Here is a 60,354-nt window from a genome sequence, read left to right on the forward strand (position 1 = left end):
GCTAGCAAGAAGATGGTGGCTGAGCTGGCAAGCGCGGATTGCAGTTAGGACGGTGGGTTGTGGACAGTGTGGCTCCAGCCGCCAGCGAGAATATAGTGATATGACTCCCCCATCCATGGCTCCGTGGGTGTTCCTTTTTGGCCTCACCGTGTCCTGCGTTCTTATGTGGGGAGCAGGACCAGAGACCCCGCAGGCCGCCCTGTATGACACCCAGTGTCCCCTCCAGGTCACCACAGAACATTTAGTCATCACGTCTCCTTTGCTTCCTCCGGTCTTTAGTTTCTCACACTTACTTTCGATAACCTTGACCGTTTTGGGAAGCACTGTCAGGAATTTTGTAGAATGTCCCTCAATTGAAGTTCAGATGATGTCTCATGGTTTAAATGGGGTTTTGAGTCTTTGGGATGCAGTGCCATTCTCATCTCGTCGTGCTCAGCGTGATGGGTCGACATGACTTATCACTGATGAGCTTATCCTTGATCACCTGGCTCAGGGAGAGTTCGCCAGGTTTCTCCACTGTCCAGTTTTTCTGTTTTTCCAAACTCCTTTCGCAGCGAGACCCACATTTAAGGCCGCCGCCACCACCTTCTTAAACAGCTATCGTGCTGTTATTTATATTGGTTTTTCTCGACTTGCCTTAAAGAGCATCTTGGAGATGTGTAATTAATTGTAAACACTTTCAAGGGCTGAGTCATAGAGCAGCAAGGGGTTGTGCCCTGCTGTTTAGGAAATCGATTTGGAATAGCCAGGGGGAGTTGACTCAGCACAGAAGGGTGAGTAGGCATTCCCAGCGGAGGGGCCAGTGTGGACACCGGCCCGCAGGAAGGAAAGTGGGTGCCTTTGTGAGAAACCTGTAATACAGACCTGGGTAGGTGACTATGTGCTGTGCCTGGCAGGAAGTGAGGCAGGAAGAGCTTAGACGCATACAATAGGGCACGTAAGATTACAAAAGAAACCACTTACAGTGAAGAATAACTGTCCAAATGTTGCAATCGTATGACGTGGTGAAATGTACTTCTTTATGAATAAGTTAAAAAGTAATGCGGAGGAGGCAATATAATTTCAAAGTAACGATGAGCATAATATCTTGGACAGATGCCACAACTATGCTATGAAAAACGCGATTTTATGACTGGTGAGATTAGGATTTGCTGCCTACATTTAGATAGAGGAAAATGCTAAATTGCAATTGGAAGTTAGTAAAAAACAAAGATGCGTTTTCTTCCCCCGTCCAAGTGTGTGGCGCCTGAATTCTATCCATGGATTCTTGGTCTGAGAACCCCAGGTTAAGAAATCGTGCTTTAGGTGCAGGAGAAGGAGCATGTAAGCTCCTACTTATTTAGCATTCTCAGTAAGTGCCTTTTCTGTGCAAGAGTCAGAATCAAGAAAGGCAGGCGATGGAAGAGCCAGCAAGTAATCAGCAGAGCCGGGGGTGCATACATCAGCTTTTGGGGGAGGGGTGGTACACAGACCCGCTGGACCTGTCACCATCAGCTCCCTGGAGCTCAGACTTCCACCAAGGGCATGAATTGTTAGAGGTGTTTGCAGGTGTGGGATGCTATTTAGAGATGGTATGTAGAGAGGCTGTTTGCCAGCTGGGGATCCATTTCTGTTCTACCTGCTTGTTTTGGTGTTGATGCCCTGACACGTGGGTCTCAGCTGGGAGACCAAGTATGCACTGAAATCCAGCACCTGCGGGATCCGTGGGGACAGCCGGGGCCTCCATCTGCCTGCCACCTTCCTTACCACCCCTGCTCAGAACAGCTTCACTGTTTCAGTCATTGGGTTGGTTCTTACATGCAGCCTAAATCCACTTACCGTGTTTCCCCGAAAATAAGACCTCGCTAGACCGTCAGCACTAATGCGTCTTTTGGAGCAAAAAAATAATATAAGACCTAGTCTTATATTAAAACAAGACCGGGTCTGTCAACTGGCAAAAAAATAACTCTCCAGATAAATCCACAAGAAAAATGGTTTATTTGGGGGAAAAAGAAAAAAGAAACAAAAACCACCACCGCAGTGCAGGAAATGCACACCTACATACAATCCAGGGCTCCAACCGGCTCCCACATGAAGAAGGAAAATAATGGCCGGGTTCCAAGATGGTTATTCATTCTATTAGCATCCCTCCCCCTGAAGGTACCACAAAGTTCAACAGGAAGTCAGGGCTACAGAGTCAACGGGGGGGGGGGGGGGGGGGGGGGGGGCGCTCCACCCACAGTCCTCCCAGCTCCAAGGTTAAGCATTCCAAGATGTCAGTTCACTTTTATCAGGTCTTATATTAACTTTTGCTCCAAAAGACACATTAGAGCTGATTGTCCAGCTAGGTCTTATTTTCGGGGAAACACGGTAGTCCATATTTGTCTTGGGCTTCCCAGGCTGCATGGAAACCTTTCAACTGTGTCCCACGTGGAACGAACACCAGGGCAGAAGATGAAGCCTGCTTTCATAGGGTTGGAGACGGGATTAGGGAGGAGTCCTTGTCAGCCGATCAACATAGTTCTAAGATCAGATTTCTCTGCATCTCCAAAACACAATGGTGGTCCTAACCCAAAGGCTACAGGACCTTCCGTTCTTGGACCTAGAACCAGTCAGGTCTTTGTGCTCCTTAAGGGGAAGAATCTCATTGGCTCAGATGGACTCAGGTGTCCACTCGCTGTCCAAGCAACTGTGACTGATTCACTCTACTCTCACCCCCTCTCCCACATACAGGCGGGAGTGGTTCCCAGTAATTGACGTAGTTGTGGCAGGTGAATTGCTATGTCCTTTGGAGAATTAAATCCATTGACAGTCAAACTCACTGTGGCAAGACCAGGCCCTTCCTCATCTCTACTCTGAGAAATGCTTTCTGAATGTCCCTCCCTCCCCAGGAAGCAGTGACCATGTGACAGCTGCAGTGATGGCCTCAGTAATATACGTAACATTTCTAAGGTGCACCACCTTACGTTTCCTTTTTCCCATCACTAGCATTTTTTTTTTTTGTATCTCCACTGCCTGCACAAGGGCCCAGCATATAATAAGAGGTTTTTGTTAAATACTTCCTCTAATAATAGTAACGTTTAGCACATGTTATAGTGTCCTTCCCCCTTTTCTCTTTATCTGTGTGACTGAGTTATCCTTGCTTTAGATAAGACATCCAAGGCTCAAGAGATTAAATGGCTTGTCCAGCCATTTCTAAAATGGATTACATCCCTCCTGCCTTTCAAACAGTTCACTGAGCACAGGACTAATGCAAGCACCTATTGATGTCTTGGGACTATAGACCATCAGTTAGTTCCCAGTTCTAACACTGCCGATGCCCTTAAGGCTTTTATTGCCTGAGGGATGTTTGTCCCTCCATTATATACTCCCACCCAGATGACTGTGATCGACCTGCTTTTATCATATTTTCTATCTGGTTCTCAATTCTTTTGTCTCCTCCTTTGCTGACAAGCTGACATTTTCTTACTTCTCTCAATAACCCTGCTTCTAGCAGCTTCCTCTCCGTTTTTATGGGATGGACTAAGAGAAACCCACTATGTTAGTACTGGGTGAAAGACAGGAGCAGTGAGGTTAGCATGCAGATCTGGAAATACTCTCCATGGAATATAATAGAGGAAACCGTACCTGGGCTTGGTACCAGCTGTTTCACCTCCTTGGAAGTCGTGTTTGCTCTCACCTGTATTTGAAAAGAACACAGGCTCGGCTAGGACTTGGACCTCTGAATATTTCCAATGCTTTTGCATTTTCATTTCTTCAGTGGGGGCGATGGAGAGCACAGGCATCTCTGCTATATGCGTTTTTACCTGCATAATAAAGTGCACTGGCCATTTCATTACGTTAAAGAATGAAATTCAGCCAAGTACATTTGAAGATCTAATTGTCTTTATTAAGTGATTCGTGAATCGGGCAGCACCCCATTTAGTAAGTACAAGGGGGCTCCAAGGAATGGTACAAAATGGAAGTTTTTATAGGCAGAACAAGGGTGGAACAAGAAAATTAAAAGAATAGATTATTTCAAGCAAGGTCACCTTCCCTTAGGGGGAGGCAGGGCGCCTTATCAGGCAGACTAACTCACTAGTGCTGACCAGGAAATTCCAGACTCAATGGTTTAAAATTCTACTCCTGAGAGAGGCTGCAACTACAATTAGCCAGGTATTAAATGTTGGTGGGGCTCCATTTTGGGTATGTTGTTTCTTTTTTAACATCCCCAATCTCATTTTGCCAAAACGTTAACTACCTGATATCATAAAAAATTTCCCCCAAGGTCTGCACATCCATTCCAAGACTCCACAATGTAACCTCCAGTTTGGGGGGGAGAAAAAAGAAAAGGTATGCTTCAGGATAGAGGTATTTTTGGAAAAAATTCATGTAGCAATTATGTTTTTTTCTGGAATCAAGTCGGCCTTGATTTTTATTACAATAGCATAATGTGTTTTGAGGAGTAGATGGTGGGGGTTTAGCTGGAAGGTATCAGATGTGTCATTCCGTTCCTTCATTCTAGCCAGCCGTCGGTACATCTGTTCATACAGCTGAGCATGTGGTACATATAGAGTACACTGATTTGGGAGACACAGTAAAATATCACACCCTTCTGGCCGTAAAGAAGCTGGGAGTTTAATCACACAACAGCATCAGATGAAAACCTAAAAATCAAAAAGATAAAGGATCAAGCAGCATACGATTAAAGTAAAACAAAAGCGTTCGACTGAGTATCGGCGACGTTTGCTTTGTAGTTACGATTTTGAAATAAGAACTAAATAAGTAAAATATGCAGACACACGCATTGACTCCAATTCTTCCTACAGCCTTGCTGATTACCCTGGTTTCATGAGGAAAACGGAGACTCAGCTAATATATAGTAGTGTTTGCGGAGTGCTCACCCCGTGCCATGCTCTAGTCTAAAACTTTGCATGCAACATGCATTTTCATCATTACAGCACCCCCACCACAAGCCACGCACTATCATTGTCTATATTTCACAGCTGAGGAAACTGCGGCTCACCTGAGTGAAGTGAGGGCTTCCAGTAAGGAATAAAATATGCAACGATCCACTTGACTCCCCCAAACAGAACTGTTTAGATTGTATCATGCAGCCTCCCTTACTCTTCTTTTTACTCCCCTTGGTTCTTAAGGCAGCCGGCAATAGCTCCTCCTCTAGCCATCCATCTCTCCACCCGTCCAACCCTCGCTTACCCAGTTCCCAACATGTACCAGGTGCTGCGCTCAGCTCCGGGGATGCAATCGTACTCCCGGACCTCAGGTCTCCAAGGCTAAGTGATGATATAGAAAGGCATTGCATAAATGAGGGAGTGAATGAATGAATGCATGTTAAAATCTCCATTTTATATTTATGTGAGATGTCTTCCGGCCAGGACACATTTGTAGCATTGTTTTTTTCTGAATGCCAGAATTGCTATTTCTAAGGGCATCTCCAAACTTTTAGCTATTTTTATGGCTGTAAATAAAATAGCTGGGACCTAATTTCCACCATCTGCATTTTAGTGCTCAGGGCTCCATCCATTGCCTCATAATAACTGAAGATACAAGAAAACTCATCAAATTCAGTCAGTCACTTTGCTGATGATTTATTGCTTTAAGGAGACAAGCTATAAACAGGGAACTTGAGCAATGCAAACCCTTCACATTGAACAAACATGTTCATACTACACAAATCATGAGAAAAATGAGGAATGTTGTAAAACATGACAGATTGCCCAAGGGCTATTTTCCCTCTGTTGGGAAATTCCAAGACATTTTTTTTTTGTATGTATTTTTCAGTCACTTACAAAAATGGCAGTAGGAACACTTAAATATTAAGTCACAGTTTGAAAATAGATATACATACATATATAAATATACACACACGTATATGTGCAGATACAGTTGACCATTCTGATGATTCATGAGTCCCAGCTGTGCAGGGTTGCTTATTATCGCCGTTACTGTGGATCAAGATAAGTCCTTTAAAAGCAATGACCTAATTCAATATAATAGTCACAGGCCACATTGCGTAGGTCCCCACAATCCCTATGTAGACATAATACAATGTTAATGAGATCACAGAGAGTCATATCACCTGAGTCGACTTCCTTTGATCACTCTTCAAATCACTTTCAAAGTTAGAACTGCAGCAAAGCTTCTCTTGTACCTTTGGATTTGGGGGACAGGCTAACTGGGCTTAGCATCAGGAGCGATGGCTCAGGTGTCAGACTAACCTTGGTTGGTGATGCTGGTCTACAGTTTACGAGCTGGTAAGATGTTGAGCAAATGAACCTTAGCTGTCTTATCTTTAAAATGGGGAAATAATAATAATGACTTAGATAAGCTATGGCAATAAAGCACTGAGCACAGGCCTGGCACACATTAAGTGTCCATAAAATGCTTCCGATAAGGCTTCGCAAGAAGGAGTGAATTGGCAGATTCGGATCTCCCAACCTCTCTCCCACACCAGAGAAATCCATTCTAGGCACTCACGTGACTTTCTTCACCAAAGGTTCACTGACCCTGAGTGTACCTTTCCCTCATCCCAGAACATGGAGTTACAAGGGACTAGGGAGGCAATCTATCTGACCAACTCGATGCCCCCCACCACTGTGACCCTCCAATGGGGGTCACTCACGCTTTGCCTGGAGGCCTCCCCAAGAGCAGGGCAGAGTGGAATACTCTGGGATTTGGGCTTTGGCTTTTTTTGGCTGATTTCTCAGCCTCTCGGAGTCTCAGATTTTCCATTTACAAAAGAGAGCTTTACTCAAAATCGCTATGATCATTAGTAAGATAATTTAAAATATAGCATAGTGGTTGGCCCCAAGTAACCACTCGATAATGGGACTTTTTTTTTCTTTTTTCTTTTCGTCATGATTGTTATTCTTATTGTTATTGGAGTGGGTCATCCCACTGCAGGGTAATTCTGACTGCTTCCTTACATTGGGCCCAAATTTTCGTCCTCATGAATTCAGCACATGGATCTGAGTCTTTCCCTCTGGGACCTGCATAGGACAGGTCCATTTCTAGAAACAAATACTAACTGGGACATTGTGGCCATCCCATCCCATCCATTCCCAGGACGGTCCCCAATTCCTCCAACTAGGATTCCTATGCTCTTAGAAGCTCTGTTCAGTTTCCCAAATCGGGATGTCGTTCAGTAGGAACCTGGCTCTTGGGTTTCCTCTGAATTTCAAGTGGGGCCAGTAATCATGTAGACCTCGTCATTTGTAGATGGCAAGTGATGTCACTCTAAGAAAATCCAACACGGTCCACACAGACTAATACAAGAGATTATTCATGGGGTAAATTCTCTTCACACAGAATTCTTGTTTTATTTTGTTTCCAATAAAAACATACATTTCTTGAAATAGTGTCTCTTCTCCTATGGCACTTACGGTAAGACTCAGCTGATAAAAATTAGATTCTTTGGAAGAAGAGAGCTTCTGAATAAAAGTAGGAGCACATACACACTTTCTTTTATTCCTCAGATCCGTATTGAGCAGCACCGTGTGCCTTGCACTGAGCCAGACATTCAGGAAGTCACAGAAAATGCAGGCGTGTGCCTGTCCTTTGTTTCCTGGTTAGGAATCCCTTCTGCACACCACACAGAATCCCTTAGGAATAACTGCCCATCATTCAGTATGCAGTGTTGGGTAAACAAAACTGTCTTTTAAATGCATGGTGAGCACTGCTTCTGCTTTGAAGGAGAGGGTGATCTACATGAGATTCATGGATTTTTGTCTACGCCATATTTTTTTGGATGCTGAGGCCACTAAATTATCTGGAAGTCTTGTAAAAGGAGCTAGAGAGACAGTTAAAAAAAGAGCAGAAAATGAGAGCAAAGGGTGCCTTATTCTGACATGTTTTCCTGCTCTGACATGTCTGGAAGCTTTAAAAGTAGGGGGGAAAATATCAAGTCAGTCAAACCTACATTTGAATCCTGACTCCTTCACTTACCAGCTGGGTGACTTTGGTCCAATTTTCTTACCGATCTGAGCTTCGATTTCACATTTGTAAGACAGAAATAATAATGGGCACTTCTCAACAAGATCGTGAAGTTTCCATGAGCTAGAGTGGGGGAAGCACTGAGAACATGGCACATAGAAGGTACTAAATAAAAGCATTACAACAGTACATTTATATTTTACTAATAAAATAAATACTAGCCTCATTTCCACGAATGACAACCTTGTCTTCCTTTTAGCATCACCCCCTTCGGCTTTTAATCCCTGTTAAATATATTTCCATTTCTAAACAACTAGTAAACCTCTGTCTTCACACCAAAACTGGGTTGTTTGGGTCAGCAGACCCGAAGTCTGTGACATGGGTCACTGAAGCGGAACAAGACCTCATATCCTGGGTCCAGTGACCCTTGCCACCCCAGGCAGATGCAGACGGACCCGCTTCTTGGTTTGACCCACACCCAGCCTGGACGTCTTGGTCATTTCAGGTGGGTCTGCTTGGGCTGCAGTCGGGGCCCCTTAAATGCAGAGCAATGTCCCAGAACACCACTCTCAGGAGTCAGACAGGCTCTCCCAGGGATTCTACCAACTCCCGTGAGCCCCTAAGCAGGGAGAGGATATCAATTTGAGGAAGAGCCTGGCCAATCCCTTGATATCTTGTCGGTCAGCAGCAGATTTGGAGCCATGGTCAGCTGCTCCTTCTGGAAATGGGCTGACCTTGCTCTGTCCCTGGGGTGTGGACTGGGGACTGTTTCATGAACAAGAATGAAATTTATCAAATTGCATTTCTGACTGGAATGAACCCAATGTGTATGTACTCTTCACAGTGCAGGGGTGGAGAGAAACTTAACTTCCACAACACCTGGATGAGTGGATACAATTTTCCACGAAAAATCAAAACCGAACAACCATTCACCTCCCTTGGCAAATGTTTGGTGACCTTGGGGTGCACACATCTTTGGAATCAGAGATACTTTGGTGTGCTGTGGTCAGAACTGTCTTCTGGAGCACCCAGCAGGACCCAAATAACAGAATGTTCCATTACCCTAAATCCCACCTCTCCTTTTCAATGGATCCAAAGAGCCTTGTGGTTCGGCATCTAAAGAGGGAAGTAGTGATACTGAGTGTCCAGTTGATTCTGTTCCTTGGGACTCGGGCAAGATCCAGCAGGCCTCCCAGTGGCTGGCATGGGCTGGGCGGCTTCGGGCTTGTCCGGAACAGCTGGAGACAGGCATTTGCGTTGGAGTACATGCAGAATCCCGTCTAGGATGGGACCCCTAGTCTGGGACTGAGAGGCACCAGAACGGATCATTTGGGTGGTTAGAGACAGGAAAGGGGACCAAGGGTAATTAGAAATGAGCAGGAAGTGCACAAAAGAAGGTTCGATGGTGGGCCTCAGAGGGTGGCTGCTTGGCAAGCATTGGAGCAGGCCTGAGGCTGCGTTCTGTGTCTGTTCTGTGCCTGCCTAATTGGCAGTTTCTGAGAAGTCAGGGTAGGATTCCAAGTCAGCAAAGATATCGTTGGGGTTCCGACAGCTCAGGCTGCAGAAGCAAGCGTTAATCCATAGGACCTGGCGGGAGAAGCCAGGCCCATCGGGACACTGGAAGGAGACATCGATGGTCTTGGATTTGTAGGGGATACAGCACCTGTTGTCCTTGCAGAGCCCACAGTACTTGGGCCGGTAGGAGCGTGTGCTGACACAGCTGGAGAGGGTAAAATTCACGGGTGCCTCTGGCTGGTACACGGCCAAGCACTTCTTCCCTTCCTGCAGGAAAGGAGCTTTCAGCGGGGACGCTCAAAGGACGAACAACCCCCTTCTTCCCTCTAAGGCCTTAATTGCTCCTTGGTCATTCACCCGATGGGAGCATTCCACCTTACTTTCAGATGTGCAGCACCTTTAAGCTAGGAAGGACCCTCCCCAATACACCGAGACCCAGCCATATTACACAGGTGTAAACTGAGGACCACAGATGGCGCGTGTCATGCTTAAGGGGAACCTCGCAACCTGCATTCCCTTTCCTTCCCGCATTTCTGCCTGGCCACTGCCCAGTCCTCGGTCACACTTTCACCAACACAGGATGCTTTGTAGCTCCTTCAGTCAATCAAGCACCCAGCTAGTTAGTGGAAGAGGCGTCATGGGACTCCATGACTGGGGACGCACTTTCCCCCATCGTCCTCTTCCTCGGTCTCCCACAGCCTCACACACGCCCTTATCATGCAACTTACTCAGCTGGGTTGGTATTATTTACAGGTAGCTGTCTTTCCATTGGGCTGTGGGCTCCCTAAGAGGGGCTCTTGCTGGGTCTCTACAGTCTGATTCAGCAGCTGAGTTATGCAGTATGCATACATAGCAGGCACTTACTAATCCCACTGGACGAGTGGTTCTTGGGGTCTACATGGTACCAGCACCATGTCAGAACTGGGGACAGCAGATCAGGCTCTGTGGGGCCTGAGGCTTATACGGTTGGAGGAGCCATCTTAGGCACATAATTATTGAAGTAAAATTGGGTGGTAATGGTAGGGATTGGGGATGACGAAGGGAGACTTGAATTAGTTTTGAGGTAAACCCATCTCTACCTCAAGGGCACCCTGCATTCACCAAGCTATTTTTCCTGCTGCTGGTAACTGTTCCATTCATGCTTTCATTAAGAGACGTTGCTGGGTACCTACGATCCACCAAGCATAAAGAACACAAAGACTAGTAAGGCAGGGGAGATAATCTGAGAGAAAGAGGAAGCGAGAAGGAGAAGGAGGTGGAAGGAAGGGGACAGGGACAGGGAGCAATGTGTGAATGTGGAAGAAGTGTAGGAAGCTGGGCTGGCTCGTCTACAGGAACCCGGTCTTCAGCACCCCCCAGAAACCATCAGGGCTGAGTTGTTGTTGTTTTAATTGTTTTAAGCGACGCTAGGCATATGGTCAGTCTGAAGGCATCAGCAAGGAGGCCTCACGTGAGGCACATCAAATCCACTTCTAACTCTGAGGAGCAGGGCTCAGTCCGCTGTACCCTCGAGGCTTTATTTTAATGATCTAAGTCAACTCCTCAGAGATGCGAGGAGACTGGCCACAGCCACGTGCAGTCAGCAGCTGACAGGCATTGGGCTCCGGCCATTCCCTGCCCCATTCAGTGCCCCCCTACCACCCAGCATGGCTGTCACGTGGTGCACACAGGTGTGGGCTGCCCCAGGAGCAGAGGGAGAGTGGCAGTCAGCGAGGGGCCCTCAGAATCATCCCAGGAGAGCACTTCTGAGAGTCCCCGGGTTCTCTCCAGAGGGACCTTGATTCCAATAATATGGTCATGACCATCAGTTCCATTGAGTGAGATTCACAACGCAACAAACCGGTGACACACATTATCCAAATAACTTAGGGGGTGGGCTTAATTATTCCCACCTTACCGATGGCCCCGCGAGGGAGTTCAGGAGCCAGGCTCCAAGCCAGGCTTAGCTGTGAAGTCTAAGACGCCTGCCCTGCCTGGGAGGTGGACCCACCTTGATGTGCAAACGGATGTCCACGTCACAGGGCCGGAGGGTGCAGAGGCGGCTCTCCTGCTCAGGCCAGCAGCGGGCGTTGCCATTGGAGATCCGTGTGGAGATTCCCAGGCCACAGCTGGTGGAACAGGGGCTCCACGGGCTCGTGTAGGATATGCAGTTCCCGTGCCAGGGTTCCACCTCGCCCATGGCCGCTGTGGATGGAGACCGGAGTCCCTGTGAGTCTGTAGCCACTGTCATCCCCAATCTCCACCATCACCACACAAGCACAAGGGTTGGGGGCCCTGAAACTCAGCAAAGAGAGAGATGGCAAGTTGGCTTCTAACCAGCGTGGGTCCCCAAGGAGAGAAGGACTTGTTCTGAGCTCCTTATTGGTCTTTGGAGGGAAGACCATCCCTACAGACAAGTGGACTTGAGTTCAAATTCTGCTCCACCACCGACAAGCTGTGTGACCCTAGACAACTCAGTCTCCTTGTTGGCACAATAGCATCTAGCTTGTGGGGCTGGTGTGACAATGAAAGGGTCTAGATAGTGATTAAGCATGTATCAGACATCTATCTGCTAGGTCACAAGACACTGTTCTTGCCGCTGCACAGAATAAGTTTCTCTGGGGGAAGGTCAAAGGGGAGCGTCTACTCCCTAGTACCCAGCATTTCATCTGGCTGATGCTGAGGGCATAGTGGTTAAGGGGACACACAGGCTTCAGAGTCACATAGTCTGGGTTCAACTCTGAGCATGGCCATCTGCAAGTGGGCCTTCCTCCCAGGGCTGTGGAGGGAAAAGATGGGTCACACATGTCTCAGCACTCGAGCTGTCCCTGGTCCCTAGTAAACTCTCAGTAAATGTGAGCTGGTGGGGTTCCTTGACTGTCGGCCAACCGATTCTCAGATGGTCCATTATATATATGTGGAGTGCTCAATGGCTTCCTGAGAAGTGGAAACTAGAACGAGCTAGAGATGGAGGCAGGTGAAAAGGCAGGAAGACAAAGGAAAGATCCCACAGGAAAATGGAACAAGATACATGAGAGACACTGGAAGAGCGAGCCAGTCCCACCCTGACACATGGGCACATAATGCAGTATGTGGGAGAGGAACAGAGGGGGAGAGGTGGGAAGACCCAGGAGAGAGCAAAGAAAGGGAGAGGGAGAAAAAAGGAAGGAAAGGGAGAGAGAGTGCAGGGGACTGAGAAAGGGAGAGAGAAGGAGAGAATGGGGACCGGAGAGAAAAGTGATTAAAATGGTCGGGGGGAGAAAAGAAAAAAATAGGAAAGAAATCTAATAGGATCAGGAGAAGAAAGAGAAAGGGGAAAGATCAGTTCTTGATACCCAGCCCTTCCAGGTTCATAGACGTACAGGGAACATTGATGAATGAAGGAGTGAGAGAAGGGGAGGTTTGAGAGACAGAAGAAAAAAAGGAGAGGCTGGGCCAGGCTGGGATGAGCTGAGCTTCAGTGTGGAGGGAGGGAGACTGTGGGGAGGGATTTGCCTAGGGGGATAAAAGGGCTTTGGTTTCTGGGTCACCTGCTAGGCAGGCAGGAGCTCTGCTTATGTTCAGTCAGAATGGGGTCACTGGGCCACACACAATAAGCAGACAGTCACTGCCACCCCTGCCCCCATGACCCTCTTGTGGGTCTGCCAAGGGGGTTGGTGGTGAGACTGCTGCTGTGTGCCTGCGAGGGGCAGAGCTTTCCGGGCCAAGCCCTGCATCCACAGGGACAGCTTCTTCAGGGGGCTGGCTCCGCCCTTGGGGGGCACCCAAGCCCCATCCAGAGAGGCTCTGCATCCCTGAGCCAGGAGGTGGGGGAAGATTGCGGAACCACTCTCCCTCCTGGGCCTATCAGAACAAGGCTGCACAGGAGGCAGGTCTCTGTCAGGGCTGCTCCTTTACAGCCTGTCCTCCCCTGCTTTCCGGTTTGTTCTTCTCGGAAGCACTTGCTTCACTTGGCTTCTGCAAAGTCTCTGGTCCTGTTTCTAGCCCACCTCTTGGATTTGCCTTTCTCTCCCTCACCTTAAATGGGGTTGCCTAGGCACCACACCAGTGGTTCTCCAGGGGGGATTGTGTCCTCCAGGGCACAATTAGCAATGTCTGGAGGTATGTTTGGTTTTTATGTACTACTTGTGGGGCAGGTGCTATTGGCATCTAGGGGATAAGGGTCAGGGACGCTGCTGCACATCCCACAATGCACAGGGCAGCCCCCATCACAAAGAATTCTCTAGTCAGAATGTTGTCAGTCCAAAGGCCAAGGATGCCTCCTCCATGCAGTCTTCCTGACTTATCTCATGCACTTAGCTTAAAAAAAAAAATGACCACACCCTCAGACACCCAGACTCTATTGCCATCTCTTCACTTCTTCATGTCCACTTGCCTGATAGACACTTTCCTTCTAGAAATATCCTTAGTGCTATCTTCTGTGTCATCAGAGGCTCCTGATTTTCCTCTTCTACCCCCCACTCTCCTTCTGTCGCCCCATCAGCCTCCTCTTCTTCTGTCCACCTCTCAAATGTCAGCCCCCCAGACCTCGGCCCCAGATGCCCTCTGTCTCCCTCTGTCCCTTCTTACACCATCCCACCAGCTCAGCAGCTCAGCTGGATTACTTCCAGACCTCTTCTGCCCCACCTCCCTCCTCCAAAGCTGCCCCTACTGGACGATCCTCTGGGCGATGGATCCCACAGGTGGGGTGCCCAGCCTCAGACTCCACCTGTTTCAAACAACGGAGAGCCCCTCCTCCCCAAACCCACTCCTGCTCTTGTACTCTATCCCAGGTAATGACGAGCAGAAGTCATCTGCCACACTCCATCTCCACATTAAATTGATGCCAAGACCTTTAGTTTTACTCATGCAATAAATGCCTCTTGTACCTGTCCCTTTCTTGCCACCTCTACTCCCACTGCCCTACTTCACATCCCCATTTGCCCACCCATCTATTCATCAATTTGCCCATCCATCCATCCATCCATCCATCCATCCATCCATCCATCCATCCATATGACAAACATTGATTGGTACCTGCTAAGTGTTTGCCATTGGCTAGGCTCCAGTAAACTGTGATGAAACTAGCAGGTCTGTCCCTGCCCTCCCTTGCCAGGGCTCTCTATGACCTGGTTTACCTGGCTGAAGCCTCACCTGTCCCCAATTCTCCACAGTGAAAGAAAGCCATCTCCTCTCTTGGGCCCTCACACCTGCCACTCCTGCCTCTCCTCCCCAGGTACCCACCTGTCCTCCACCTCTCCACCTAACCTCTTAAGTAGGATAATAATGAATCACCTCTGTCTGGCTTTGTTCTTTACAAAGCACTTTCACATTTTACACTCAGAGGATCCCAGAAGACAGGCGGGACAGAGGGTGTCACTTCCCTTCTAACCCTGGGGAAACGGTCTAGAGGGGATGTGACTTTCCCAGGGTCACACAGCTACGTTAGTGAGTGGTGGGCTGGGAGTGGGACTGGGCTTGTGTCAACCACAGGCGGGAGGTCAGAGCTCCTGGAGGGTCCACAACCCGCCCCCAGAGTCCCGCCCACCCCGCCCCTGGCACCCACCTAGGGCGCCCGTGTGGCGTGGCGCCGTCTTGCGCGGCCTCCTGGCATCGTCGTCGCACACCCACTGCTCACAGCAGCGGCCGGGCAGGCTCACCCGCCGCGGGTGTCGGCACCAGAGGCGCGGGGGGCGCACCCGGAGGCACAGCGGCGTGCAGCCCACCGCGCCATCCACGCACGTGCAGTTGTACTTGCAGTTAGGCTGGAAGGACTGGCCGTTGTTGTAGCGCACCCCGTCCAGGACGCAGCCCACGCCGACCATCTCTGCAAACACATGGCAGCTGGTCAGGCCGGGTGGGCCCCGGGACCCCTGCCAGCTCAGCGAGCAAACGCTGGGCAGCTCCTCCCACGGGGGAGGGGCACAGCAAGGGCGAAGGCAGGGCCCAGCCAGTGATGCGGGGTTTGGTGGCCTTGAGCAGAGGGAAGTTCCTTTCAGGGCTGCAGCTGTCACCCGGTACCACCCTCTGCCAAGGTGAGAGGACGTGTCGTGGCTGGGCCAGGAAACCAGGCAGCGAACTCCCTGTCCCATCCCCAGCACGTGGCACAAAGCCTGGTACTGACAAACATCTGCCAGTAGGGTCATGCTTCTGAGGGGGGGGATATGGGAAACCAATCAGAACACTTTGAAACAAGGATCCCATTCATTCCATGCCCATGTGTGGCATGTTCTAGGCGCTGGAGATTCAGTGGTGAAGAAAATAGACAAAGCTATGCCCTCGCAGAGCTTACACTGTAGTGGGAATGACAGAGGAAAGACAAATCACTCACCTGGAATGTTATGGGGACAAGTGTCAGGGAGGAAACTGAAGCAGGAGGGAGAGTTGGTGGGGGTTGGGGTGGGGGTGGGGCAGTTGCAGAGTAAATAAGGTGGGCAGGCAGGGCCTCACTGAGCCAAGATGCTTCAACAAAGTGGGTGGGACATGAGGAGGTGAGCCACCCAGGTGTTGGGGGCGGAGCTTTCCCGCCAGGGAGGGAACTGTATGTGGAAAGGCCTGAGGTGGGAGCAGACCTGGGATGTGGGAGGGGGCAGGGGATGAGGGGAAAGAGGGCTTCCTTGGAGGCTCAGAGGAAGGTGCAAAGCTGTTAGAGCCTAGAACTGTGCCTGACACACAGTAGGTGCTCAATAAGTGACTGCTGACTCAATGATATGAACACAGGAACACTCCCGGTGCTGAGCTGAGAACAGGCTGAAGGGAGGAAAGGCCATCTCAGAAATCCAGTTAGGAGGTAGTGGCGCTTGGACCAGGGTGGCACCCAGGACCATGAGGGGAAGGGCTCAACTTCTGGATGCTTTCGGAAGGAAGAGCTGCTGACCAATGGGAGGGGGGGATGAGAGGAGAAGGGTCAAGAATGACTACCAGTTCTGTGCCCTGAGCTCTAGAGAGAGAGACACTCTGTCCTTAGAGGGATGGGTTTGGGGGTTAGAGGACAGGAGATGCCTGTTGACATCCGAGTGGCCGTGTGGTATTGGTTACACAAGCCTGGAGTTCCAGGAGAGATCGGGGGACGCTGGGCCCAGCCAGCGGTCCCTCCTTTGATGGCATGTCCTGTCCTGAGGACAGTGTGTGGAAATGCAGGCAGAGAGCCCCAGGCAGTAAGGGTGCCCACCCAAGGAAGGCGTTTGGAATCCACAGTCTGCTCATAGGTGCAGCTGATTGCCAGAATTTGCCTGAGGTGGATGTTAATAATAATAAGCCCTGGGAGCTTTGGGCAGGGTGGGGGAACTGGGTGGTGATGCCCGTGACTCGCCCGCTCACCCAGGGCTAGAGGGCGGGCGGGATGGATGATGTGCCTGATGGCTGTGCACGGGCCTGTCAGCGGCCTCTAGTGCCCCCTCCTCATTCACTGTCCAACTAATAGAAGGACCAGCTCCTGGTGAAGCTGGCCGTTTCCTTCACCATCTCCTATCTAATTTCAGGTTTGCAAATCCAGGCCTGGCCCGGTGAGCTTACCTCTTATTAACGAACTTCTGGGAACTCTAGTCACCTTGCTTTGCCATCCAGGCCTTCATTCCCCTCACCCAAACCCCTCGTGGACTGTCAGCTGCATGGGAGCAGGGACAGGGGGTCATGTCTTATTGTAATCTTATTAGTGTATCATCACTGCGTTCACTGTGTGAATGCCTTAATTGATGGATGGATGGATGGATGGATGGATGGATGGATGGATGGGAGGTGGGGTGAGCCCTAATCTTTATTGGGCTTCTACCATGTATCAGATACTTAACATCCCAACCACTCAAAGAGGCAGGCATTCTTTATCGCATTGTCCTTGATGAGGAAAGTGGCACATAAAAGCTTAAGGAGCTGGCCTAACATCATCATACTAGTTAGTTATGGCCTTGGGATGAGAACTTCGTTTGTCTAGCTCCAAACACCACGTGTGAGTTTTCTACTCCCTCCCTCTTCCTCCTGGGGAGCCTGAGCCTGGAGCTCACTGGCCTCTCCTTTGAGGACTTCAACAAGAAAAGGTTAAAACAATGACCCAGAGCAGCCAATCACATCTGAGGCTTTAATGTGTTCCTTTGCCATTCTCAGCAGCCACAGGAGGTTGGTTTGATCAAACTCCTTAAGTGATGTGCCCAGCGTCACGTAGCCGGAAAGGGGCAGAGCCAGGATTCAAAACCCAAGTCTGTCCGCCTGTAAATTTCTCCATCCTTCCAGCAAACCACACTGACCTCAGGCCCGACCCAGCTGCGTTAAATGCAGAGTAGTGTTTGTACAACCAAAATAGCCAAAGAGTATAATTCAGAGGTCACTCTCTGCCCACAGAAGTATTTAGCTTGGCGCACAGAATATTTAAAAAAATCTTTTTTTTTTTTAACGTGTTGCCAACATTTACAAATCATACCCAAATCTGGATTTCTGGATTTTCTTGAAAACTGAGCAGAATGGACACGACCAAGCTCCCTTTTTGGCCTGACAAGGACGGCTGGTACGCAGGACCTCTGACAGCCAAAGCTTGCATTTACCAGTTTGCTCTACTTCCCATCATTCTCCCTTTGGGTTTTATGTACCCGTGCTGTCATTGATCATTTTTATTACCTGCCTTGCCCCGGCCTGCTTACAGGCTCATCTCCAAGGACAGAGAGCCTGCCTTGGGGACTGGTTGGGATGACCATTTGATGAATTTGTCTATTTAGTTCTTTCTCTTTCCCCTCTGGTCCCGAGGCACCTTCCTCTCAATAATTGTCAAATCCTGGCCTTTCTTCTTTTCTGCACGAGGGTCCCATGAACTCAGACTCTATGGCAGCATTTTTGGAAAGATGTTCAGTAGAACGCTAATGAGGGGTGTGTGTGTGTGTGTGTGTGTGTGTTGGGGTGGGTGAGTAAAAATCTACTGGGACAAAAAGAGTCCACTGTGCAAATAAGTTTGAAAAGAAAAAAGCTTCTTATGACAGCTCCCTTTTTGGAATTTGACAATGGAAACAAACATTTAAAACCTCTGAGAAGTTCTCTAACACTTGCTTAATTTTGTTGCAATGTCTGCAAACCTAGACGACCAGGGAACCCGTGGCACCGTACACCTATTAAAATCTCCTGCAGACCACAGTTTTCTTTCCAAATGAAAAGACTGAATACACAGAGGCCTCGTGGTGAAGGGGAGCTAAGAGGCTGTAGAGAGTGAAGCAGGAACTGAGACACACAGTGATAGGGGGAGAGGGTGATTGGGAAGGTGGCTTTCCAGGCCTCTGGTGGGGAATAGCGGGCAGGAGAAGTCGCTCTGGGGCCTGCCCTGTCTCTGGGTCCGTGAGAGAACGGCATTAGTGCCTGGCACCTGGTAAGATGTCAATATATCATAGCTTTAAAAGTTAGGATAATCACAGTGAACGGAATTACCTTTTTAATGACCTTGAAGTCGGCTGTAAAAGGGGAAAGAAACAATGTGACAGTGTCATATAACGAGAGGGAATTCTAGTGCAGGAAGTCTCAGCCAAGTTTCCTTACCTGGGGTACGGGGAGAGAGTACATGACTGACTGTAAGCAGTACCCCTCCCCCATCACCGCGGTTTCATTTTCCACGGTTTCAGTTACCTGTGGTCCATTGCGGTCTGAACATAGTAAATGGAATATTCCAGAAATAAACAATTCAATGAACAATTCATATGTTTTAAATTGAAGGCTGTTCTGAGTAGCGTGATCCTGCTCCTGGGAGGTGAATCATCTTTTTGGCCAGTGTCCCCACACTGTATATGCTCCCTGCATGTTAGTCACTTAGTAGCTGTCTCAGTGACCAGGTGGACGCTCCTGGCATTGCAGTACTTGTATGCAAATCACCCTTATTTTACTTAATAATGCCACATTCACATAACTTTTATTACAGTATATTGTTGCAATTGTTTTATTATTAGTTATTAATCTCTTACTACGTCTAATTTACAAATTACACTTTATCTTAGGTATGTATAGGAAACAACAGTGTATATAGGATTTGGTACTATCTGTGGTTTCAGGCATCCACCAGGGGTCTTGGAAAGGATACCCCATGGATGAGGGGGGCTACTGTATGTTAGCAGTCAGTCTCAAGCTTGAGCATGCCTGAGAATCACCTGTGAAGCTTGGTAAAGTCGTAGATGCCATTCCCAGTTCCAGGGAATTGATTCATAAGTCTGGGTGGGGCTCAGGAATGACATTCGCCATCAACAACTCAGATGAGTCTGTCTGTTTGAACACACTGTTTTTTTTGGGGGGGTGCTAATAATGCATATGAATAAAAGAAAGCAAAGTGGAAGGATGGGAGAATCAAGGGTCGTTACTTGTAAAGCTAAAGACAGATGACTTGGTATGAAAGTTGAAGCATGAATCACTGACAAAAGAGCAGAAGAAGCTCATAAATTAACTAAGAGGCTCAGATAGGACTGTCTGACTTGGAATTATGTGTAGGTCCCTCATCAACCACCCACCCCGGAAGACACAGTGGGTTAGCCGAGATTAGAGGCTACGTTGTGTGCAAACATGTAATGGGGCAGATATGGAATCCTATTATGGGGGAGTCTCGATTCAGCACTAATGGAAGCAAGAGGTTCTTGGGTTTATGAGGCTTTGTGTAACTTTTCTGAAGTTAGCTGCGGTGTCATGATGCATAATTGCCTCTCTTCATCATGCTGAGTCGTGTATCCTGGATAAACGCTTAGAGGATTCAAGCTAAATGAGTACCAGTCCAGATCAAAGCAGGAGTTCAGAAAGTCCCAGAAAGGAGGTCTTCGGGAACCAAAAGGGATGTGATGGGGCACTCGCAGAGCAAACAGACTGCAAAGAGCAACAGCCTGCCACCCCCCAACATGAGGATATTATAAAGACCAAGAGTCAAAAAAGCAAAGGCAAATAGACACTCCAGGAAAAACAAAAGGCTTCATAAGAAAGGAAATTCAAACAAGTACACTAGCCAGGCTGCTGCAAACAATATTTACATACTTATAATGATGTAAATAAGGATTGTTGTATAAACGAAAATGTGACAGTGACATTGGAAGACGGGAGAGGTGTCCAGTGGCACTGATGAGCTAAGTCGTTAGGTCATCAGCTATCACATAAGATCATTAATAGAACATCCAAAATTGATATTTTAAGGCGATCAAGATACAACAGTAGATATGTATGATGTAGTCGTAAGTACAAGGAGAAAGAGCTTCAGTTTTAAACTGAAAACTGACTCTAGGAACTTAAGGCATGCAGGTAGGTAGTAGGAAGAGAGGGTTGCAGGCTGCTGGCTTTTATTCTTTCAAGACTACTGAATTTAAAACATATGTATTATTCTAATTTACAATATTACTAACATATCTGGCGCTCTGCAGGGTCTTGGTGCCCCTCGGAGGCCATGGGCATCCAGCACGGGGCCCGACCACTAAGAGAATGAAACCAGGCTGAGGTCCTGCCTGGTGGCTTCCTTTTCCTCGAAGGCAGCCATGGACGTGCGCCTAGGACTGAGAAGAGAGCAGGGAGCCAGGTGCTGAAGGCAGGAGGAATGTAGGCACCCACTGTCAGGAAGGACCCCACCCCTGGCCTCTAAGCATGGACTGGGATGTGGGGGGTACCTCCCACAGAACAGCAGCCTGGCCAGGGGAAGGCTTTGCATGAGGGGTCCTGGGCCAGAGCTGGGGACGCTGGGGACTGGCCAGAGGGGAGGGAAGGTCTCACTTACGTGCACACACTCCTATTGCGTACCTCGGGCGGTCCCCACTGTAATCGCAGTACAGGCCCCGGTGGGGGTCACAGATGGCGGCCTCCGTGCAGTGGTCCCCAAGCTGCTGTGCACACACCTTACAGCATTCACAGCCATCTGTGATGAGGCTGACCCCCAGCGGGCAGCGGGCTGGGGACGGCGGACACTCACATGGCCACTTGCAGAATTGGGGGCGTGAGGATGTGTCCTCCGCTGGCGCCGGGGTGAAAGCCATGGCCGTGGGGGCTGGAGAGAGGGCCTGCGGGGGAACGGCAGTGATAAAGGGGGGCTGCCAGGCAGGGCTTTCAAAGCCAAAGGGCAATCACCTTCCCATCTTCGTGCTGTTCAAAGCTTTCCATTCAATTCTACCCTGCTTTTGACAGCCAGACATCTCCTTTCTCCCCAATAAAACAAGAGTTCAGAGAAGTTAAGCCAACTGCCAAATGGCCCTGCTGGTGGGCGGTGGGACCCCGGGTTCCATCAGAACTCTGGCCTTGCTGAGTCGCCTGAGTGTGTTTCCTATCCTACCACATCCCACAGCCTGGGAGGTTGGCGAGTTGGCCCGAGCTGGGGCTTTCAGAGAAGGAAATGCCTTCCGATGAGTCATTTTGTAAATGGTGGGCCAAGTCCCATTGCTCTTTTCTCTGTGTCCTAAAGACCCACCTGTTTTACTCCACTAAGGATCTTTAACAGCTACAGAGCCAGCTGACTCATATTTAAAACTGGGTTTCAGCGAGTCGACCTATCCTTATTATTATATATTTATTGTCATCATCATCATCATTATTATTTTCCCTCTTAGCACCAGGAAAGGGCTGTAGTGGGTGGCAGCAGGAGCACGACCCATCGCCCCTGCGCTGGCTCTCCCTGCCTCTGTGGAAAGGGAGTTATGCTAGCACAAGCCCTTGTAGAGAGGAGGCTTTGTATTTTGTACTAAAGGGCGATGGTTCCTTGCTCCACTCCTCCCGCCTGCACCCCTCTCCATAGCCCCATTCCCATCCCCCAGCTACGAGGTTCATTGTCACATGACAAAGGGCCAGCTGGGAAGGGGAAATCAGGCCCAAAGAACCATCCTGTGGGCAGGTAGGACAGGAGGCAGCTCTGGGGGTCTGCGAGTACAGGGGCTTCCGGCTGTCTGTATCTCTGGGGTCCAGTCACCGTCCTGCTCACCCTGGCTGCCTCCAGGAATCACCATCCCAGCCCCTCCATCTTTACACCTGAGAAAACGCAGGCCCAGAAGGAGAATGGCCTGAGCACAGAGAATGTGGGCTGCTGCCAGCTTCCAGCCTTCCCGGCCGGTGCAGTCCCTGCTGGGCTTCTAGAACCACGTGCCTCCGAAGTTCTGAGGTGAGCAGAGGTGGGGACCCAGGCCACCACCCCGCCATTCCAGAGGAGCCCTGCCCTATGGAATTTATAGATCTCCATTTCATTCTTAGAACAACAGGTGCTGAGCTGTTCAGAGAGATTCTCCCACCTTTGCCTGAGGAGGAAACTGAGATCCAAAGAGACAGAGCGATGGGTCCAGGACGACACGGTCCATGTCTGGGCCGAGACACAAATGACTCAACTCTCATTCCTACCCGCTCTGCCTCCTCTGGGCTCTTTCAGGCACTCAGCAAACGTTTGCTGAGCCAGTTCACAGTCTCTCTTCAGTTTTAGGGATTTGAAAAGGAATTCAAAAATGTCCTGTGCTTGTGGGACCCACAGATTGTGGGGAGACAGACATGAGAGGTGGTTTATTAAAAGATGAGGCTGTGTGCAGAGTGCTGGGCTTCCCAGGGGAGCCCCCAGAGCACGCTGAGCCCCAGAGCAGGGGTCTCTGTGGGGGGGAGTAAGGTCCACCCTTGTACGCGTGGCTGCCAGGACCAGAGGCCAGGGGAGATGGCCCAGGTGGAGAGGCTGGATTTGCTGGACTCATGTTCCTAGGATTGGCACACCATACGTGCAGTAAATGATTCAACAAGTAAAGGGCCCTTGAAAGTCAAAAAGGCAAACCTCGATTTGAGATTTTTGTCACCTCTAGGCTTGGTTTTAGGCAGGTTTGCTGATGGGGACAAATTGCTCTGGGGGTCTGACAGTGCTGGTCCATGTTCACTGGGGAGGCAGGTATTTGCCTCCCTTGTTTGGTTTTCCTCAAAACCACAACATGACACAACAAAACCCCAAACCTCCACATCATTGAAACCAACCAAACTCACACAAGCACACCCCTCCTCCCGACACTGCGGAGAGAACGTTTTCCCTGTCAGTCTGTGACAGTGGAAAGCTAAGCGTAGGGGCACCCATGGACCGTCTCTGACCAGTCCCAGAGCCCAGACCCTCAGAACATACCCCTGGCAGAAGAAGGAGAAAGAGGAAAACAAAAAAACAACAAAACCCTCTCCTCCAGGAAGCCTCTCCCAGGCCGTTGGAGGTGCCGCCTCCCGCAGTCGAGGAAGTCTAACAGAATCTCTGGCCCCCACCCAAGAAGAGAACCTGAGACCCGAGACAATCAGAAGTGGGCTCTCTCCGGGTAGCCGTGGACAAGCTTCCTAACCATTCTGCGCCTTCGCACCCGTGTCTGTGCTATGGCCACAGGGATGCCCCCTCCGGGAGATGGGAGGGTAAGGGCACTATGTGTGCAGAAGCAGCAGTGCAACGCCTGGCACATGGCGGACGCTCCAAAGCATGACCTCCCCCTTGTGCTTCTTTGCTTGTGCATGCCCCTGGCTCCACAGTGCCCAGCACAGGACTTCAGGGTCTGCACACTTTGAGCCGAGCTGGATGGGCTGTAACTTGGTGGGCACCCCTCTCCCCATGGTCACTGTCCATCCTGCTGTCTCCATACCAAGTTAAAAATTTCCAGAAGGAAGCTGCAGAGAAGGCCCCGTGGACTGGGGGAAGTGGTCATATGTCCCTGGCGCTGCGGAGAGCTGGACTCTGGGTCGGCTGAGCCAGGCCCTTGCTGTTGGTGCCATCTCGTGGTAAGAAACCTTCCAGCCCTCAGCTGCACACTCCTGCATGATTTCACACACACTCACACATTCTCTCTTACACACACACACACACACACGCACGCACACACATGCAACATCAGCCACCTCAAATATCCAGGATGGCATGGCATGTCCCCTTCCCTTTGCCTTGGTATATGGACCATCGTCATAAAGATATGTACTCTCCTTTTCATCCTAAAAGGAATAGAAGTGTCTTGGCCATGGAACAGAGATTAGAGGCCCCCAGGCCTTCTGTTTGTCTCTTCCCCTGCGACATTAACCAAATCCCAAAGCCCCAGCTCTCTCGCCCTTCCTGCACCTGGAGACCAGCCACCAGCACAATGCAGGGTCCGTCCTCATTTTGGGTGGCGGGGGGCACAGGCTGACCTTGAATGTGTGATCTGGGGCCATTTGGGGAGCGTGACCCTGGTCACGTCAGAACCCCACGCCTGGCCTGAGGGAGTGCCTAGAGCTGCAGCTCTGCAGGTCACCCCGCAATGTCACCCTGGTCTCTTTTGACCTGGTTAGGTTGCTCGAGGGTCTCCTGTGCCCCAACCTGCAGTGCCTGCGCAGAATGACAGAGCCATGGAGCTCAGGTCCCTCAGCCACATCCTTATCCCCAGTGGACGACACCCATGAGGTTACGGGTCAACAGAAAGCACAAAGGTTAACAAGGTAGACGGTGACATAGGGAGAGTTGGAGGCAGCTCTGTGCAGCCAGAGGCGATAGATGAGGCGGCCAGTGCATCTACCTGGAGACTTTTTCTAGGATCTCCCAAATGGCACTTCTCTCCTGGGCCTCTTCCTGGGAGGCCTAGATGCTTGGCTGGGCCCTTGGGACCCCCTGAGGCTCTTCCCAGGCACCTGCTTTCTTTGGGGATTGGAGCTTCTCCCTGCTTTCCCAGCCACAGGCAGGAGCAGCCCGCAAGTCGTAAGCCCTTCCCCACACAGCCCTGAATGTTGTCCTTTTATTCACCATGAGCAGACCGAGCTGTGTGGCTGTGCCCATTCCACAGATGGAGAAACTGACGTTGGCAAACTCAGTGCCACAGGGGGTCTGCATCTTGTTTTTCTAATAGCAGAAGTTAAGAGGGAAATCAGGTGGATGGGAAGAATCAATCACGAAGCAAGGAGAATACTATCTAGGAAAGGACAGAGAAAGTGAAGAACGGCCTTGGGCACTTCCAAATCGCAGTTGGTCGTATAGAAGTCTCTTTTACAACCTGCTTCTGCAATCGGACTCCTGCAGGTGGTACCATGTTCATTGGAAAGACAGGAAGGCGGAGGTAACCCCAAGATGCTTCCCTGGGCGGGGTGCCCGGTGCTCCCTCAGTCACAGCCTGTCCCTCAGCCCTGAACACAGCAGTCTCCCCTACCCATCCTGCCCTCTCGCCTCAGCGCCCCTAACAACCCAGCTCTCAGCTCAAACAGAACCGCTTCTCTGGTGGTTCCCAAATGACACTGTGTGTTAGAAGCGCCTGGAATCTTTAACTAACCCTGATGCCTAGCCACCGTCCCCAGATGGCCTGACTTGTGTGGTGTGTGTAGCAGCCCAACACTGAGATGTTTTCAGGGGGTTCGGAGTACAACAAAGGCTGGGAACCACCAGCAAAAACCCATGGACCTTAAGACAGACTCCTGGACCCAACTTTGACTATTCTGTTTCTGTACTTCCAGGTGGGGCCCAAATCTGTATTGTGGCCTGGACCTCTGGTGATGGTTGGGGGATAAGAACCACCACGTGAGCGCTGGGCAGGGGAAGGGAAGGTGTGGGACTCTAGGCCATCTTCCCTTTCCAACATTGGCTTCTGTACACTGGCATTTACATGTGTTACCCACAGTTCATGCAGACTGCAGGACACTCACCGTTCTGTGACTTCGTGTGACACACTGCTCCGTAAGCAGGCCTTGTGCCATTAATTGAACATGAGGTACTTTGCCCTTGAGGTTTTGTTAAAATGACTGGAAAATGGAAAAATGAAAAAAGGAGGCACTCCCCATGATATAACCCCTCAGTGTCACCTATCGTCTGAATGATGGTGTTCCTTGCAAATTCCTATGTGGAAATCCTAACCTGTAAAGGTGACAGTGTTAGGAGGTGGGGCCTTTGGGAGGTGATGAGGTCATGAGGGTGGAGCCCTCGTAAATGGGATGAGTGCCCTTATAAAAGGGACCCCACAGAGCTCCCTCACTGCTTTCCCCGTGTGAGGACACAGAGAAGGTTGGTCAGATATGAACCAAAACGAAGACTCTCACCAGAACAGGATGACATCTTAACCTTGGACTTCCAGCCCCCAGAACTGGGGGAATACATTTCTGTTGTTTATCAGCCCCCCAGTCTGCAGGATTTCGTAATAGCAGGCTGAAGAGACTGAGACTATGGCAGACATCTAACCCCCTGGGCAAGGTGGATTAAAAGTAATAAATTGCTCCCCTTAATGGTAGTTATTGGATCAACCTAATCAGATTAAAATTGGGAAGGAAAAATATTAAATCCCCTGTAGGAAGTGCTGAACATGTATTTTTAGGTGATGTTTAAAGGTGACCAGGAACTACCGATTTTATGGTGTTTTTCAGCTCTCTGAAAACGGGCCTGGGAACATGGAAGTCGATAATTCCTTTTACATCAGTTTACACAAACACATATCTGTGGGCAATGGGAGCAGGAGGTGGGAGGCTACGGTGGGTGGAACAGCCAGGGGACCTGATGTGTCCTGTTTGCTGAGGGAGATGGACCCTCCCTCTTCTGAGAGTGTGTGTGGCTCAGCAGTGAATGGGGCTTTGGGATGAGGAAGAAAGGGCATGGTACCTGCAGTGAGGGGAACCTGTTTCCCAATCACCCTGCCTCTCTCAGCTCTGTGACCCAGGCCTGCGCTCACTGTGAGCTCCTATTTCCTCCTTTGTAGAACAGTGATGATGACAGCATCTCTAGCAGCCCTCACGAGCAGCCACTAGTATTATGCCCATTTCACAGATGTGGAAACTGAGGTTAAAGGTCTTAAGTAACCTGCTCAAGGTTTCACAGCTGGAAAACGGTCTATAACCCCAGAGTATCCCTCCAGAGCCCTTACTTGTAATCACCACGCTGTATACTCCCACATTCATTCACATTCATATTCATTCATTCATTCATTCATTCATTCCTCCATCTGCCCACACACACCTTCCCTAAGCATCTCCTGTGCAGCTGGTGCTCAGATGAACAAGACATGGTCCTTACCCAAAGGGAGTCACAGTACAGAGACACACAAAAGGTAACACAGGGTGGTAAGGACTCTAGTGGAGTTGAGCCCAAGTTGCCAAGGGCACCCAGAAAAGGAGATGGGAACCCTTCAGGAATGAGTTGCCCTTTTCTGCCCCTTTGGTTATCCAGCACTGAGCCTGGCAATCCTGGGCAAGTGTTCAGGGAATGGTAGGGATGGATGGTCCAGAGCTTGGCTTGTGGGAGTTAGGGAGGCTGCACTCCGACTCTCCACAAGGGGGCAGGGTTGAGACAGAAATGGCCCCGGCAGGGCCCAGCTGGGCCTGGGGGCTTTAGGGAAGGGCTGCCTGGTCTGGAAACAGTTTCGGGAGAAGCCCCCGGCCTGAGCCCAGGGCGTGGATGGGGCCCATCTGCCCTCCCCGTGGCTTTGTTACCACATTTCTGGTGTAGCTGACCGGGCATCCATGCCGTGAGTGGGTAAACAGCTGTTTCCTGAGCACTTTCCAGGAGTGAACCCCTAGGGATCTGTGCCCAGGGCCCCCGTGGCTGCCTTCAGGTGGGGTCACTGTCCTGGAAAGCTCTTAGCTCCACCCCCCTGAAGTCACCTGGCCTGAGTGTTTGGAGGACTGGGTGCTGTCCGGAGCTTTCCATTGCTGGCTGGGATGGATCTTCAGGGAATTAAAAGTGCCTGCAGTTGACTCAGTGTTTTGGCCAGACTGCATGTCATGGGTCGTGGAAGATTCTTTTAGATTTTCTGCTAATTGGTTTATAAACACGCAGTCTTGTAAGCTTCTGGGAAGGGACACCAACTTTATATGGAGAGAGTAGAAGGGCAGGGAGCCAGGCTTCTTTTCAAATAATGAGCCCTCGTGCTCATTCATTGGGTTCATTCATTCATTCATTCGTTCATTCGCTCATTCATCAAACATATACAAAGACTCTACTAAGCTCTAATTACAAAGCCTCAGGGAACGTCCAGCCTTCTAAGGAGACAGAAGAATAAAAAGGCGACCGCAGCCCGTGGACCACATCTAGCCCACCGCATTTTTTTTTAAGGGCAAGGGATGGATTTCACACTTTTAGAGGGTGGTAGAAAAATAATAGTAATAATAAAAAACACAAAACAAAGAAGAATATTCCACAGAGACCTTATAGCCCACAAAGCTTAAAATATTTACCATCTGATCTGTGATCAGGAAGGTTTGCTAACCTCTGTTGGAGAGCGATAGTAAGAATTAATAAGTATTAATAAGAATTACAGCTAACCTTTGCAGAATGCATGTCAAATGGCAGACATTTCTATCAGCGCTTTATACATAAGCAAATTTAAAACCTGTTCATTCTTTGTTCGAGACATGTTCAAATTGTCACAAAAGTTGGGAGAATAATAAAACCAGGAATGACCATCAGCACTTTGCTGATCTTGCTTAATCCATTGCCCCCACCTACATGCATACTTTTTCATTCCTGAGTATTTCTAAGCCAATCCCTGACATCATGTGCTTTTTCCTGAAATTCTTCAGAGTGCCCTCTAAAGTCTGAGAGAATCAAAAGCAAACAAACTGACTTAGCCCCCACACAATTATCACACCAATAAAAGTAGTCATACTTTTGTAATTTTCTCTAGTTATCACCTGGTCCATATTCAAATTTCACCGACTGTCTCAAATATTTTTTTTGAATCAAATGGTTTCTTTGAATCAAGGTCTACACATTGCTTTGCCTTTCCTGCCTCTTTGATTAGTTTACATTCTCAATAAGTCACCATCTCCCCCAACGTACAGATGAGTCACCTGAGCCACAGAGAGGTCAAATAATTTGCCCACGGCCACTAGGAAATGGCAGAGTTGAGATTTGAATTGAGTGTCAGTCTTTTAAGGCGTCGCACCCAAAGGTCACACTGTGGTTGCCTCAGCAGAGCCTAGGTGAGGTCTATGACAGCAAGGTGAGAAGGGAAGGGTTTGGCGGCATAAGAACATGGAGGGCTTCCTGGAGGAGGGGGCATTTGTGCTGCATCTTAAAAGTGGAGTGAGAATTGACCAGAAGGGCCAAGAGAGCGAGAGCGGCCAAACTGAGGAACAGCATGAGCAAGGGTGTCCAGCTAGCAGCAATGTGGCATGGCAAGGAATGAACATGGTCAATGTTTCTGGGGCTTAGGGTTCAAAGACATGGAGAAAGCAGGTAGAGGCTATGGCCAGAGGCCATGCCAGGGACGCGTGCCTCCGCCCCAGGGAAAATAGGGGTCTTTCCTGAGTCAGCCAATCCCTTGTGCCAGCCTCTGATCAAAACAACCCTGTGAGGTTAGCATTGATGGTCTCAGTTTGGCAGATAAGGAAACTGAGGCCCGTAGAGGTTCAGAGATACCGTAAGACAATGAGACACTCAGCTCTTCTGACTCTGGGTCCCATGCTCCACGAGTGACCTCTAAGGGACACTGCTCTTGCCCAATTTCCAGTTCATTCAATGAACCAAAGGAACCGAGAGCTTTCCATGCCCCAGGCCTGAGTGTGAGGGTGGCCATGGGCTGATCAGAGAGGCCCCAGGCCTGGGGCAACAGTCAATACAGACAAAGGTGAAAGAAATTGCCATCCATTGAGCTCAGGCCTGCTCCAGGTACAAGAGAGGAGTGAGCAGCTGCCTGACAGGGCAGATGGAGCCTCTTCCAGCAGCAACACCTGTCCCTGGAGGTAAGAAGCCCTGGGCTCTAGCCCCCACGCTGAGGCTTGGGGCTTGGAGGAGCCACTTGTCCCCTGCCAGGGCTGGTTGGGGTGAAACGATCCCACTGGTGCCTTCCAGCTCAGACCGCCAGCTCCCTGAACTGGGCCTCACAGAAGACCCCTGGTCCCCCCATGGCCGGAGCCTCGCCATCCCTCATCTGCCTCACTGGACTGGGTCCTGACTCAGGCAGGATGCGGAACCGGGGGACAAAATATGGGCGAGGGGCTGGCATACAGGATACCCCTGGAGTGAGTCACACCAGCTCTGCATGGCAAACTTGCTGAGTTTTTTGAAGCTGGGGTGGCATGGGGAACAGTAACACCCTGTGCCTCAGTTTCCTCTTCTGTAAAGTGAGGATGATAAAAGTTCCTGCCATACAGAGCTGTCTTGTGAGACTGAAGGAGATGTATGTGTTCCTGGCACACAGTGAGGGCCCAAGAGGAGCTGACATTTTTGATCGTTTAAAAGCGGAGGTTTCCCTGTTTATCAGGTTGTGGCTACATGGAGTACAGGGCCAGAGAGCGGCTAAGGAGGCAGACTGGTGTGTGTGTGTGTGTGTGCGCGCGCGCGTGTGTATTTGTGTGTGGGGGGTGTGGAGGGACAGATTTAAATCCGAAGGGCAGTGGCTGGAAGGACCGACGGCTGCAGCCCACATTCCGTGCAGCACCCACCCCCAGGAACTCTCACAAGGGCCTTGACCTTGTACCTCCTCATCCCAAATCACCTTGACATTCGTTCCTCTCTCATTTGTGCCTCCGCCAAGCTCCTTCTCACAAGCACTCAGCACCTAACTTTGCTCCATCGTCACAGGGCTCTCGCTGTGAGATGGGCTTTTAAGCCCATATTAGAGTTAGGGAGTGTTGGAGCTGGCTCTTGGGCCCAGGCTGTGTGCTACCCCTTCCCTTTGCCACCCCACCATCCTGCCTGGGGCATGGGCAGAGTGGGTTTCTCGTCCCCATTTTCAGATGAAGAAATCACGGCTCAGAGATGAAGTCAGAGCCCGGACTAGAACTGGGTCTTGTCTCCTTGTTGTGTGCTCAGGAACGAAGCCCAGACGCTGTTGTTTGCTGCTAAGTCTGCTTAGTAACGGGCTCCAGGGCGGCTTGTCTTCCCTGCTCCCCACTCCCCAGCATGAAACCTCCACTTCAGAAGGGTCAGTGGTCGCGCCCTCCCTCCCCCTCTCCCTCCCACATACATCCTACCCGGCACACAGGCCCACACCTGTTGGGTTCTCATTTTGTTTGTTAATTCATTGACTCAGCCCACAAGTATGCACTGGGACCCTATAATGTACACCCACAGTGACAGCCAGACTGAGTAGGGAACGCGGCAGGTACAGGAGGGAGGAAGCATCAGCAAGGATGGGGGCGCTGCACGCGCCGAGGCCTGGGCTTTGTCCTTGCAGGAGGAAGGCGTGAGGAAGGGCAGCTCAGACACGGGGCAAGGCCAGCAGAGAGCTCAGCTGAGAGACGTATCCCCTTCCACCTGGGCGAGAACAAGTACCCATGAGAGCCCACGTGGGATGCTGGCTGCTCGACGTGGGGACGGCCCAAGGAAGCTGCCTGCAGGGGGAGCAGTTACGATGATAATCAATTTCATGAACAGAGAAGGGGCGAAAGGCGTTTCAGGCAGAAGGAACAGCGTGGGCACTTGAGTGTCTGGGAGAGAGCAGCCCTTAAAGTAGGAAAGGAGAACAGGCGTAGCCCGAAAAAATGGAGCTGAAAAACAGGCTTGAGCCAGACTCCCAGGAGGAAAGCAATGCTCACGGAGGGCCCACCTGCTCCGGGCTCTGTGCCCACCTTACTCATTCTTTGGCATGTCTACATTCAGAGGCAGATGCCCCCATTTCACAGATGAGGAAACTGAGGCTCGGAAAGGTTAAGTAACCTGCTCAAGAAGATCCCCTTCCTAAATTCCAACTCCATGGTTTAGTCCTGATCATTCTGATTGCACAGTTGATTCATCCTCTTTCCTCCAAGCTCGGTGTATGGAGCTGGCCTCCTGGCCAGAGGAAGCCCTGGAGTCGCAGGATGGGGTCAAGGGGGTCACAGCTTGGGATCAGCTGAAGGTCAGAAGCAGGGGCTGGAGGCCCCGGGTGGGGCGATAAGGGTGGATAACGGCCCCAGGTTTCTCATGGGAGCAGATGGAGGCATTATTCACTGAGATGGGGAGGCATGCAGGACTAAAGCCTTTCAATGGTACCTGTTTCTACAAAGGTGCTTCCTGAACTTGCAAGACCTCAAGGATCACCTGCGGTGGGAGGTGTTAAAATTCTGGAGTCCTGGATCCCTGCCCAGCCTGACTCAGGAGCCTGGGGGAACCTGGCATTGGACTTTGCAGCCCCACCCAAGGATCCTAAGGACCACTGAGCTGTGAGACTCCTTGAGTTTGAGCTGGTGGTGTGTTTTGCAGACTTCTGAGCCCAGGGGTTCACTCTCAGGGTTGAAAGAGGAGACGTGGGCCAACAGGAGAACACTTTTGGACACCTTAAAGGCAGGAAGCATGTCTAGAGGGACATCTCAGAGCACCGGACAACCCTTTTGGTCAGCAACACTCTTTTTAGAGGGGCAGTAGCATGAGTTCCCCTACAAGAATTCTGTCACATAAGCCCCGCTGCTGGTGACATCAGGGGCCCACCCAGTGAATGAGTGGGTGGACCCCAGGTGGCTCCAGCTGGACATAAACTTAGAGGTTAAGTCCAACCTCCTTGTTTTCAAGATTAGAAAGTGAGCACTGAGAGGGCAAGTGGCTTGCGTAAAGTCACAGCAACGAGCAATTTCCCCTGGTCTTCTCGCTATCCAGGCAAGTCTACTGTTCTGCCCAAAGGCAGGCATGTGAGTCCCTGCTCGCTCAGAAATTCCTCTACCCTTAGACACCCCTTCCTCCTTCCCCCACGGGCAGGATCCTAGCACGTGTCCCTTTCCTCCACTCCCAGACTCAGTGAAGGAGAGAGGCGGGGTGGACCCCTCCCTTACCGTCCTTTGGTCCTGGGCTTTCATTTTCTCTCACTGCCCCCTCCAAGGCTACCCCTACCAAAGCCCGTCAGATCCATAGTCTCCCCAAGCCTGGACTTGCCTACAGATGGGGGGCCTTGGGGTGGGCGGGCACAGACTTCATCACATCCCCTGGAATGTCCATTATTCATGTTTTGAGAGGCCTAGTTCCTTCTCTTCTAATTCTTTATCTCCCTTCCCCCTCCACCTCCTCCTGTCATGGGAAAGAAAGGAGGAGGAGGAGAAGTGCCAGATTAACATAAGTCAAAACAGGAGGAGAGACTAGAGTCCATCTAATTCAATGGCTTTTAAAGTCAAGTGTGTGTAAGAATCTTTAAGAAACCACTTAATGTGCAGGTGTCTTGGGGGTCTCCCCAGGAATTCAGGCTCAGGGTCTCAGAACTGGTATTTTTTTCTCACAGCCCTCTGAGCTTTCCTCTCTGATTTCTCAACACATTTCTCTCTGCTAGTATAAAAATCTGTCTCTAATACATGGGCCATCCTCGATGGTAAGGACAGAGCCAACCGTTTATCACGGCATCTCCTGAAGTAGGAAGGGACTGGGCACGTAGCAGGGCTGTTAACGTCCGTGGAACAAATAAGTGGATGGGCTACGAAATCCATGGTCAGCGTCAAGGGACCCTGACCCAGGGTTGTTAGACACAAGTCTCACCTACACGAATCATCATCTCCACCACCATCATCCCCACCATCATCAGTATTTCTTTCTCCTACACAAAATCCAGGATGTGGAAACCTTAACTCTTCAGAAGACACCCCCAGTACTGAGCCCAGCGTAGCCTGCCAACTAGTCTGCCCCTCCTCCTAGCCACCTGGTACTGAGCCTGGTATAAACCCCTGCTTGCTGGGACCTGGCACTTGTCTCCTGCCAGTGCTTCCACTCAGGCTGCGAATGCCCCTCTCCTGTTATTGGGACAATGGGAGTCATTTCCCGTATCCCCTCAGGTGTGCAGGGGCTTCGTATGCCTTGTCTCCATTTTATTATTTAACCGCCCCAACAATCTCAAGAAGTATTAGTATGATGCCTTTTATAGAGGAAGACAATGGCTCAGAAAGTGTGCACAGATGGTACGTGGAGGAGCTGGGATCAGAACTCTCAATGGTTTTCCCTCCCCGCCTACTGTATAATCCCTCTGTGGACACTTGTGTCTTTCCAGATCAGTACTGTCTAGCAAAACATAATGTCAGCCCTACGTGGAGTTTTACATTTTCTAGTAGCCTCACTGAAACGTCATAAGAAACAGATGAATTTTGTTTTAATAACATATTTTGTTTAACCCAATATGAAAAATACGATCATTTCAATACGGAGCCAATGGACAAATTATAATGAGAATTTTACATTCTGGTAGTCACACTAAGTCTTAGACGTCCGGTGTGTATTTAAGGCTGTCAGCTCTCCTGCCACTGGCCACACGCATGCCAGATCCTCAGCCCCCAGGATCAGGTGGTGAGTGGCTCCTGATTGGACAGTGCTGGTCTACACTACAGTGACACTGCCTGCCTCGTCGGCATGTGGTTTTCCAGTGAGTTGATATCTGCCGAGTGCTCAGGACAGAGCACTCAGGCACAGCAACCGCTTGGCCCACGATTGCCTTCGTCGGCACCCACATTCCTGGGGTACGGGAGCTCCTCGCATTCTCTGAATGAACACTGTGCCCAGACCCCGGTCCTAGACATTCTCAGTATTACATGGTTCTTTTTTTTTTTTTTTTTTTTTTTTTTTATTACATGGTTCTATCGAGATCCTTCCTTCTTTGCTTGCTTGCTTGCTTTGCTCCCTGGGCTGTGGTTGGCATCCTGCCCGACCCCACCCTGCACCACACGGAACCCACAGTGTGTGTAGCAACCCCTCCCTGCTGCCCAGAGACACGGTGGAGGTTCCTGGGAGGAATTCCAGGGTTCCTGTTTGTACAAAGCGAAAGCCAAAGCAGCCTCCTGGCATTTGGCTGCTTTGCTGGTGAGGCAGGCAGGGGTGGGAGGTGGAGGGGGTGACAGGCAAGAGCCTTTTCTGAAACCTGGGGGAGGGGTCTTCCCTCCATCCTGCTGATAAGGCCAAAGTCAGGGTCCGATCTCTCAAGGAACACTGCGCCCGTGCCCTTTCCAGAGGGTGAGCCCAGCCAAGGGCCATGCCAGGTGGAACGTGCCTGCCCGTGCCAGGCTGTCACCAGCACCCCACACAAGTGGCGGGCTGAGGGGCCTGCGCTGGGAGCTGTTGAGGGTGGGGCGTGGGTGGGGTTAGAAATGCTCACTCATCCCAACTATGGACAGGAGGTGTAAGGAAGGTGTGTCGTTGGTGTTCTCACTCTTTTACAAGAGGGATCTGCCTTTTAAAAGGGTCCATACTATTAATATTTTATAGGTGGTCCTAGGAGCGGAGAACAAGTTTGCATGCCACACCCAGCACACGTATCCTCACGCACTCACACGCACCATGGGGATTTCTACGCTCAGAGCAGCCACGAGACACGCATGCCCTGTATATGTGCACACCTGTTCACACCCACATACATTTATATGGAAGAAGAGATATGGGTCTCCTCTGTAGGCAGACGACCACAGGCCTGATGTTCACCCAGGAATTTGTTAGCCAGCATTTGTCCACCCAACCCCACGCTTCCGACAGGCTTTTCTCAAGAAGTCCTAAGTTTACTCCCCAGCAGCAGGAAGCTTGGGGCGGGGAGGGGCGGAGAGAGGGCTGAGGTTGTTGGCCCCACTAACAAGCTAAGACAGTGACATCCAGTTAAGGGACTTGCTAAATGGTTAAGGGACACAGCCAGTGGCAGAGCCTGCACCCAACCTGTCTCTCCTGCATGGCATTTCCCTGTCGCCTCTTATTCTGACATGTGGGTGGCTGTCGCAGGCCTCACTTGCCGGTAAGCTCTAGGGACAGGGACCATGTGCTTCACATCTGTGCATGAGTATGTAGACCAAGGAGGAGCAGGCTGCATTGCTAAGAGTTGGATCTAGGTTCAGATGTCGGCACCACTGAAAACTAGCTGTGTGACCTTGGGCAGATTACTTAACCTCTCTGAGCTTCAAGTTTCACATCTACAAAGGAGCATATTGACATCTGCTTAATGTATTGCTATGAGAATTTTAGGAGCTGCTTAATGATTGTCTGCTGGATGAACTGAGGAACGTCTTACGTATAGACGTAAACAGGAGTTGGCAGGAGCTCAATCAATGCAGCCCCTTTTTAACGCCTGGTGGATACTGAATACTTGTAGCAGGAAGAACAGAACAAAGCGATGGAAAAACAAGTCATATGTGCAGTGCACCTTTATCGTCTATTACGGTCCCGAATACACTTGGCTCAGTTTCTGAGCTCAGTACCCTCTCTCGCTCCTTGATTTATCTCTTCCTCCTTCGATTACAGAAACTTTAGATAACATCTTACTATCCGATAGGGCAAGTCCTCCCTCGTAACCCCACTTCCTCAAAGCTTTCTTGGCAATTCTCACAAACTTTTTCTTCCATATGAATATCTAGAATCTTTTTTTCCATGAAAGTTCCCCTGGGATCCTGAATAGACTTGCATTCCCTTTATTTGTTAGTTTGGGGAGGATTGCCACGCCTGGAATCTGGCTATAAAGCAGAATGCTGCTTGTCATTTGTCTCACAGCCCTCCCGGGGGGCAGTAAGGATGTCACAGAGCTCCAGTACTATACTGTGTGTGTGTGTGTGTGTGTGTGTGTGTGTGTGTGTGTGTGTAGCTTCTGAATTGGGGAACAAGTGGGGGCTGGTTCTCAGAGAAGGTCCCCAGGCAGGGGCTGCACAGAGAGGAGGTACCTTCATCCTGCTGTCCGGGACCGTCTGGACTCTTGGCTCCTGCACTGCGTGTCCCCTGGGCTGAGTCCACAGCCCTGTACCCCGCTCTTTCCCAGTACTGGCAGCTCTGTGGGGGTACCTTGGACCCACCTGCAGACTTCTCTCTGCCTCCTTCTTACTCAGACCTCGCTACCCCACGGCCCTCACCTCTTCTCCATCCACTCCCTGTTCTCCCAGCCACAACAGCGCTGAAATCAGCGCTGAGTTGTTCCAGTCTGTACTAGGAAGTGCTCAGTTCTCCCCACACTTGGAAAGCTCGGGAAGAAAGAGTGGGATTTGGCAAGAAAAGATCTAAGTTGGAGCCCTAGCCATTGATTAATTATGAGACCCTCGGCAAGTCTCTTACTTGCTCTGTTTCTATCTCTTTCGTTGGTAAAGTGGAGTTAATACCCTTTTTTGTAGGACAGGCAGGTACCATACAAGGTACGGAGAGTTTAACAATGAATCAGACAACTACTCTCCCTGCCTCATCATGCACTCTACGGCAACTGGGGGAAGACCCATCGCCCAGCTCTTACGAGGCACCTGGCCTAGTCAGCTGCACGCTCTCAGCCTCAGATCAGGTGAATCAGAACTGGTGCTTTGAACCCATGGGGAAGCCACTTGCTTACCGAGACTCAGTTTCCTCATCCATGAATGGGGCACATGGTTCCCAGAGGAATCTGTCAGTGTAAGTGGGTAAGAAACCCCTCTTGCCTCCTCCCTCTGCTTCTTGGCTTTCCGACTGGCAGCAGGCCCTGGCCCGGACTGTTGAATTCAGTAGCTCTTCCCAGCGGCCCCCTACTGCCCGCCCCGTGCCTGCCTCCACGCCCAGCTCCGGTGGGCTGGCTCTGTGTTGCCACGTATCTTGCTCCCCTGGCCTCTTGGAGGTACAGACCTTCTTCCCTTCCCCTCAGTATGACCTGAGATGGAGGTGGGAGACAGAGAACCCTCAGGGCTTCCCTGAAACAGCGGGCTTCCTCCACAGGACCCTAATACGCACACTCCATAAACTGTAGAGGGCTGTGCAAGCCCAAGGTGGCAGCACTGGGGGTCAGAAATCATCCCAAGCACTATTTTTACTCGAGAGAGGCACTTTTGTTGAAAGCTGGCATTTTCCTTTCCAACTTTTCTTGGCGTTTTCCATCTCCTCTTCCTGTAGTGTTGCCAACACTTAGAGACTCAGTTTTCAAACTCAATGACTCTAGAAGTCTTTTAACAACTTCCTCACCTTATCCTGCTCAGAGAGGGTGAGTGACTAGCCCAAGGTCACACAGCCAGTCTTGGCAAAGCGGGGTCTGACTCCAGGCCCCCAGTGCCACCCTCCTTTCTGCTGTGTTTCAGGTGGGAAAGGAGGCACGGGAGGACCCGTTTGTGTTTCTTCACTTGTTGCCCCTGCCCCCTCGCCCTGCCTGAATCTGCTGATCCCATGCAGCCCTACCCTTCACCCTCGGCTTCACCCTTGCACCCTTGCCCTGTCCCCCACCTTTCCAGCCCCTCTCATCCTGCCCATCATGCAGCAGAACCAGGGGGAGAAGGAAGCTGGGCCCCTTTCCGAGCCCCTCCAGGCAGGACTCACCGTGGCCAGGGCACTGCCCGCGGCTGCTGCTGTCACTGCTGCCAGCACCCAGGGCAGGAACCACCTCATGCCTGGAAGTCAGTGGCAAAGACATCGACCGAGCTGCCCAGAGGACCCACTACCTCTCGGGGGAGCTGGGCTGAGACTGGCCCAGCCCATCAGGAGCACCAGATACTCCTCGTCCCACAGCCCTTGGGGGGTTTTATTAAAGCAAGATCTGACGTCAGGGATAAGGACAAACCCTGCATTTTCCTCTGAAAAAAAACTTTTCCTGCCTCTCTCTTTTTTTCTTTCTTCCCTCTGTCCCCACCTCCAGCCCAGGCTTGGCCGCCTCCCGGGCTCTGACAGTCTTAAAGGGAAAGTTACAGGGCTATGATTTCACACCAGGGCGGCAAATTCTCACAGCAGGAGCGGGGTCATCCTGCAGGGCTGTTTCACAAAGGTGGAGAGCAGGAATTTCTGGGAGGGTGCTGGGTGGAGGGGGAGATACAGTTACGGTGGTGGGCGGGTGGGGGGCTTTGAAGGTGCTCCCAGTGGGGAAAAGAAACTCCCTCCCGTTTCTTCAGGCTGCTCCCACTTCTGGTTTACATTTGTCATCTTTCACTCCTCTACCCCTGGCTGCAAGCAAAGGGGGATGGCTTTTCCTGCACTGATCTAGAAATCATAGGAATTCACAAATGAACTCAGCGCTGGGCTCAGCTTCACACCATCATCTCCTCTACACATGGATGCCTCGCTTACCAGTTTGCGGGATTGCCTTTCCCTGCTTCTCAGTCAGGGCCTGTGTAGCTGGAGGTGTCTCCCCATATCTGGGCCCGCGTTATCCCTGGGGTGTGGTGGTCTTCACAGGTGTAGCCTGGACACTTGCCTCACAGGTGAGGGGTCTCCCCTGGGTCCTGCTCTCCCTCATCCAGCCCCCTCATCCCCACGTGGACTTCAGTGACAGCCTCCTGAGTGACGCCCCATCCTGGCCTCCTGCCTCCCACTGTCCACGCTTCTCAGAGCCACCAGAGCGAGCCCTGGAAAATTGAACTGAGTTCATGGCACGCTCCTGAGGCCAGCCTCCCAAAGCCTGCCCACCACTGTGTGGAATCCCCAGCCCTGGCGCGGCCTCCCAGGCCAGCTGCCTCCCTGGACACTTCTCTTTCCATCCTTCCTCTCAGCCACTACTCTCGGCCATGATAGCCCCCTTGCTGCTCCTCTCACACCCCAGCACGTTTCATCTCTGAGCCTTGGTGCTTCTCTGCATTGGGGTTTCCTTCCACATGTCTTCAGGCCAAACGGTGCCCCTCGAAGTTCCTCGAAGAACGTGGGACCCAGGGTATGTCTTCAGAGAGAACAAGGGGGTAGATGAAGGGTGGAGGCTGAGCTCTGTCCCTGAGAGGCTAGTTGACAGTAGCAGGGTCCCAGTGGGGGTGGGGGTGACAGCCTGCAGTTTCCCAGGTGCCAGGCCAGGGGCATCGCACAGCATTACTCATTTCCATTGGCAACGGTAACTTATGTCTACCTGGGCTGCAGAGGGTTCATGACTCACTGTCGAGGCCTCACAGGGCCCCCTCGGAACTTGGCATTTACTTTCTCCCTCCCGCTTAGCCCTACTTCCCACTCCTCTCCCCCACGGTCCCCCGCCCCGCAAGGATCTGCAACCCTGACCTTGTATGATTGATGTCTATGTAACCTTGGGACCATTGGCTGAGGGAGAAAGCAAGGGAGTAAATGAAAGATGCAGTTGTGATTGTTAATTTAGTAATCCTGAGTAAGTGCTCGATAAAACCCCTCGTCTGTGATGACTATTCTTACTTGACCTCTGCCCTTGGGGGCACCTCAAGGGCAGGGTCTGGACTGGGTCACTTCTGTGTCCTGCATCCCGACTTGACCCACAGTAGGCACTTACAGTGTGGGTGACAAAGGACAGGAGAGCCTGCAGTGGGGGCACTGTTTGGGCTGGGGCCTCATTCTTCCGGGAGGCCAGAGGCCGTGCCTCCCACCTCCATCTCTCCCACCCCCCCCCCCCATCCCTTTTCCAGCTGTTTGTATGTCCGCCTCAGCCTGAGCAAAGCTTCCAGGCGCTTTCTCTAACGGACCTCCCAGAGCAGCTATAAATGAATTCCAAAGGGGGCCTGGTGGAGGGGGTTTAAGAAAGGAGGCCAGGCGAGAACGTTCCCATGCCAAACAGTAAGGCCCCTCAACCAGAGCCAGATGCGCAGAAGATTCCAGAGGCTTTCAAGACCAGGCGCCCGGAAGCCTCAGATCCACTCACAGCCTATCTGTTTGTCATTTGTTTGTCTCAGGAAGACGCATGGGCCCACACAGCACAAGCAGTGTGATGCCAGTTCCTGGGGCTTCGCAGAGGCACACACACTGCTGTCCAGGCATAGAGTTCATTCCTGCAGAACGACCCTGGCTGCTTCGAAAGGCAGAGGAGGGTGGGGGTGGGTGTACTCAGGCCTTTGCCTCCTTGCCAGGCTGGCTCAGCGGCCCAGGTGGAGCTCTGCTTCTCTTCCTGGGGCCCAAGGAAATATGGAGGAACCATTGAGGGGTGACCCTGGGTTCCATGTCTGCCTAGGGGCAAAGGGGTCAAGGTAACCGCCCCTCATGCCCCAGCCCAGACAGCGAGGTGTGCTCTGGGAGACGGGGCAGCTCCTGGCCAGCTCCCCTGCTTGTTACTCTGTTTTGAGTCACAGCTGATTTGGTCAGGAGCACCCCTGTAGCGCCAGCCCTGGGTGCAGGTGGGGATCCATAGGGCTCCCCACTTCTCACTCAGGAAGGTGGAGGAGAACAGCAAGGGCTTTGGGGTCAGGCTGGCTTGCATTAAGCCTTCACTTTGTTATATACCAGCTAGGAGAGCTTGGAAAAGCTACCTCACCTCTCTGAGCCTCGGTTTTCCTATCTATAAAATGGGGGTAATGATAATATTTACCTCCTAGGGTTGTGATGGAGACTAAATGAGCACTTAGACTATGATAGATGCCGAATAAATGGTTGTTATTAATACTCTTCTTTGCTCATCATCACAGAGATGCCTCCTGTGTCCCCCACCCGGGTCACCTTGATCCCAACCCTCGCTCTCTCTCCGAGTCTCCTCTCCCAGCACGGTTGTGGGTTGGGTGTCTCCAGTTCTCCATTCCTGCCTCCTCCAGTAAAACCCACATCCTCTCAGTCCTGAGGGTGTTTCTATTGGCCTCTTTGATGAAACACACTGGGCAGATGAGGAAAGAGAAATGGAAACATGGGAGGCAGGCAGCAGTGCCTCTGGTCTGACTCACTGCCCAGCGCTCCTGGCAGCTGGTGGGGCTTCTCTCCTAAGGGGAGGTGGGTTCAGCTCACCAAAGACCCCTTGAACGCGAATGTCAGTGCTTCCTGAGCTCTTCCACACAGAGACCCCCCTTTCCATCCCGGGTCTCTGGGGGCGCTTGACTCCAAGCATCTGAGGCGTCTCTGGGTTTTAAAACCTGGGGACTGGTCCTGCCGGCCCCACGGACGATCCGTCAGACATCCAGATGGTTATGCTCATTCTTCTCTTAAAAACTACTTATTAAAGTATCACTTACAGGAAAACCCACACCTCTCAAGTGTACAGCCTGGTACATTTTACGTGTGAGTTCTGAGTACACCCGGGACCATTACGACTCTGTCTGCGTGGATCCCCTCTGAGCTCCACGTAATGGGAGCTCCAGTTCATGCTCTTTTGCATCTGGATTTTTTGGCGCCACATTGTGTCAGCGAGACTCAGCCCTGCGGTTATTGCCACTGTTTGGGTTTGCAGGGCTGTGGCCGTCCCACCTCATTCCTGCTGTCTCGATCCGGAAGGTGGGGAGCTGGGGACCTAGCCCTTTTGTCTGCTATGGGAGACCCAGCTGGGACGCTGCCTGTGTGTCCAGCTTTCACTCCTGTCTCCCCGGACCTGGGCTCCAGCCACTGGCTTCCCGGCTGCATGTGAGGCCACGGCCATGGGTGGAAACAGGGACGCTCTCCTCCGGCCACACCATGCCCTGCTTATCTCTATGCCCCCTGGGAGCGGACCCTGTGCCTCGCGTGCAGTAGTCACTCAGTAGATGTTAGTTATAAAAATAAAGCTCCCTTACCTTCTTGTAAAAAGACAATGCTACCTACCTCGTGGGATTCTTATGTTAAATCAAAAAAGTGTGTGCCTCGCTGCCTCACTTCCACCTGGAAGTTGGTCACACGGCTCCTTCTGTATACTGGCTGCTCGCCCAATCCCTCCCCATTATTTTAAGACTTTATAATTTTTGAAGCACAATTTCAAATATAATTGAGGTTTGAAATATAATTGAGAGGAATGTGCGCAGATTTCCTGTATACCCTCCGCCCCACACATGCACCTTCAGTATCTTCATTCATCAGAACCAAACATTTGAAGAGTTTGAAGAGAACCATACATTTGTTACCAAGGACGAAACTACATTACGTACCGGTGGTGACCCGAAGCGCAGAGTGACGTCCACTCCAGACAGTGTTGTCCATTCTGTGGGTTTGGACAAATGTGTAATGACATGTATCTGCCATCATGGTATCATACAGAGGAATTGCACTGCCCCGAAAGCCCTCTGTACCCCATCTCTTCATCCCTCCCTCGCCTCCCTTCCCTGGCAACTATTATGGATATTTTTACTGTCTCCGTAGTTCTGCCTTCTCCTAGTTGAAATCACATAGTGCATAGCATTTTCAGATTGGCTTCTTTGACTTAGTCATATGCCTTTAAGGTTCCTCCATGCTTTTCAGGTCTTGAGGGCTCATTTCTTTTCAGTGCTGAATAATATTTCATTGTCTGGATGGACCCCAGTTTATTTATCCTACGAGGGACATCTTGGTAGCTTCCAAGGTTTTGGCAATCATGAGTACAGCTGCTATAGACATCTGTGTGCGGGTGTTTGTGTGGACAAAAGTTGTCAACTCCTTTGGGTGAATACCAAGGGGCGTGATTGCTAGATAGTACGCAAGAGTATAGTTAATTTTGTAAGAAGCCATCAAACCATCTTCCACAGTGGCTGCACCACTTCGCATCCCCACCAGCAATGAACGCAAGCTCCCGTCTCTCCGTGTCCTCGCCAGCATTTGGGGTTATCAGTGTTCCGGATTTGGGCCATTCTAATCGGCGGGTAGTGGTACCTCACTGTCATTTTAATTCTTCCCCATGCTTTAAGTCCTTACCTCAGAGGCACTCGCTGAGGCAGGTGCTGACATCCTCCCCACTTTACACAGGTGGAGACTTGGCTGAGGTAAGTTCTGACGGGAGGGTCGGGGCTGGGGTTTGGACCTCAGAAGGCAGGTGCCCTTGCTCAGGGGGATGCCTCTTTGATCCGGGGCACTCAGCTCCAGGGCTCACAGGTGTTCAGAGAAGGAGTGTGGCCTGACGTCCTGGGCTTGTTTGGTGGGAGAGCGGGGGCGTGGAGACTGTGCCGGGTTTCAGTTGGCAGCGGGCTGGAGGGACGCGGAGTTCTAGGCTGAGAAGCAGCGAGCAGCCCTGTGTGGAAAGGGTCATTGGGTAATGCTGGTCCTTGACACCGAGGCTTTCCAAAGCACCCATGCGTGGGAACAACGTCAGAGAAGGAGGTTCTAAGCCGGCCTGTGCCAGGAGACACCCCAGTGTCTGAGCCACAGCGGGGGAGCCAGCCGGGGGCAAGGTGAGGCCAGAGACAGGACCCCCTGTCATCATTCTGGAGCTCACAGCGGGCGGCTGACCAGCTCTCACGCAGCCTGGTGGTGTTGACTAGGCATTCTCCAAAGTCATTGTGCATGAGCTTCACCTGGAAGATTTTAAGACGTACAGATTCCCAGGACGGTGGCCCAGAGGGTCCGAGTCAGTGTGTTTGGGAAGGGCTGCAGAATTGCTTTTACACAAACACCTCCTGGTGAGTCTGAGGCAGGCTTCCTTGGAGGTGGCTTTGAGAAATGGGGTCGAAGAAACAAGCGTGTGCTATGGATGCAGGTGGGTCTGCATGTGCTCGCAGCGCCTGCTGGTTCATCTCCGAGGAGCTGTTTACAGGCGCTGAGCCTTGATTTCTCATCGTCAAATGGGTTTATGTCCCCCTGGGGGTGCAATGAAGCGACTGGGTTAGTTTTCCAGCGTTGCTTTAAACTGGGTGGCTTAAGACAACAGAAGTCTGTTCTCTTGTCGTCCTGGAGGTCAGAAATCAGAAATCAAGGTGTTGGCTGGGCCGTACTTTCCTCCAGGACTGAGGGGAAGGATCCTTCGGGCCTCTTTTAGCCGCTGGTGGCCCCAGGTGTCCTGTGGCTCACGCTGCAGCACTCCAGCCTCTGCTTGCCTTCACCGGGCCTCTTCTCTCCATGCGTCTGTCCCCCGGCTGTCTCTTATATAAGGACACTTGTCATTGAATTTACAGACCACCCAGATAATCCAGGATGATCTCATCTCAAGATTTACTAACTTAATTGCACCTGTACAGACCCTTTTCCAGAATAATGTCACATTCACAGGTTTCAGAGATTAGGATGTGGACATATCTTTTTTGCCAGCCACCATTCAGCCCCTATAGTAACATATCTGAAAACTCTGAGTGCGGTACCTGAGGTCTAACAGGGCTCAAATACGCATGACGCTCCTCCTCCATCTTTTCTGACTTCTCTTTTGGTAAATCCTGTCATCTCCACCTTAAAATCAATGGAAACCTGACCACTTCTTATCCCCTCCACCGCCGACACACAGGTCCTGTGAGCTGGACTCACCAGGGACAGTGTCAGCCCTGGGAGGGTGGCTGTCCTGGGAAGAGCTGCTGGCTACTCGGATGGCTGCGTTGCCAGCTGAGGCTGGGTGCCTAACTGCAGGGCAGCGGCTATACCTCACCGGACACAGGGGTGGAGCCTGGCTGGCCCTCAGGGGAACTGGGGCTTCAAGAATCAGTCCAATGGCCCAGCACCTCCTGAGGGTTTGGGGCAGGTCAGCACCCCATGTGGGGCCCCATTCCCCACCCATGGGATGAAGAGGAGGCCTCCTCATTGCAGCTGTGAGGACTTGTGGTTCTATATTCGAGTGACTTATCTCTACGTGTGGGCAGCCCTGGTCCAGAGGAAAGAGCAATTATCAAGGACTCTGGGAGAAAGTGGGGTTTTCTAGACGTGAGGGACCAATTTCCTTAACCTTGTACCCAATACCCTCCCTGACGACCTCCCAGCCTCGTCTCCCCACTACACACACCTCCCTTGTCATTGCTCAGGCGGGCTGGGCCACCTGGCAGTCCCCACAGGGCCAGGCTGCACCCTAAGCCCCCACAGAGCCCTCAGATGGTTCTTGGCTACAAACTCTTACTCATCCTTCAAGGCTCTGCTCAGCGTTTATGTCCCAGCAAACTTTGGTACCACACACGACTCAATGAGGGAAGAGCCGCCATACGTATTATGGGATGTGGATGCCATTTATGGCAGGTGGGAATTTGTTTAACAGAATTTTCTCTGTATGGGAATCTCGGGCATTAGTGCTTACACAAAAGAATGTTGATTTAGGGGGAAGGAGTGTGTCGGGGGGGGCTCAATAACAGTCCCTAATCAGTCCACCAGGTTTGGATTTTGACCCTGCTGTCCCCACATCCACCTGGTCTCTGGCAGAGTGGCAGAACCACTCTGGGACTCGATTGCCCCCAACGAACTCCCATCTGATGGGGATATGTCCCACTGTCAGCACCAGCCCTCAGGGGACATCACGTCACAGGCTTCCAAGGCTGCTCCAGCTCCCTCACCACGTCTTCCCTCAAGGCTTGGGGAAGGGAGTGTCCTCTGGACTCTCCTTGGGGTATAACTCGGGGGGCTGGTGCAGCCATCATATCTCCCCAAGTCCATTTGGAACATCAAGGAGGTGTTGTCATTTCTACTTCCTTCCATATCGGCCACCTTTGGGTCCAGGTTTTAGTAAATGTACCCCAGAAAACCCCTAAAACACACAACAAAACAACCCACAACAAAAAAAACGCTGAGAAACACTCTCAACTGCTTGAGCTGACACTGAGTCAGAATCTCTAGTGAGGGAGCTCACGCCAATAAATAAGGCCTGACCCAATACCACATTCCTTTCAGTCTGACCCAACATCCTTATGAATCGGTTAAGCACATGCGACCCAAGTGCCTGTTGATATAAATTAGCAAAACTCTGCAGGTGATGGATCACATTTGGCCACAAATCCGGAAGCCATGAGCGGTGGCGGAGGTGGACCGTGGGAGAACTGGCCGCCCCTCTGTGCAGCTACCAGCGACATTTCTTGATAGGTTCTATAGACACGGGAGGGTTTTTTTCTCAGACGGAGAGGGAGGGTTGTTTCAATTTGCAATGGAGGCATATAGACTTAGGGTGGTCAAATTCATTGGATTACACCCATATGTCCCCACCTCCATGTTGAGGGTCCCATTCTCCCAATTCCTCCTTTCTTGCAAGACTGTGAATGCAATTTGCATTATGATTCAGCCACCCCAGGATTTGGTGTTGGGCTTGGCTTTCAGAAATTTCTGCTCTGAGGCTACAGAAGATAAGGATTTCTTTCAGGACCACACAGGGAGCGCATACTTACACACACACACACACACACACACACACACACACACACACACACACACGTCTCCTACTGATCCAGGTGCTTGTTCTAGGAAGAAAAAACATTCTAGACACATGACATTCTGCTACATTTCGGGTTCTCCCACCGGATGGGGACCGTGGGTGTCTGCCCTAGGTGGTCTTGCCTGTCAACTGTTGGATGCCCAGGCCTGGTCCTCATTGCCTTCTTAGAGCCACATCCAGCCACTCCCCCTGCTTCCTGGAGATGACCACTAAAGACGAAGGGCCCCGCTCAGAGCACTCTGGCACTGATTAATAAAATAAATAAAACTAGCATACGGCCTCTGGCCCAGCACCCCCACTCCTGTGTATACGGCCCTGAGACATTTCCCCAAGGAACATCGAGAGATACCTGGGAAGGTATTCATCCCGGCTTCCCTTGTAGTGACCAGGAACCGGCAGCCTCGTGGAATGGGAAAGGAATGTGTGGGCGGTGCATATGTGGAGTCCCGTGGGGCAAGAGGCATCACGCAGATGATCACAGAGCAGCAGGAAGAGAACCTACAACCCAGCGTTCAGGGAAAGACAGAAAATGGGAGCGAGGCCTCCGGCCAGCACCACTGATGTGAATTAGTCAGAAGCACAGGGCCACGTTCCCCTTTTCCCAAATATATGCCTATGTACACATTCAAGGACACACTCTAGAGGGCAACGGGTGGGACTGGGGAGGAGCGGGAACAAAACGAACTGAGAGAGGAGATTTGAAAGCATTCATGATAGACGGTTAGGCTGGAAAACAGTTTCCCTCATGTTTCTGCACCCCAGCAATGACACAAATTTAAGAGACATTGGAAAAAGGAGGAGGAAGAGGAGTAGGAGGAAAAAGAGAAGGAGAAGAGAAAGAAGAGGAAGAAGGACGTGTGTGGGGGGGAGAGTGTGGGAAGAGCAGGGGGGGAGAGGAAGGAAAGACATATTTGCACAAACAGCTGTGCAGAACTGTTCATAGAAGCTTTAGCTCCAATAGCCCCGAACTGGAAACAACTGAAACACCCTTCTATGGCCACACATTCCAACCAGCTGTGGAACAGCCACACTCTGCAGCACTATCGAGCAGTAAAAAAGGACAAATTAGAAACTGGTCACCATCTACGGCGGGGTGATTTCAGAGAATGAGAGAGTCGCCTGGCGGGTGCTGGAGGAGCGGGGGCCTGAAGATCTGACGCATTGCCAGTTCTGAACTGGGGCTCCTTCTACCCCGAATCTGTGTGTGTACAGAGAGTAGGAAAGCCCTCAAATAGGCCTGCTTAGGTGGGCTTGCAGCAAGTTGCCTGATGACTCAGCACTCGGTTTCCCTTCCTGTGAAATGGGGACGCAGTGTGTACTTCCCGCATAGGTGGGCAGCCGCCATGTAGCACCAAGCCTGTGCACTCTCCCCAGTGCTGCCCTGGGCCTGGAGCAGAGTTAGGGTGCCTTCCCTTTGGGTCTAGGGCCTGGGGTGTTGGCTCCTGCTGCACACTCAGACTGACCTCGCTGTGAGTCCGTGGGCTGGTCCTTCCCGTCTCTGGGCCTGTTTCCTGTTCTGTAAAATGAGGGGCTGGAAACGTCCGCCTCTGACTGCCCCTGACTTGCCTGGCGAATCTCAGCTCCTTCCTCAGGCTGAGGGCAATCAGGGACAGTCCCTTTGCCCGGCTGCCAGCAGCCCCTGGCAGGGATGGCACTGATCCATTTACCTTGAAGACTCCAGGGGCATCTTGGGCTCTGTGTGGGCAGCCTGGCCAGGGGGTCTCCTGATCACCATCGTCCCTGGCCTGATGCCTTCCCTCGGGCACAATGCTGCCTGTCTTCTCTCTTCGAGATCTGGGTTAGATAAAGTGTCTGCTTTCTTCTTTTCCCTTATTTTCTAGGAGTTTCAGCAAATTCTGCCCCAAAGAAAGCTGCCAGATCAGTGGGAACCTGGTATTTTTCAACAAACTGAGCTCAATGTGATTGTCCACAGGAAAAAGAGCCCAGATTGGTTCCCAAAACAACTCACCCCAATGTACACATGGCAGATGCAGTAGGTTCCTGGGGTGCAGAGAGCACTGGGGCTCAGAGCTGGGCACTCTGGGCCTAGAGAGAGAAGACTGGGGTGTGAAATCAAACTTAGATGTTCACCTGCTGTACCTTAGAAAAATGAGAATTACTAATCATAGGCCAGAAAGAGCTTTCGTGAGCGTTGGAATAGAAGAGTCAGAAAGAGCCTGGCCAAACGTCTGGCACAGGGAGAGATGCTGGCTGTTTTAATACCAATTTATGTGTACGTCTGTGCACATATACAGAGGGTGCCAAAAACATGCATACACATTTTGAGAAAGGAACAAAGTATTAAAATTTTAATGCTCAATATTTAGTGATAACAAAAGATGAATACAAGTCCCATTTGACTTCTGCAATGACAAGAGGTGCTCAAAGTGGTTCCCATCAGCGTCCAGACACGTCTGCTTATGGTGAACTACTGCTTGAGCAACGTTGACCAAAGTGTCCACTTTTATGTGTTTCTTGGCATCCCTGGTATATATTTTTTTCTAGTATTTTTGGTATGTATATAAATAACGTTTGATATATATATATATATATATATATATGTATATATATATATATCAAATTATATATATATTTGATATATATATTTGATATATATATTTGATATATGTATAACACTTGAAGCAGTCCTGTGGGACGTGGGTGCTCCAGCCCAACTGTCCCAACTGATGCCGTGTGGCTCAGAGATGAACTGCCTAGCTGTATCTTTCCTGTGTTCCTAATCCATAAAATTGTGAGCAAAATACAATGGTTGTTTTAAGACAACCATTCGGGGTCATTTTTTTTTTTTTTATACAAAGATAGGTAACTGAAATGCCTCCTCTACGAAGCTTCTTGGATTTTCCAAGTCTCAGACTTCTGTTCCACCATAGATAGTCACCTCCAGCTATCAGCTCCTCCTGCTACTTCTGCATTTTTGTTTTCTAGTCTGCAGCTTCTCCTGGGATGGTCTCAAAGTCAGAACTCGGCCCTTTTCTTCATGGACACATGCTGCACACACACAAATACACATACACAGGGCCTCTGAATGGAATAAAATTTACCATAAATCTTGAAGGACGGGGAAGGAATTTATCCCAGTAATGCACACAACTGCACATGCAACAGAATTATGCTCATCTCTCATCTTACTGGGTCACCAACCTCTCTGCCATGTGGCCTGGCTACTCTCTTTTCTCCTCTCCCCTCCACCCTGAATCCATCTTTATTTCGAACACTTCTTGATTCTTTGTCTCTTATTCATTTATGCCCTTAAGATTCCAGTATCAACTCAAGCTGCTGATCAAAGTCACTCCCTAAACAAACATCTGTGTGAAAATGAAGACCTCCTGAGACAGACTTCCTGGATGACCATTATTGAAAACGGCCCAATCCCAGCCCCCCATGCCTTTGACCTATCTTTATTGTATTCAAAGCATAGATCCCTACCTAATACTGTACACATTTTACATGTTTATTATTGCTTCTCTCCTCGTACGAATGTAAACTTGAGGAGGAGAGAACTTAGTTATCTTTACTCTTAAATCCACAAAGTCCAAGAAAGTGTAGACACATCGCAAATGACTATTTTTGCAAATATGAATAAACATATGAATTGAAGGGACCCTGGTGCCAACTACGAGTACCTTTCAAACAATGTATTCTGTGACATCATTAATGATCTGGAGTCTAATTATTGTTAGAAATTGGGGTGTCCACAGACTGGGCCCAAAAGAATAATCAGAATCGACAAGATCAGAACTCAAGTGAGGGACAGGGCAGCCATGGCACCCCTCCCCCACCACAGCCCAATTCCACGAGATTCTCTTTTCTCCTCCTCTCTTGCTGTCTTCCTTCTTCTCTGCCTAACCACGGCCATGCTGGAGGTTTGGCTGCTAATGCTTCAGGATATCTTCCAAGCTTTTGTATCTTTAAAACAGACCCATGCTCTAAGGCCCATGGATTTGGGAGAGGGAAGTCCTCTCCCATGGACCAGCAACGTTCTGGAGTTCGTCTGGTGGTTTCTCTATGGCTGGCCCACCATGAGCTGTTCTAGTCGTCATATGTGTTGGCTAAGACAAGCCTGCCTTGGGCTTGGGATGGGTTTGTGGTTGGGTAGAGGACCGGAGGCCAATAGTGAAGCTCAGACTTCAATCCTCCAAACCTCATGTCCTTGAGCTGTTGGTTTTGTATCCCTGCCATGAGTAAGTCTAGAAGAACAAGCAGATATTCCAGGAATGGAGGGAAAACCAGCCTCAGCCCCGTGAGTCTTCACAGCCCAGCCCAGGGTTACAGACTGGAGCTGAGACATTGTGGGTCGTATCCAGACCGTTCTTATTTTACTGGCGGGAAAACAGGCCAAGAGGGGCCCACACCAAACTAAGTAGGATAGCTGGCTGGCGTGCTCACTCCCACAGGCCCAAAAGCAATGGAGCAGTGGAGGCCTGAGCTCTGCTCTTGGTTTCGGACAGGGACTGACTCGTGTCCTGCTCTGCCACTTCTGTTGTGACTTCCTGTGAGTCTGTTAGCACCTCTGGGCTTCAGTCTTCTGATCCGTAGAATGGAACAGACACTCACCTCACAGTAGCTCAGAGGGAACGGACAGTGTTCAAAAAAAAAAAAAGAAAAACAGTTGACTTTCCCCTTGAGACCTTGCACTGAAGATTCTAGAACCTGTGTCCTGGATCCCCTTTGTCACAATAACCCCTGAGAGGGCAGGAGGATAGGACGGGACTTTGCAGGAGTTCTGCCCCAGTCATTTCGATCCTCTGGAATTCTCTGAGTTCTCCACTCAGGGGTCCCCCAGCCATGACTCAGCCTGCTTGGCCTAAGCAGAGTCAGTGTAGAAACCCAAGGTCTTTGGGTTTGACAGGCAGGGACCAGAGCTCTGTGCTCCTTTGGAGAGGTGCACATCTGGTGGGAACGGAAGGCTGCTCCTGTGTAGCCATGTGGGGGTAGCGTGGTCAGCGGGGCCTGTGCTGGCTCTTTTGGGGAAGTACATGTAGGTTGCAGAGGTCACCTTCCTGGTGTTAGTGGTCTTAGGAAATTAAGGACTAATTAACTAACTAACTAACTAACTAACTAACTAACTAACTAACTAATTCTTCCTAGATGTCAAGTTCAATTCTGAAGCTCTAGAGATAAGCAAGACATGGTTGAGTAAGGAGGCCACAGTTTCGTGAGGAAGACAGACAAGCACATGCATAGGAATGATTTCAACGTCCTGGGCTTCTCGTTCAATCACGTTTGGCAGATGCCTCCGTGTGCCGGGCGCTATGCTAGGCCCTGGGAGCACTAAGTCCGATAAGCCCGGCTCCTGCCTTCACAGAACACTCAGACCAGTCCGGGAGGCCGCGGATTACGTGGACGAACACAGCACAGTGTGAAAAGAGTCAGGACAGTATGTGAAGGGATCGCAGGGGAGGAGGCATCTCAGTCAGATGAGGGGAGGGCGTCAGGGAGGGAATCAGGGAAGGATGAGAAGGATGTATGTAGCTGCAGGAATAGGCCCCAGGCAAGAGGAACAGCAAGTGGGTAGGAATGGAGGTGCAGGGCAGCAGTGGGCAGTAGGGGAAGTACACACTTCACTCAGGTGGAAGCAAAAGGTGTGGGAGGAAATTGGGGTGGGGTAGACTGGGAGGCAGGCAGTGGCCACGCCATTGAGGCCCTTGGCTAGCTAAAGACCCTGGTGTTTATCCTGGGGAAATAGGAGGACCCTGGCAGGATGGAAGATAGATTGTGCTAATTAGGAGGGAATTAGGGTGGTGAGCCTCCAGGCAAAGAGAGGCAAGCAAGGATTGCTGAAGTCCTGGCTGAGGCAGTGGACGTGGAAAGAAGAAGCCTGCCATAAACAACAAACGGTTCAGGGAGTCAGAGTCCACAGAATTCAGAGACTAATTGACTGTGGGCGATGGGGAAGGAAAGGAATCTCCACTGATGGTCCATCTTTCCTTCTGATTCAAGCAACTTGATGAATCATGATGTCGTTAACAGAAATTAGCAAGACTGAATGAGGGAGGGAAAAAGCCTCAGGAATTTTGTTTTGGATGTAGTTAAGTGAGAAGCTCATGAGACAGCCTGAGTGGAAATAACAAATAGGCAAGTTTGCGACGCAGGGGGAAGCGTCTGTTCTGGAGACAAACTTGAATGTGGCGGCAGAAAGGGAGCTGGTTTTCTGCAGCCACCACTCTACCCGAGAAAGATGGAGGAAGATACTCACATCACCTTCCTCCGTGTGCAGTGACCTCTACCTGCCCGGGCAGCAGAGCCGGCCCTAATTCTGTGTCTGTCTTGTGGGCTCTCTCCTAGCACCCATTCATTCTGGTCCCGAGGCTTTCCCCAAACAAAATCCCACAGACCAAGCTTTCCCATTTCCGTTCAGACATTCGTGACTAATATTCACTGAAGCTGCAGCCTATGGAAAAGAAGGCGAAATCTGGTTGCAAAATCCTTAGATGCCTTCCAGCACGTTAAGACCAAAGTCCCCTTGTCTCCAGGCAGGGGTGGAGTAGAAGGGGGGGGCGGGGAAGGAAGTGGGATCGCAGGGCTTGGCACCAGGCACACCTAGAGGAGACACAGTTTCCAAGTTGGCTTTGCTCTGGGTGGATCAGCCAAGAACGAGAGCCAGCAGCCTCACTCCTGCAGCCAAAGACGACTGCAGCACCAAGCGTCACGGAGGAAATCCTTCCAAATCCTTTATTTACAAAATCCTCAAGTAGCTGGGTATCTTTGGAAATAACTGAGTTGGTGCTTAAACTCTGTAAGGGTCTCCTTTCTGTTTCACCTTTGAGCTCCTGCATTCCCATGCTTTTAAATACCTGCTGTATGCCAAAGACTCTCGGATGTACACACCTTCCCCGGGAAGCCTAGACTCATAAGCATCTCAAGGACAACATGTTCAAAGCTGAGCTCTTGGCGGGACCTTCAACACGTCCCTCCCACAGACTTTCCGTGTTAATTAGAGCACCACCATCCACTAACTTGCCACACTTGATCTTAGCCAAAAGGCCGAGAAGTGAACTACTACTCACTCGCTAAAGCCAGAAAAATGCGGATGTTTCTTCACTTCCTTGTCTAACCTCTTAACAAATCCTCTTGACTTTCCTTCTGAAGTGGATCTTGAATCTAGTGATTCCTCTCCTTCCCTGTTGCAACCATTCTGATCCACGCTTTCTCTCTGGGTCGGTAGCAGGAGCTGGCTAACGGATCTATCAGAGAGGGAATGGAGAAGAATCAGCCCCTGAGGATTTGCTAAGACGTAGGGTAAAGGATACTAACCTCTTCTGAAGTTTCTTTTGACCCAATATATACTTACACAGATGGGATTTATACGAATGTTAATTTCAAATAAGTCTGTAAATATATACAGTTTGAGTGGTGAACTTCGCAGTTCCAGAATATTTGGGAAATGGAATACTCTAGTCACTTGAAAATGCTGGTTAATTAAGAAGTGTGGCATTTATCATCTCTTAGAAGATCTCTCTCACTCTGTCTCTTAATTTCTTTAAGAAATTAAACAAATCAACGTTATAACATTAAGCAAAAAAAAAAGGCAAAGTACAGTTTATTTATATGACATGATCTCAACTACAGAGAAAAGTCTAGAAGGAAAATATCATAGTTAACAGAGATACTCAATAGTTAATGGAATCACGGCTGAGTTTGTTCATTCTGTTTTGTATTTCAAAGTTTTCTATAGATGCCTCTATTTCTTTTATAGTCACAAAAGTAAACTAATTTAAAATTATGTTTAAAAACAATAATATAATATTAATAAATGGGCTGAGCATTCCAACAACCTAGAATATACTGAACCCCAAGGATTTCAGGATGATAATTGTGAATGTTGACTCACACTGTCCATAGTTGGCTCAATCATAGAAGGTGGAGGAATGAGCTGACCTCAGGGCACCAACTAAATGCAGCTTTTTGGAATCAGTTCTAGAAGATTTCTTATCTATCAGCCATTGTTATCAAGGTGAGTCTTTATTTTTCATTCATTCATTCATTCTCTCTCTCTCTTTCTCTCTCTCTCTCTTTCTCTCTCTCTCTCTCTCTCTCTCTCTCTCTCTCTCTCTTCTCTCTCTCTTTTTCATTTAGTAGCACATTATTTTTTTACATCATCAGGGCAAGGTATTCACAGGGAAATAAAAAATTCAGACAGTCTAGAAAGCTCAACAATAGAAGGTACACACAGAAGTCAGAAGTTCTTATTTTTGACCTTCGTGTTCATGGTTGCTTGGGTGTATAATTCCATAACATTAAATAATAGGCCCAGACCACTACATATGTGAATGCTAAACAATAGCTATTATCTCCTCCCCTCTCATCTTTTCCTTCTCTCATTCTACCTTCTTGATATTTCTAGAACATTCTGGGCTCAGAGCTCATGCAGTAAAATGATGTCTCATCATTATACTGATTTTTATTTCCCTGGCATTGATTAACCCTCCAAAGTGCTCCATGCCTCAAACCTGCGCTAGCTTCGTTTTCCCTCACTCTCCCAGGAAATAGCTGGCTAGGTAGAAAGGAGGACATAGACATTTATAAGCACATTCTATACACCAGTGAATATGCTGCCTAATTTGTATATTACCTTATTTAATTAAATGAGATAAGAAAATGTAATCTCCATTTTATACATAAGGAAATAGAAGGTCAGACAAGTCTATTTACTTCCCAAGGTCACAGAAACAGCAGAGTCACAACTTGAACCAATGTCCGTCTGGCTCTAAAACCTATCCTTTCAAATGTTCTCCATGGGCTCCTGGGTTCATCTGAGGTTCACAGCCACCCTGTGGGATGTGAGGCAGGCTCCATCATCCCCTTTCTTAAACTCAGAGGGGTTGAATGACGTGCTTTGTCACAAACTAAGTAGATTGGAAACCTACGGTTTCCATCATCGAGTCTAGAACTGCTTCCACCATGGTGCCCGCCCACCCCTTTCCTCTGGAGTTGGGATCAGGGGGCTGGCTGGCAGGGACAGCTATCACGTGACCTAATATCTTCCACTGAATCCTGTACTGTCCAGAGCAGCAGAGGTGCCACCCGCTTTGCCAAGGTTATAAGACCCTCCTTTCGTCAGTAGATTGTCCCCCTGGTGGCTCGGGTGGGTGGCAGAGAAAGGGGAGAGACATGCGTAAAGGAAGGGACCCTGAAATCCCCAGGACAAAAATAACCTCACTTTCCGCCACCCCCACGTCCACCTTCCATCCAAGGAGAGGAGCGGCAAAGTTTCAGAAACTCTGAAATGACTAGAAGCAAAAGAAACCTATTCTGAATATTTGCCGAATATTTACATAAGAATCTTCTTACATTTTCCTTTCCTGTTCTTAACTTATGAGCTGGCACACAGACGTGGACAGCCACCCACATGCACTCAGAATGCAGCCCAGCTACTCGTGTCTCACATGTGCAGGCTCGGTGCCCATGGGAAGCCATGGCCAGGCACCCGGGCCACAGACACAGCAGTGTCACTAGGACACGCTCTTCTTCGCCCCAGACCTTGTGTCTTTGTGCTTCATGCCAGGAGTCTACATTTGGCTGTCTCCAGAGGCAGCTCCTGAGTTAAGAATTTGAGCGTAGGGATTTATTTGGGAGATGATTTTGGAGATACCATTAAGAGCATGTACAAGTGAGGAGAGACCAGGGGGAACGTTATCAACCCACAGCGGTGACCCTTGGCAACGGGGACCCAATTCTACCGTAAGCTGTGGCAGAGGGTGTAGAACAAATCTCAGAACTATCCCACCCAAGGCGGTAGGATGCTGGAATGTGTACCAATCACCTCCCTTTCTGTCATGGTTGAGGGCTAATGTAGAAAGAGAAGTAAATGCAGACTTCCATATTAGCTCGTCTGACGAGCAAGGATAGGACACAGCCAGGCCAAGGGACTTGCCTGTTACATTGTCCACAAAAGGCTTCCATCCCAGCTCTGTCACTTCCTCATTAGATACCTCAGGTAATTCCTTCCTTCTCTCTGAGCCTCAGTTTCCCTCATCTACCAAATAGGAACACTGCTGTTCCCCACAAGATTTGAGTGGAACTTTGATGAACTAATGCATGTCACATATTCACAACTTGCTAAGTTGGCTCTCAACAGATTAGCTTTCTGTCTTGCTGCCTAAACTTTCTTCGTTCCTTTTCAACCTCTGCTTGTTAGAATGGCCCAGAGCTCGGTTCTCAGGCTTCTCTCTTCTCTAGGACACACCCCCAAGGTGATCTCATCAAACGTGAAGGCTCTGAATGTCATCTAGAGTAACACTCAGAGCCCCCATACTTTTGTGTCCTGTCTGCCTCCTTCTAAATAGATCTGGAATCTGATACTTCTCAGCTTGCCTGCTACCACCTTGGCCCAACCCCCCTTTATCTTTGCTTGGATCATTGCAATAGCTTCCTAACTCTTCTCTCTTTTATTCCTATTCCCTTTACAGTCTTTGCTCCATACAAAAGCCAGAGGGATGCTTCTATAATATAAGTCAGAGCATGTCATCTACACAGTCTTCTAATGCCGTCCTATCTCGTCTAAAGGAAAAGCCACACTTTGCACTGGCTTCCAAGAGTGACTGGACCCCTTGACCCAAATCTCCCATCTTATCTCCTCCCTCTCTTTTTCCTGTTTTCTCTTCCCCAGATACCCCGACCCCCTCCTATTCATCCAACTGCCTGAGCACCCTCTGACCTCAGACTTTGCATGTGCTACTCCCTCTGCCTGGACGTTCTCTCCCAGAGACCCACCTGGCTAACTCCTTCACCTCCCCAAGACTTGGCTCAAATATAACCACTCAGTGAGGTGTAACTTAGCATCATTTTTTCAGATTGTGATGCAATTCCATCTCACCTCCTCTTCCTTCCCTGTTTTGTTATTCTTCATAGCACTTACAACCATTTACTAGACTGCAAAATGTTTGTGTTTATTTTATTCATGTCTATTTTCAAGCCACCGACCCCCGGTAGAATGTAACCCTATGAGGTAATTTCTTTTTGCCTGCTCTGATCATTGATGTATTCTGGAGCTGTGCCTACAATACAAGTGTTCATTCATTTGTAGAATGAATGAATGAACGAATGATATGGTTAAAAGCCTGCCTTTAGGAGTCATATACATCAATTCAATCTTATTTCCATAACTTATTATCTGTTACCTTGTACGCATTACTTTACTCGTCTAAATCTTTGTTTTCTGATCTGTAAAATGGGGGCAAAGCGGTACCTTTCTCCTACAGAAGTTTGAAGGGAGGTAAGATAAGATATATTAAGTACTCCGTGCCTGGCACACAACATGCTCTCAGAATTAGGTAGGTTTTTTTTTTTTTTTTTTTTTTTCTCTTTCATCTTATTCTTTGGTGGTTTCACATACATTTTAGTGGAAAATCTTCAAAGAGCTTATGGCATAATAGCACATGTAAGAAAACAAACCAAAAAACACAACATTGTAGGATGCAAAGTACATGTAAAGTATTAGCAGAATTATGTAAATCTACACACACCCACTCACAGAGGCAAAGGCCAGAAGAAAATATGTCAAAATATTTACAATGGTTATTTCTGGAATTTCCTTTAGGATTATAAGTGACTTCTAATTTTTTATTTACATAATTTTTGCATTTAAAAAAAATCCATAATGAATTTGGGTGACTTTTACAACTGAAAAAAGCAATGAACATTTTAAAAGGAAAAACAGAAGCCCTCGATGAAAAATGGCTCTTTCCTCAGGCGATTCTTTTCAAGTTGAGTCCTCATTCCAGTCAAGAATTGTTTTGATCCTGTTTTAAATCTTGTAAGTCAGGGAGTCCGCACACTCTTGCTTACAAACCCACATGGGTCATCTCCAAAGCCACTTTGTCTCCTCCGTGTCAAGTGGCAGCTCCCAAACGCGGAGGCAAAGTCCTCTTCTCCAGCACCTTCCTTTAACTGCCCATAATAGCATCAGGAACTACAACGCAGAGCAACCAGAAATAAGAGGCAGCACGCACTTCAAATCAAATCTATCCCTTATTCCCTTTCCAGTATCAGCCAAAAGAATGGCAGGTTGCGGCCCGGGAGCTGGGTTGTAGTCCAGCCCTGGGCCGGGCCTGCTGGGCCGCTGTTTCTCTGAGATCCCAACCCCCAAAGAACAAATCCTTAGACGAGAACATTTCTATCCAATGGGTGTCATTGGGGGACAGGTGAGGGATGTGATCCAATCCCCATCAACTTCTTGGCTCGGGGTGACAAGTCCCCACAGGGAGTGGTAGCGAATAGGACATGAAGAAAGGGATGACAGAGCAAATATAGCTAGTAGGACCTGGGGGACTTTGAAGACCCCCCCAGGACCTCCTGGGGCAAGTAGGGGTGACTTTAGCTGGGGATATCTTTGAATACAGAGCGAGCTGTGTTCTGGGGAGAGGACCAGCAGGAGGCAGGCAGTGGATGTGCTAGAGGCTTCCATGGCCCCTGCGTGCTGCTGGGAAGGAACATGGGTCTTCAGAGGCAGCCTGAGGGGGCTGAGCTGATTGGAGGGTGAGGCCCACGGGCATGAGCGGCTGGCCTGCGGCTTTCGGAATGAGTCAGGCACTGGCTGCTGACAGTGGCATTTTCCACCCCAGGCCATATGGGCTATTCTGAGCTGCAGAGGAAACTGCTTGGCCAGAGGGAGCCTGAGAAATCTCAGATCATATACAAATGTCTCCCTGCCCCACACCCACCCGACCTCCAGCTCTAGCATATGTTAGCTCTGCTACCGGCCCTCGGTCACCATGCAGACACTCGCGTGTACACACGCATGCACGCACACAGGCGCACACCGCCACCAGCCCCAGCTCACTGTGCAAACACGTGTGTGCACACGCACACACACACAACCTCCAACCTCACCATATTATTCTACTCCCTTCACACATAAAGAAATAGTGTTTGTTCACTTACTCATTCACATTGTGCTAGCGTGAAAGGAAGAAGGCACGCAACCCAGGACCAACGGGGCCTCCCCTGGACACGGGACCTTGCATTACAGTGTAGTCGGAGAGAAGCAGGAGGTGAACCCATCTGCTCAAGTGCAAGCTGAGGAACGCCGACCACTGCAAAGCCTCCGAAATGTCTTGATGTAGCAAGACAGAAACGATGGGAAGGGTGACGCAGCTAAAGAGGGCGGTGGCTCCTGGTTTAGACAAATGACACAGTGAGCCTTTCGGAGTAAGGAATGCAAACTTGTGCTCTCCACCCTACTCATCACATGAACACAGACTGGCGTGGATGGAGGCAAGTCACCCGGTAATGTATAAGTAATAGGAATTCCAGATTCTTTCTGATGGGCAGGGAGAGAGAGAGAGGCCAGAGACTGGAAAGAGAAGAGGGACATACAAGACGCATTCTCACTAGAAGAGTT

At 50.1% G+C, this 60,354-nt stretch overlaps 1 protein-coding gene across 2 annotated transcripts; it reads right to left on the reverse strand.

Annotated features, from left to right (window-relative positions):
* Window positions 1–6,860: 6,860 nt before the first annotated feature.
* On the reverse strand, window positions 6,861–38,663 carry CCN4 (cellular communication network factor 4; the record flags this gene model as incomplete). 2 transcript variants are annotated; one of them, XM_081070904.1, is made up of 6 exons in its annotated part: window positions 6,861–9,693; window positions 11,417–11,610; window positions 14,951–15,211; window positions 21,089–21,368; window positions 38,408–38,478; window positions 38,583–38,655. In XM_081070904.1, the coding sequence occupies 6 exons, from the start codon at window positions 38,653–38,655 to the stop codon at window positions 9,394–9,396; spliced, it is 1,179 nt and encodes a 392-aa protein (XP_080927030.1). In that variant the 3' UTR covers window positions 6,861–9,393. The 2 variants fall into 2 exon arrangements, with proteins under 2 accessions (XP_080927030.1, XP_080927029.1); XM_081070903.1 differs by having other exon boundaries at window positions 38,408–38,663.
* Window positions 38,664–60,354: the final 21,691 nt, after the last annotated feature.

Source organism: Rhinolophus hipposideros (genome assembly GCF_964194185.1).
Source record: "Rhinolophus hipposideros genome assembly, chromosome: 13".
Classification (NCBI taxonomy): Eukaryota; Metazoa; Chordata; class Mammalia; order Chiroptera; family Rhinolophidae; genus Rhinolophus; species Rhinolophus hipposideros.